This window comes from Simochromis diagramma, unplaced genomic scaffold (assembly GCF_900408965.1).
Source record: "Simochromis diagramma unplaced genomic scaffold, fSimDia1.1 OVJJ01000343.1, whole genome shotgun sequence".
NCBI classification, from domain to species: Eukaryota; Metazoa; Chordata; class Actinopteri; order Cichliformes; family Cichlidae; genus Simochromis; species Simochromis diagramma.
In genome coordinates, this window is record NW_024386831.1 from 10,418,734 (window position 1) to 10,490,822 (window position 72,089).

At 37.6% G+C, this 72,089-nt stretch overlaps 1 protein-coding gene and 1 long non-coding RNA gene across 2 annotated transcripts; both read left to right on the forward strand.

The window, feature by feature from the left end:
* Positions 1–19,702: 19,702 nt before the first annotated feature.
* stx19 (syntaxin 19) lies at positions 19,703–26,188 on the forward strand. The gene is made up of 6 exons (XM_040028360.1): positions 19,703–19,908; positions 22,152–22,309; positions 22,983–23,279; positions 23,399–23,635; positions 24,062–24,274; positions 25,128–26,188. Exons 3-6 carry the CDS (start codon positions 23,058–23,060, stop codon positions 25,362–25,364), a joined length of 909 nt encoding a protein of 302 aa, XP_039884294.1. The 5' UTR covers positions 19,703–19,908; positions 22,152–22,309; positions 22,983–23,057; the 3' UTR covers positions 25,365–26,188.
* A 13,733-nt stretch (positions 26,189–39,921) lies between these two features.
* On the forward strand, positions 39,922–55,787 carry LOC120731359. Its single transcript, XR_005695336.1, has 3 exons — positions 39,922–39,933; positions 53,068–53,074; positions 55,680–55,787. It is a non-coding gene; the product is annotated as an uncharacterized LOC120731359 (long non-coding RNA).
* The last annotated feature ends 16,302 nt before the right edge of the window (positions 55,788–72,089 follow it).

The window sequence follows — 72,089 nt, forward strand, 5'->3', positions numbered from 1 at the left end:
ATCTCAATAAATAAATAAATAAAATATTTTGTGTAATGCTACACTAACGTTTTTCATGCCTTTCTTGTCCTCCACATCTTCAAGGTTGTTGCACATCTACTACCATTCTCTGTTCTTTTTTCACTTGGTCTGTTTTGTTGCCAGTCTGGACTGCTGTTTTTCCATTATCTCTGCATGTTAATATTCTTGTTAAAGCAAATCCCCTCTGAATGTATCCCTGTATTTCCATGTCCTAAATTTTGTTTATCATACTGTAAATACCAACAATATGGTGAGGTACAGCCATAAAGCCAATTATCCAGTGGATGGAAATTGCTGCAATCAAAGTTCAATTACCAGGACCAATACAAGGGGGAAATACTCCATTCCTTTGCAATGTTGGCTGTGGTAGAACAGTTGGTAAAGGATAATATGATCATCAATTTGCAATTCTCATATTGTTTCATTGTTTTATTTCTGCAGTTTGAGAAACACAGCTTTTGGTCGCAACAAATGATACTAAATAACTTTTCTGGTCAACTGTAGTTTGACAACGTTTAGTTTTCGTGACATGTCTGAACTACAAAATTATACATTTTTTTCATATTTCTGAAAATCTCTATGCTGATATCATACAGTGAACAGGATCTGTGGTACATGTGGGCAATTAAACTGCAGAGGAGACAAAGGCGATACCACAGACTTGGGAATGCAGCCTCTATTGTTATCACGAAATGACCCATATCAGAATAATAGCAGTTTAAGTATGCATGAATTCCAAAGAATACAGGTAGAAAGAAACAATGGATTAGCATGGTGTGTGATTATTATTCATATGTTTGACAAACAAAAAGGAAGCTGCTGATATGCATCCAGCCAAAACAGAGAAAGAGAGAACGAGAGAGAGAGAATTTATCAATCTGTTCGTCAGCACCTCTTTACCAACACTGGAAGTCTGGAAATCTAAGTTCAGTCTCATAGGAGAACAAGGGGTTTAAAGTCTGAGAGGCAATAACAGAAGAAAAAAAAGCATATAAAATTGCATTACTACATATACATCATAAATAATTATTTTAATTTTATTTATTTATGTTTTTAATTTAAAGACAGTTCCAGTGGCTGAACATGGATCTACCTAAGAAAAATTATTTACTCATTACCTTTGTTTGTAAAATCTGGTTGTGATTCATTTCAGTGATTCAACTACTCAGTATTATGCCCAACAAAAGTCCCCTTAGAATCTTGTATCCTGCAATTCATTCCCAAGCCTGGGGAAATGTAGCCAGTGACGCAAACTGCTTTCCTGCTAAACACCCCCACAATTCACTGCTCTTGAGCTGTGTCCAGAATTCTTTCAAAGAAGATGATCAGGTGTTGAGTATATATATTTTAATGTCAGGTTTGTTTGAGATAAAAAGTAAATTGTGCACATGGTTGCGCATGGCAGGTGGAGAAAGCAAGATTCTTGGCAAAATGTGTTACTTGATGTATATTGTTCTCCTTAGTTACTGATAATAGTCTGGTCTCTGTCATCTGTTACATAATCCTATTAACTGAAACTCAAACATCATGCTTCATCATTAGGCCATTACAACTCCGATGTAATCTTGGCTTATGAATTAAATTACCTGTGTCCTACATGACATTAATAGACTCTGAATGAGGGTTTATGCCAGCAGTGGGGCTAACGTTGATAGGAAATGAGTTATTCCTCTGGGATTGCTAATGAAATAGCCTTAATGGTTAAAGTCGTATAGCAGGCACAGCATGACATACTTTAATGAACAAAAGAGAAAAAGCGATGACTAAGCACAAATCAGATTGAGGTGAACTCCCCCCCCCCCCAAAATAAAAAAAGATCGTAGTTGCCCCGACACTGCATCAATTCATAGTTTTAGATACTGATATCATGATATTGGATTTATTTTTATCCCTTCACACCTGTGGTGGCTTAAAGCTCAAAGAAGCTGTCTTCTTTAGCTGACTTTACCAAGAGTTCATGTAGAGGGCATGACAACTTATCCAGACATAAACAACAACATATCAAGCTATCAATACCTGGCAACAACACAGAAGACATTCTGCTGCCAACTGCAGAGGAGCTATAAACACCCTTAAGGCATCTGCTGATGAGCCTTTTTACCTGGGTTAAACGAGGCCTGCTACACAACATTTGTTTTTCACCTGCTGCTCTGTTCGGGAATCTGCAGACATGACTCATGGCAAGAAGAAAGATGTCTATAGGGGCTGTAAGATAAATAGGTGTGCTGGAAGATTTTAGTCTTTTCTTCAAAAGCAGTTTTACAGGTGGAAGGAAAAACAAACATACAAAAAAGGAACCAAATTTTGAAAAAATACATTATAGATTTGCTGTGTTAATAAATAACAGACAGGCATTCTTTGGGTGGAGATGGTACTATTTTGGTTTTCAATAATAATGGACTGGATTTATATAGCACTTTTCAAGGCACTTTACAATGCCACTATTCATTCACTCTCACACACTGGTGGAGGCAAGCTACGGTTGTAGCCACAGCTGCCCTGGGGCAGACTGACAGAAGCGAGGTTGCCATATCGCGCCATCGGCCCCTCTGGCCAACACCAGTAGGGTAAAGTGTCTTGCCCAAGGACACAACGACCAGGACAGAGAGCCCGGGGATCGAACCGGCAACCTTCCGGTTACAGATACGCTTCCCAACCCCCTGAGCCACGGTCGCCCAATAAGTGCTTATGAAATAAAATAATCAATCTTTGAGTATTTTTCCCATTGTCATTAACCTGGACAATTACAGAACAATAGGATAACATTTCCTAATCACCAGTATTCCTGTGGAAAGTGAATCCGATTGTTCAGTCTGACGTCACTAGCCGTGTCTGGGTCTAAACTTCGCTGCAGGTCCATATATCAAACGATCACTATGGCATTACTGAGAGTTGAAAAACTGTCTAAAGTCTTTCATCTTTAATAAAATGATCAGCGTTCTGCTCTACCAGGTGTAACAATTGAGTTTAACATCCAGGCATCCATGAAAACGGAATTTATGACATTTAACGGAGTTAGAAGTTAGAAGCTAGCGAGCTAACTCCCTGCTATCTAAATACAATACAAACGTACAGCTCTGTTATCACTTCCAACATAAATGAAGACAGAAAACGAAACAGCAGTGACGTTTGTAGGGTTACTGAAGTTTGGCTAGCTGGTATATAATGATGTGCTATGTGACCGCTAGCGACACAGCTATGTTAGCATAATATGAACAAGCTAACTTTTTTTCCACTCGATGAAAGTTAACTTGAGTGTTCTCAGTGGTCAGGAACAAATGTAATCGCATGGCAGGATGCTGTAGAAGGACCAAACTTCAGCCAGGAGAACAACTGAGATAATCCATCCACAATACGAGGTTAGTCATTCATATACTGCTGCATGGGCTGGGCTGTAGTTACATCCTAAGGTTTTAAAAACTGAGCTTAAATAAATGATTAGCGGTAATAAAAGCCGAGGGAGGTCAGCAGTGATCACTGACTGTTTTAGGAGCCTTTTGAGATCAAATAGAAGAAAATACATAACATTAAACATGTTAACAACACAAAAGCCATATTAAACGCAGACTACTTTAGACCCGGAAGTAGGATTCGTCGCGTCATCACTGAACAACCGGATAGAGACAATGATAGAATAAAACTTTTTCCTTTACGGAAAGAGAACTGATATATATTTACTCAAACAGGGCAATTTTATAGTGTGCATGCACTATGAATTTATTTATTGAAGTCAAACCACATTCATGCTATGCTTGGATCAATATGTTGTGACAGTTCCAGGTAAATATATTCATTGTCTCTCTAAGTATTGTCTATATCTCTCTGTGCAGTGTTATTAAAAAGTTCCAAGTATGAAAATCTGTCTCAGTGTTGTTAATGATTTTTGAAGTTTCACTATTCTGGAAGGTCTAAAAAAACGTCAGCTCTTGTGGGGCCTTTGGGAGTACAATGACCTGGCCGTTTGGCAGTCTTTGGAGCCATCAAGGGGTACTTAGCTACATGGTGATAATATAGAAGTGAACTGCATTCTTTCCAGGGGGATGATACAAAGAAAACTGTCTTAGCAAATAATGCTTCAGTCGTAGTTATAAATATGCTCTGATAACACACGAATTTGCTCTTATTCTCTGTCTATGTTTTATAATACTCATCCATCTCAACTACTGAACAATTATTTTTGCAAAAGGTCCACATGGTCACTTCAGTAATTCACTAACAGCTATTAAATCCATAAAAACACATGTTGTAAACTCAGCCTGCAATAGGTTTGTATCTGTCAACTCAGACTACGGATAGGAATGTGGATAGTTAAATGACCTGATATCAGGTATGTCTGTACCAGAAGTAAATTGGACTCAAGAATGAATACTGGAAAAGGATAAATGGTGCTCAGCTGAGCACAGTCTGCACTCACTCATACAACAGTAAAAACATCTGTCTGCATGGACCATGAGTTTGTACCAGCATTAAAGGAATTACGGGCATTATGAGAACCTCAGGAAATAAGGAGGAAACCCTTAAGTTTGTTGTTTCATTAGATATTACTGAAAAGTTCCTAATATCAGTAGCTTATTTTTATTTAAACCAATAAAAAGAATGTTGTTGTGGGTACTTTTGAGCTCTGAGAGACCCAGCATTATGATCTGTTAAAAAAGAAATAAAAGTCTGCACATCTGACAAGCTAGTTTGATCCAACCACTATGTGCAAATGGGTTGAAGAAAAAATAAAATATAAGTGGTGCAAAGTACAACCAAAAAGTTCTGCTACTTGGCATCGGGCGATCGTGGCTCAAGAGTTGGGAGTTCGCCTTGTAAGCGGAAGGTTGCCGGTTTGAGCCCCGGCTTGGACAGTCTCGGTCGTTGTGTCCTTGGGCAAGGCACTTCACCCACTGGTGGTGGTCAGAGGGCCCGGTGGCGCCAGTGTTCGGCATCCTCTGTCAGTGGGCCCCAGGGTGGCTGTGGCTACAATGTAGTTTGCCATCACCCGTGTGTGAATGGGTGGATGACTGGATGTGTAAAGCGCTTTGGGGTCCTTAGGGACTAGTAAAGCGCTATACAAATACAGGCCATTTACCATAAATAATGGTACACCCCTGGACCTATTTCAGTACAGCTGTTATTTTCAGACCTTTGCCTGAAAATCCACATGACCATTTATCCTTGGTCTCCGCAAAGCACAGTCCTTCTCCTCTGCTGTATCAAAAAAAAGAGTCTTACTTAATTTTTTTCCAGGAAGTGGGTTAAGCTGCATAGAAGCATCTGTGGCAAGTTGGTGGTGAACAGCTATGAAAACTGCCATTGTGACCAAAAACATTTTCAATATACTGTGTGTTGGCACCCAGAATATAGTAAAAGACAGAGCTAGCTACTGTGACTTCCTAGTAAAGTTAGAATGTTCAACATGTTGAACATACTTAGGGTTGCCAACTTTTTAACTATTGTACTCCCAAAGGACCCTACTTGGAGCAACTTTAAAGTGGGACACAAGTCAAATGTGTCCCACTTTAAATAAAAGTTTCAAGTGGGACAAAGTTTCGTGCACTGTGTGGCATGGTGGTTAGCACTGTTGCCACACAGCAAGAAGGTCCTGAGTTCAATTCCACTATCAGGCCGGGGGTCTTTCTGTGTGGAGTTTGCATGTTCTCCTCGTATTTGCGTGGGTTCCCTCTGGGTACTCCGGCTTCCTTCCACCGTCCAAAGACATGCAGTTAGTGGGGATAGGTTGGTTAATCCAAATTGCCCATAGGTGTGAATGCAGGAGTGAATGTGAGCGTGAATGGTTGTCTGTCCCTGTGTGTTGGCCCTGCGACAGACTGGCGACCTGTCCAGAACGTACCCCGCCTCTCGCCCTATGACAGCTGGGATAGGCTCCAGCGCCCCCCGTGACCCGCGAGGGATAAGCGGAAGTGAATGGATGGATGGAAGTGGGACAAAGTACAATGCACATCCAGCTGGGCATTGTGTAAATATGCACTGTATGTTCACATTACAGTAAAAATGCAGTAAAATGTTGGTATTCAGTTTAATCAATACCTCATCTAAAACATTAAAGAAAAATACAGTCAAGGATAACAAAAATTACATCGGCACTTCCTTTGAAAAGTAGGCAAAGAAGAAATGTTTTTTCAGATAAAACAGTGTAAATACAGGCTTCAACTGCGCAGTTTATTATGCTACACAGACTAAGTCACTGATGGTTGTGACTGGACACAAGTCTGATACAACTGCGATCAAATCTAATTTGGTATTTGTAAGAGTGCTATCTCCTGGTCAGAATGTGACATTGCATTTAACAATCAATATACGAGACATTTACGGGTAGAATAAGGGACAAACCAGTGCTCATTACACGCAATGTCCCAGCTGAAGCGGGGCATTTGGCAACCCTACATACATACTATGTTTGTAAGTTTACCCTTTTTCGCTGCTTCTGAGCAGTACTGGCAAAATGAAAGTTGCGCTTTTGCATAGTAGATCAGCCATAAAAAGTCCTTTCCCACTCTTTGTTGTGCTTAGAAACTTTTCCTTTCTTGTGAGACATACCTTGTGTGTCTTTGTTTCGCCCTGTTGGGTTAATTTTCTTCCGTTTTCTTTTAAAGGTTTAAAATTTTGCTACATTCTTTCAGTGTAGAAATACTGACTTCAAATTCCATTAGACCCTTCTTAGCCGCCTGCGCATACCAGCTACCAGTGGACCGGCGGAAATCACAAAGGAAATGTGGGAATTGTAGCATTTAAAGCTAATTATATTGATATGATAACAATTTGTTATCAGGATAGACTACAACTACTCTGTAGCATTGTGACGCATCATGGCTTTGCAAAAAAACAAAGTGGCTTGCAAAGCTGTTGCATGAGCGCTAGATATACAAAATAATTTGTCACACAGACAGTTTTTTTCTAAAAGTGCAAGGTTTTAAAAGGTTACATTTTTGGGAATGTTCAACTATCCTATTCAACAGGGTTGAATAGAATAGGCCAAACATGAATTTTACATTTCCAAAGCATAAACTGTACATGCTTCCAGAACTGCTTTGCTGCATGCAGAAGTTGCATTACCAGCGGGGGAAAATATATGAATATCTATCTGTTACTGGACTAATGTGTAAACCACAGTTGTCCATAACAAACACCATGTTTTAAAATAAGGGTGTCCATAAGTGGCACCAGGACACCCTTGGCCAAAGGTCGATGATTGATTTTGCAATCGTATCAGATCTCTATGGGAGACCATGCAGGAGGAACAATGGCCCTCAACCACAAAAGAGTGGACTGCCCACTCCAGGTCAGGGAAAAGTTATTGCCCCAAGTGGAGGAGTTTAAGTATTTTGGGGTCTTGTTCATGACTGAGGGGAGAGGGGAGCGGAAGATTAACAAACAGATTGGTGCTGTGGCTGCAGCGAGCATAAAAGTAAAAGTTTACAGGTCAATTTACGACCCTACCCTCACTTATGGTCCCGAAAGAACGAGATTGTGGAGACAAACGGTGGAAATGAGCTTTCTTCAAAGGGTGGCTGGCATCAGATAGGGTGAGGAATTTGGCCATCCAGGCGGGGGTAGAGCTGATACTCCTCCATATCGAAAGGAGCCAGTTGAGGTAGTTCGGGCATCTGACAAGGATACCTTCTGGGTGAGGTGTTCCAGACATATCACATATGGAGGAGGCTCTGGGAGAGACTCAGGGCACACTGGAGAGATTATATCCCTGGGCTGACATGGGAACAGCTTGATGTTCCCCCAGACAAGCTGGAGGAGGTGGCCGGGGGCTTCTCTGCTTAGGGTGCTGCCCCCCAACCTGCCCCTTGATAAACAGAAGAAAATTGAAGGATGGATGGATATTTCAGATTTGTTTTAAAGACAGAAAAATGCAAATGTACGTTTCTACACAGAATAAAGTTAGACCTCTGTTCTACATTGAAATCATGTTCACATTTGTCCATCTATGGTTCCATCTTTGACTTTGTACATAACCAGCGAGACGTTGGGAATTCAACTATATTTACTAGGCAGTGCTAAATAACTTATCTGAACAGGTCTTCCAAAAGTCTAAAAATAGCGGTGCTGAACATGGTTCACAGACTCACAGCAAAATGATCTTGAAGAAAACTTTACAGCAATGACAGAGGAAGAGGACCCAAACAGACAGAGGCAGCTTAAAATCCAAAATTCAGTCTTTAATCTCTTTAATCCAGATGGTGGTCAATCACAGAAAGGCAGTTAGAGAAGCCAGGCTTTGTAGGCAAGGCGCAAGGAGAAATTAAAGAACAAGAAAATTGGAAATGAAAATATAACCATATAGCTAAAAAACATGAAAACTGTGTCAAACTGTTAAGGTAGGTGCGAAAAGCAGGAGGTGTATAAAGAAACTAATAGGAAAGAGACAGACAAATCATGAGTGATACTAAGAATGTGGCAAAATAGCAAACACAGAAATAAAAGTAGGGTAACAGTATAAAAAAGACCAAACTAAAAGAGGAAATATTGACAGACGTCAAATCACATATGATAAATGACTTTAAAGACTAAAGTACCAGAACGTTATGATCACACCTTCTACAGGCAATTTACCGAAGAACTCTAGAAACTATCATCGATTTAAAAACTCTACTAAATAGTTTGCAAAAGAGTAAAATGACTCTGATAAACTTTAATGATGTTCACCTCTGACGTCCAGTGAGGCTTTCAAGGTGCAAGAGTTACAAGTTGTTTTTTTTTACTGTTATCAGAAACAATCAGGTTTCATTAGGAAATATCAGCAAATCTAATTTATTTATTAAATTGTAAAAACAAACAAAAAAAAACCCCTCTACATTGGGCCATTAGAGGAAAAATTGTCACAAAAGATATATATTGTTTTTTGGAGAAGCTATTTATTTTTATCTGGGTTTCCAACCATGTCCTCCCTTGCAATAAATAGCAAAGCTACAACTTGGCCTTGTGGTGGGAAGGTGGTGCTAGTGGTTGTGTTGGTTGGTGCTTGAATGATGCATGCACATATTGCAGACAAGGGTAAACGGAGAGAGAGAGAGAGATTTTTCCACATAAGTGCCTTTAGAGGTGCAGAAGGGGATGTGAAGGCCCTTGGCATTGGCTGGCGGGTCTAACGGACTGGAAACAAGGCTTTATATTCAGCAATTTATAGTCTCAATGCAGGGAAAGGAGTAGTAGAGGGAGGAGAGGAAGGAGTAGTGGTAGAGACCTTGGGAGGTGAAATGAAGGACATCATCCAAGACAAACCCTCATCAACAGATGTCAATGAGAGATGCTGGGCTAACAAAAATAAATAGGCTTGATTCGATCTCAATTTGACATGGCATTTTCAGAAAGCTTTTTACTCTGTTTTGCATTCATTCATTTTTCTCTGACATCCATCCACTGTGTATATTACTGAGCAGGCCAACTTGTCTGTTTCAGTGACAGCTAACAAGAGAGAACCAAAATATAAGGGCCTATAAATGACAATTCCCTTCAGAATTTTTTGGACAGTTATGTAGTAAAATCAAAACACACATTTCTAGACATTTTGATCTAATTTAAGAAAGTGAAAGCATAACGACGCGGTATCCCCAGTATGTCTTTTTTTGGCATTGCATTACAAAATATGCAGTCCGAGTAAAGCAAAATGCATAGGCTTATTTGTTTTCCCTCCCAGTTCTCTCTGTCTTTCCCTGCTGTCTCCAGGTTTACTGTTGGCTGAGTCTCCCTATCTCTTATGGATGATTATGTTGGCAGGTAGTTATGAGACCAGGTGATTAATCCCCCAAGGGAGGGAAACAACATTAACCTGCCTCTCTGCATTTGCCACCACATCACCTTAGAAAAAAACACATACCAGTCCAATATATTTTCCAGTAAGGGTTGGGTTTTCCATGAAATCCTTGAAATAATTAAAACATTCAAACTAATGCTCTTGAATTGGGTACCTGTGACAATTAGACTACCAAGACTGAGTGAGTGACTCCCAGATAGTCCCCAAACTTTTGTAAGCTGTTAAATTGATTTAATTTTCGAGATAAAGATTTTTCATCCTTTAAGCTCAATCACTGCATGACTTGCATAAGAAAATTCCTAAATATGAGAACTGGATTTTATCATCTTTCAGCATAGCAGATTTTTTTTTCATGCAATGTTTAAGCTAAAAGCCATCTTGTGACTATGAATGATTTCTTTCTAAGTGCTGTATTTTCCCCTTAGGGGAATATCTTATCTGCTGCTTGAGCACAGCTAAATAAGGAAAAGGATTGTTAGGAAACATGGTTCAGATGTCTAAGCTGTAATAGGAGATCAGTGACCTGTAAAAGACTGCCAGGGATAGAAAGGCTTCACTAGAGCAGTCTGCCCAGGAAGATAGAGAATAAACCCTCTACGGTAAGTATGCCTTCGAGCACGTGCAGCACTTAGGTGGCAGATTGGAGTGGCCTTTGCAGTGATATGTTCACTGTTAACACAGCTTTTTTTTGTTCCACTGGCAGGAATGTTAGGGCCAGTATTTTAACAGAAAGAACTTGAACAAAGAAAAAAACTGGAAGAGCAATAAAAAAGTATAAAGAAGGGAAAGTCATATGTCCAATAAATGACCAAAGCCAGTTAAACTACATTTACATCTTACTAACAAGTTGCTCCTGGACCTTAAAACTTTATCACTTGTAAAGGTAAAGCTTTCTTTATTAACCCAAAACCTCATGGTAAATGAATGCCACTTTTCAAAGAAAGCTTTGAAAAATATGAGAAACTGTGCTTTTAGCCTTTTTAGATTTGAGTGAAAAACCTACAAGATTTACTTCATCCATCAAACCACCAGATGTGGTGTTTGTAGGTCTTGTGGTGTTTGAGGACCATCATCTTGTGTCTTCAGCCAGAATGTCTTACTTTCAGACTTTTACATACTCTAAAAGAAACTCAGAGAACACAAAAGACAATTAGAATTAGGACAATATAACAATAAATGTTTTGCCTAAATATATAGTCACATTCACCTGAAATTTAACTTTCACTGGTCCTGAAGTCATGCTCATCCTTCAGAGTGAAATCTGACTGACTGAATTGGATCCTTGAAGGGTTGTGCTATAAGATATGAAAGTTCCCATTAACTGACTGTTAAAGGACTCTACTAGAGTCTCAACAGGAACATTTTAGTCCTTACCTTTTGTTTTTTCAAAATTGACTTCAAAGACAGCTCAAGAAAAAAAAAAAGCTGTTACTACATATACTTTCACTAAACAAATGGATTTATGAATTATGCATTTCTTCACCAAAAGCAGCGTTTATTTTGTTACCTAATATATTTTTCATTAATCATTGTCTGTCTTCCTGTACCTGTCTCCCTGTGCCACCCAGCTTTCAGCCTTGGAATCCATCTGTCTTCCTCTCTGTTTGGTGCAGATGGAGCAACATGACAAGGGCACAGGAGCCAATCCATTCCCACCTTGTCATCTGCAGGCATTTCGATCTGCCACAGCACTCTTCCATCTCGATTAGGGGTGTCCTGCAGCCGGGAGACAAGCCTGTGGATATGTATGTGCATGTTTATATAGCTCTGTGTCTGTGTATGTGTGTGCACGCACTGTGGAAATAGGGGCATGTGGTCTGTAACTGAGCCTGTACCACAATATCCGCCTCTCGCTTCTTCTGGTCAGCCACTTGTCAAAGCCACCATCATTGTCATAACGCAGACCTGAAGAACATTTCCACTTTAACCACCAAAATGAAGTTTACTGTTCCCTTGAGATGTCAGCCAACAAAAGTCAATCTCAAATCTGGCATTTCTCATAAGTGATGAAATTGTGTGACTCATTTGTATATTTGGTAGGAGTGGGGAGGGTAGTTTGTTTTGTCAACAACTCCATCTAGGGGAAGTTCAAGTTAAGGGAAAGGTTAAAGAATTTAACCACGTTAGAAATGATTGAAGGTCACGGATTTGAAAACCACAGCATAAAACACACGTGTTCAGGGATCTTAGCTGTTTATTTAAGCTTTAGTTTACGGTTTAGCTTTACCATATCCTCGTGGACCATACCCTTATTTACAGAAATGTGCTTTTTTTTCCCATTTCTGCTGTTTATTTTATTTTTGTTTAAATCCCCGTTGGGGAAAGTATGGAGAGGCAGAGTAATACAGGGACCCAGGCACAAACACACACACACACACATACAAACGCTGAACTAACCTCCACTTTCTGTTTGTCCTGATTAAATATGTTTGCTCATCTCATCAGGTGGACACAAATCTCAGCAGTCCATCCTGGATAAATTACATAATAGTGTACTGACATATTGATGTCCTTCAGAACTCGCTGACTCCACTACAGTAATTGTTATAAAATGTTGACATGGTTTTTCTGTGATCTTTGCAACATTGCATGAAATTGTACATTAATTGAAGATACTTTTTTTTTTATTCATGAAGAGGTGTAGGGTTTATGGTGAAAGAAAAAGGTAAACTGGAGTAAGAAGTATTAATAGAATATAAAACCAGAAACAACACCAGAGATAATAGTTTTCATTGAAAGAAAACACAGCACCAGTAAAGCATAGAGAATGAAAGCACAACTAGGTTATGTGTCCTTCTGGTCTAACTTCATGCAGTGCTTTTAACAGTCTGCCCTTTTCTACACAGAGCAGAGAATGATATAACTGCTTCATGACACTAGGGGGTGAAATGACCCATGTTTGAAGTGCTAACTTAAGCAGAGGGGGAGAGTCCAAAGCTACACTGACATAAAATGTCCAGGCACTCATGAGTGTACTGAAGCTGACTGCTTTCAGCCATTTAACCAAAGTAGGTGCCGATTTAAGGGTGATACAGTTAATTAGATGAAGCAATTAAAGACAGTTCATGTTTTTTTTTCAGTTTGTTCTTCTTTTTAAAAAAACGAGTAACAGCATCTCGTGGAATTTAAATTTGTAGCTCCTCTACCAGAAACAAAGACAATCTTTAGACATTGTGGCCCAGTACCCTGTACTATGCAGTCACATCATGTTTATCTTTACACACATCTGTACACTATTGTTCTGTCATCTATCAAACTTACACAAGTTCTTGTTCATTTTAATGAAGTCAACAGGCAATTACAAGATAAAGCTGTCCTTTTTTATTGTTCTCTGTATCCTCTGTATATGGTTGATCCACTGAGATCAAGTAGCTATACTGAAAATAAAACAAGTGAACACTAAAAAACTGGTAATGCTTGTGTAGCAAAGAGAAGTTTAGCACAGTTAGCAATTAAAGTTTAAGCTGCTCAGCTGTGAATTAAAACCCCAAACGACCGAAGGCACAATACCGCACAGTTCCCACAGGGAACATTTAATATCCAGATCACTGATTGCCTCATTTTAGAAGGGAAAGCCACGACCCCAGTATCAATCTTTCCGATTGGCTTAATGACAATGATTTTGACCTCATTATCCTTGCCCCTCTGACCATCTCTCTCTCTCAACTCACTCATTTATCTCACCCTTCTCTTTCCTTCTTTCTGTGCGTCTATAACCCATATATCAGAGTGATACAGGTCTTTTATTAAAAGTCGGATATTGCCCTGTCATGTAATTCTCATACGATGTGATGGAGGTACCTTTGTGGCTGCTGGTAATTTAAGTTTACACCATGGACCAATTGCAGTTATGCTTGCAAAGCAAAGTCATGAAGTGACTAAAATGTGCATTTGATGATACAAGTTTACCATTTTAACTCACTGACTTAAATATTGTCTTTGCAATACAAGGTGTTTTAATATTACTGTCCTCCCTGTCAGTGGAGAACTTTTGGGATCTGTTGATAAAACTGGTTTGTTTAAGTGCTTCTCACTCACACCAAGGCCAGGAGTTTATTTATTTTTGATTGTCTATTTTGGTTTTCTCTTATGATAATACTTAACTTCACACATATGGGACATATTATTAAGTTAACAAGAAATCGCTATTTCAGTGTATTTCCCTCGGAAGCCCTACCAGTTCCTTGTCATCCTTCCTTCATGCTTTCCTTAGAGACACAACACTGGTCAAGACTGTGACCGAGAGGCTGTTTGGGAGTTTTTGTCTTTCCTTCTCTTCTTCCTGGCTCTGTGGACCTGAGAGTGAAGAATATCAAAGCACTTCTTGTGACATTCCTTCAATTACAGAAATACCCAGAGAGCTCTCATACCGCTATATTGCGAGGGGAGCTCTGCTTGATACAGTGACATTGCAACCTGACACGCTTTTTCATATCGAGAGTATTTAAGATAAAGCTTCAAGGACATATTGCATTTCAATGTTTTCCAAATAAATTCTTTTACACTATCTTTCTTAAACTCCTGTTTATGTTGACGGATTGTATGCTGTCTGGTATTAATACTACACAACCAGTCAATCCTGTTCAGCTCCTTTTCTTTTGAATCTTCTCTGTTCTGCAACCTTTTTTACAGGAGCACATTTACACATTTTTTAACAACTGTTATCTTCCTTTGTAGGCCAACATTTTTGTATCACTTTTTAAAGTAGCCAATTTCATTGCCTTTTTAAAATAAAATAAAGATAAAAATAAAAATAAAGAAGTATGCACATATATCGTACATTCTAAAAGTTTTGGAGTCGTTATTCAAAAAAAGCTATATATTACACGCTTCTTTTCTTAAAAGTAATGCAGTACGTTACTTAATTACTCTTAGGAGAAAGTAATTTGTTAAACTATTTGCTGCAGAGCTTTCTCACTGTAAAATTATCTGAAATGCATTGTGCCATAATCACCAGTTAATATAATATAAACGTTAGACTACAGTCCCACACACTAATACCAATCCCTATCCTAATGATAATATGATCTTTCTTTTAGTATTTATGTAAGAACACAAAACCAGTAACACAAAGCAAATGTGAAAACCAGCACAAAGAGACTTAAGGGTACTCAGATGCCTTTACCTGTTACCTGTTGAAATTTGGGGTCTGGCTTTCTGTGATCAAGTCAGCAGTCACTCGGCTGTATCCTCACTCTGGGTTCTTGGCTAGCTTTGTGTTAGCATGCTAAATTCCGTTAGCAGTAAAATGTGGTTGTTTCTGTCCTGGACACAGTTTGTTCTACCATAGTGCTTCTGTCCTGAAAAATTAAAAATAATAACTATATCTCCACTTTAGACTACTACACCATTTTTACACTAACTGTATTCAGTAGATTGTAGTGAAATTCAGCAGGAAAAAACCCCCAGATTTGTGTGTCTTTGATGTGTCGTTTTTTTCTTTCTGTTCACTGGCCATGCAGATGACTAAAAAGTAACAACAGAGCTGTAACTTTAATTATATTAGTACTCATTAGGAGCTCAATAAATGTGCTTCTAGTGAAGTTTTCACCAAATTGCTCATAAACTGCTAAAAATTGTATCAAACATAAGTTGCGCAATGGTATTGAAAACCCATAAATCCAAACAATGAGCTGGAAGACACTTGAGTACTTTGTGAAAGCTGAGCAGTAATTTGATGACCAAGAAAGTGACCCATTCAAAGTATCCACTCATTTGCGCAAACGTTAACACCAAATTGATTTAGAATGTTTTAGGAATTCATTCTTACTTTTCGCCATTAAACTGTATAATAACTCTTCATTTTCTGACAGGTGAACACACCTGTAAGGTATGAGATCCCAAAGATGTATTTGCATTATATCTTCATGCAGCTGTTTTATATGGGTTCATATGGCTTATTAATGCAACTTGCACTTACTGTCTTACACAGTGTTTTTACTTTTACTGTTTTTAACTAATTTCATTTTTACTTTTCTGTTTTTGCTACTGTTATAAATACATACATTCCTCCACTATCACATAGTATCAGGAGGCCATTACCAGGCGACTGTGGCACTTTTTTTTAACTCTGTTGTTTATTTGTTGTTTATTGTAGAGTGTACTATTTTTTTTACTGCTTATCATGCTTCTGTAACATAAAATTTCACTTGTAGGATTAATAAAGGGTTTATCTATCTAGTTAAATACTTGACAACTAGTTTCGTAATATAAAAATTATGTTGGACTTGGACATATTTTTGGGTATATATATATATACTCAAAAAACAAAAAAACTGAGAGAGAGTGAAATGTCACACTGCAGGCCTCAGTTAGCATTTTAAATTTTAATAGTCCTTTTTGTAACTGTACAGTTACAAAAAGGACTTTAAAAGTATTGAAAAAAAAACTCAAAACAAATGTCAAGATAAAGAAAACACAAGATATCTGGAACAAAACCAGCACATAAGCACAAAAACCCTATACTAACCATCAAGCACAGTGGTAGATGAGCGATGATTTGGCTGTGTTTTTCAGCCCCGGGACCTTGCAGCCATTGAATTGACAAACTCATCTTTATACTGAAGGATTATGAACTGAAATTGAGGCCATCTGTCTATAAGCTAAAAGTACAATGACCCCACACCACACACCAAAAAGTCTACATTAGACCGAATCAAAGGCTTTCAGTGATCCAGTCAAAGTGCCAATCCTAACCCAACCCAACTGCAATGCCATGGTAAAACCTTAAGAGAGCTATGCATAAATGAATGACCACGAGTCTCAGTGAACTGCAGCAGCATTGTAAAAAATGGATGTTGTTATATGCAAGGATAGATGGCACTGTTGTTTGTCTGTCTCTTGTTTTCCTGGTGTAGGGCCTCCACCTATTGGCCCATTCAAACTTGATTGGTACATGCCTATATGCCTACTGATCTGGACACAGGTGTGAACAAACTGATAAAGTTATAGAAACAACAGTTACTTCAACGTATTGCTGATCATTGTAGTTTTGCAAAATGTTGAATGGGTCTACGTGGGTTTTCACACATAGCTTTACTTTTTTTGTAAAATAAATAATGACACTGTGTAAAATTTCACTGTTGTTGTTCAACAGAGGGTGCATGTTCCTAATTTTAAGACCCGCTAAGGACTGGATCGTTTCTAATTATGTGCTGATGCATAAAAACTTATGTTGATTCCATCCATTTCCCTAGACAGTGATAAGGCATAATTGTGAGTCCAATGATCTTGGCAAACAAGTATTCCTCAGATTTAGTTGGGATTTCTCTTCCAGTGTTTTGGTTCTAGACTAATTTACACAGAGCTGCCATAATTAAAGGTTGAGATAAGATCTGTTTTGCCCAAAGGTATGGAAAGGATTTAATAATGAGATGTGGTTTGAATGTGTGTGTGAGAACAATAGCAAGCACAAATCTGAATCAACCCTAACAAAATCAGTGATGGAAGAAGATATTTAAGAGCAAATAATCAGGAAAAAAGAACAGGAAACAGATTTATACAGCAACATGTTCTCTGTGGTGCTGATGAAGGTGAGTTCTAATACTCAGAAATCTTGTTTTGTGTTGTTGTCATAAAATCTCGCCATTAGGAATAGATGACTCACAGTTGACACACCATAGCAACACAGAGAGTTATTACACACATGGTGTAGCATCTGGTACAAGTGATCAAACTTTAACAACAGCATTTTTGTAGTCATCATGTGGTTAATGTTTTTCTTTCTTTCTTTCTTTCTTTCTTTCTTTCTTTCTTGCTTGCTTGCTTGCTTGCTTGCTTGCTTGATGTCTATGGAAAAGCTCAGTCGCTCTAGTGAAGTATAGAATTGTGTAAAAGCTTTGAATCATCCCTCATTTCAAAATTTTGCTGTGAAAACGTTGATGTCCAGGCTCTGGGGAGGCCAATCCATGACTGATAGTGTTCCACTGCATTTTTCTATCTGTCTATATTTTTACTGCATTGGGATTTTGTTTGGGATCATTATCATGCTGAAGAATGAAGCTGTTGGTAATCAGCTGCTCTCCAGATGGCCTTGCACGGTGGCTCAAAATTTGATTGTCCTTTTCTGTGCTCATCATTTTAGCAGTTTTGGCAAAATCTCCAACATCTCATCAATGCAGCCTAAACCATGACAGAGTCTCCACTGTGTTTTACAGGTGGCTTTAGACACTTACTGTTGTACCTCTCTCCTGACATCCTCTGTGCATAGTAATAATTAATGCAATTTTTCAAATTTGCATCATTACTCCATCAAACCTCTTCAGACCAGTTCTTGTGTAATTTGGCATACCTCGGCCTTTCTCCCTGTTTTCCTTCCTTAAGAATAAGTTCTCGACAGCTACCCTTCCACAGAGACCATTTCTGATGGGGCTTCAACTGAAGGACCAGATGTGTCTTTCAGATCCTTTATTGGTCTCTGCTGAAATTTTTTTCTATTTCTTGAGGACATGCCTTTCAAATACTGTTCATCCACTTTAAATAGATTCTTTAGGCCTGCCATTTCTACTTTTGTCTTCCATTTGCCCAGTTTCATCAGTTTTGTAAGAATACACTTCACACCATACCAAGTTATATATCAAGTTTTTGGCTATTGTCTCTTTTGGAATCACTTTGTTGGTGCAAAAATGCTATATTATGATGGTCAAACTGTGTTATCTTTGGTAAAATGGGTTCTTGGCTAAGTTGTGTGTCATGTATATGATTCCTAGGTCAGTGTTAAATGACTTCACAAACAAACAAAAAATTACTCCCCTGAAAATGGTCAGATATAAGGACTGGGCTAAAAATAAGCAGCCACTGTCCAAAGAAAACCTTTGAAAAACCTTCAGAAAGGCTGGAGAAGTATTGCTCAAGACCACTTAACCAGACCAATTACAAGCAATATACGTGTTTTGGAAGTAAAATCCAAAGAAATCAAGTAGAGCTTATTAGTCTAGTTTTGGTACTTGCTCTTCCTCTTTTACGTATTTGTTTTTGTATCACAAAAGTAGGAAACATTATGGAAGAGGTCTGTTTTTAATATCCAAGTACTCTGTCCTAATAAACAAAAAAGAAAAAAAAAAGAGTACTGTAGTACACAGTACTGTATTATAAGTCCTCTGCCTTTTTTAGTATTTTAGTCTCTTTTGTTCTTTGGCAACATTTTAAAGCTGTCTCAGATGAAGTAAATAAACAAAACAAAACAGGAATATATGGTGAGTCAGTATATCTCATTATTTCTGTTCCTTCTCGCTCATATATAGTTTCCCCATCATTGCTTGACTACCAATCTGAATTCTGAAAAACAGTTGCCACAGTTCTTGAAAAAAGACAGTAATTATGCAACCAGCATCCAAAGTTTCATCTCAAAAAGAGTGAACTCTTGTCCCCACTGAAGTCTTCTCTCATCCTCAAAACTTCTCTCCCCTCTCTTTCTCTGACAGCGCAGATCAAACAGCTTTGCACAGCGTGTTATGCTGCATAGCACAAAGTGACTGTGTCCCTTCTTGTGTTGAAAAGGCTCCTAGGTTTCAGGGAGCTTGTCAGTAGAAATCTGTCAAAAGTACTCAGCTGGGTCTGTTGGACTAATACCCAAAGACCATGAGGGCTTACCCCAGGAATCTGGACACTTCACAAAGAAATTAACTTAGCAAATCAAAAGCTCAACGCCCTAGCTGACACCCTAACCACAGTCCCCTTTGTTTGGTTTTAGCAGTGTACACAATACACTTCTGTTTGCTCTGCTCTATTTTCCTGCCCAGGAGTAAGCCTGAGGGTAGGGTTTGTGTGTTCTCTGTACTCACCATCCTGTCTCTCCCTCTTCACTTGTTTCTGTATGTAAGCAAATAAGCCTCCAGTCTGCGTTCCTATTGGCTTTACCCAGGACTTTCTTTAAAGAAGGGGAGGTCCTTGAAGCCAACTCAACCACACTTCCTCAAAACTTTCCTGTGAGGGTTTGCGAGTGTAACTGTCTTGATAGTGGCATAACTGTTGCAGTGTCGTTCTGATGACCATCCGGTAAATGTAAGGAGATCTAAAGGTGATCTGATATCATCAAAGAGTGTTTGTCTTGGACTACATTCCTGGTGTGAAGGGTAATCCTACCAGGCAGCCTATGATGGAAAACTAACAACGTTAAGGTAAAATACATATTTCAGATCAAACGATTGTTATAGCCTCAGAACTTTGTTTCTAGAAACATACTATGATTTGTATTTGAAGGGCAAGAAAACGAGACTAAGAGAAAAAGAAGCTGAATGTCCGTGTATGTTCAGTGTTTTTATTTATTAATAGCAAGCACAACTCCAGCTAAAGAAAGAGAAAAAGTTGGACCAACTACTTTATCTGTTACATTGTAAATGAATTCTTTCAAGACCAGCTTACAACATACAGTTGTCTGACCTAGGAAAAATAGGCTACAACAATTGAGAACTCCTCCTTCTCTACCTGCATTGAAATAGGAGAATGTCATCAGAAACACAGGAGAGGGAGGAGATGGATAGGTGGAAGGAAAATATTTGCTTCTTTCACAGACCAAAAATGTTTTCACAGAGTGAGACTGAACTCCTTGAATTAAGCTCTATTCTGTTCCAGGTTTTTAGGCTAAACACAGGAGAATGTGCTCTCAAATCCTTTGAGCAATTTTTTTAATCGGCTCTTCCATGCGGAGCAGGTGGGGAGAGCAAGAAAGAAAAAGAGAGAGGGAAAGAGTTCACCTCAAACTATACTTGTACGTTCTTTGAACTCCTGTGAAGTTTATATAAGTTACAATGCACACTCACACACACATAGGATCTTTCCTGTTTGAAATCTATCCAGAAGTAGGATACTCTGTGATTTGAAACGCTCCATTTCCCCCCCACACAATCATGTGCTTGCAAAAGATTATTTTACTGCCTCTAAAACTCAAATCCCTGTGTTGGCTAAAGCATTTTAAAAATGTTGGTATGACCATTTTAATGGGCAGAAATGTGCAGTTGAATGCACTTCATTGGTCAAAAGCATGTAGAAAATCTAAGTCAGTATCTCATGACTTCAATCAATATGCAGGAAACCAAAAAAACATCAAATTAAATGCTTTCTTTAACAATGTTTCTTGAGATATCGTTTTAATAAACTTCCAACTAAATAATCAGATGTTTATCCAAGTGACGTTATCTGTTCTCTGAATTATTTAGAATGCGACAACCTGGCGACAACCTTCTCCGTCTTCTGTTTTTGTTGTGTGTAGAGTTAAACACAAACAAGTCAGTTCCCATGGGAAAATGAGCTCAAGTCTGTTTGACTGATTCCACAGATAAACTTTTTCCCTGTTTTTCTTTCTTGTTTTTTCTATATACAGTTAAAAATGCTCTGCACTAAGCAGAATCCCAATATGACTAATCATTTATGCTCATCAGAACAAATAAAGGTATTACATACATACAGAGTCAACTGCAAGATTACAAGCTTTACCTACAAGTATTCTGTAAATATACTAAGGGAGGGATTTAGGTGGTTAGTGACAGCCTTTGTATGAAAACTTAAGGCCTTACATAATATATATATATATATATATATATATATAGAGAGAGAGAGAGAGAGAGAGATGCTCTGTCATAGGAATCTAAGGGTATCTTAGCTGTTTTTCCCTCTTCTGGATAGAGACCTGGACTCTCCTAGCGCCAGTCTTCCTGTTTTAGGGTTACAGCTCCTAATACCCCTATTATCATTGCTCCAGTTGTTCCTCAAGTCCCTGGTACTTCTCTGTTTTCTTGTTCTTCATCTTCTTTCTGATGTTATCCGCTGGGATTGCTGCATCGATTAAACTACCACTACGTCTAGTTGGTTGGTCAGCAGCTGTTTGTCTGGAACTTCAAGTCCCACAGGATCTTAGCCCTGTTGTTCTCAACCACCTTTGGTGCTGTCTCCCATTGGGAGTTGGGGACTTCTAGTCTATATGTAGCACAGATGTTGCTAAACACTGTCTCAACCACTTGATTGTCCTTGTCAGTGTACACTGTCCCAACTTGCGTCTTACATCCTGTTGCATAGTCTTCAACTCGGGTTCTGTCAGCTGTGGCAGACTCCTGCCTCTATAGATCTGGTGCTTAGGGCTTGTTCTTGTGCTGCCATGATTAGAGTGTCTTGGTTGTCCTTTAGGCTGGCCTTTTCTAGCCACTAGTAGGATTTCTTGATGTCAGCCACTTTCTCTGTTGATGTATGCAGGGGCTTGGTTGTTCATGATAGTTCCTCCTCCTGTTCCTCGTTGTCATAGCCATCCTTTGAGTAGCTCATCTTGTGGACCATCTTCCTGAATTAACTGTGGATGCTTTGTGTTTCCTCTTGAATTGTGGCTCTGAATATCACTAATTCTTACCTTCTCTCTTCCCATTGCACTTAGAACTTAAGGCCATTGGACATTGGGTGCAGAACTCCATGCATTTTGAGAAGCCTCACACTTTTCCAATCTGAATGAAGCCCCAATGCCCTTGCAGTAGATCCTGCAAGCTAATCGGCTAGTTCACTCCTGGCATACAGCTTGATGTCATCATATGGGAGGTGAGTGAGGGTCAATCCACCCCTGAATCTATGTCTATATTCACTTTTAGTGATGAGCTAAGTTGAGGCTTACACAGAACAAAAGCTGGGATAGTGCAGCCATCTTACAGCAACCTTATTTGTGCTGCCACGTATTCATGAAGTGGTCTTAGTGTCTTCAGACAGTAGGCTTGGATCATATAAGGGCCTAGTGCTGTCTAGCTCTTCACTGCGGATACTCATTGAATGTTCAGAGCACCAGTTATGGATTTTTTTATAGTACAACTAAGAAAGAAAATATTTTTTAAATATAAAAAAATATAAAATATTATTGTATTTCATATTTTAAAATCATCTAGTATTGACAGAAGTAAAAAGAGCTCATTGCCCGTGACCCTATTGTCTCAGCTGTTTCCCTTTAGAATAATTGATATTCAAACCTCTTGATTTAGTGTCATTCTTAAAATTTAGAAACAATCCAGACATGAACTCTAAAAAATATCCATATTAGAACTACAAAATGTTATTTCGTGCTTTTGGTGAAAACAAGGGCATAGTCATAGACACTTTTTATAAACTGATTGACACATTCTAGCTTTACTGTCAGTATTTCATACTTTTGTACTGTATATTTTGTTATTATTTACTACAGTGTGTCAAAATGAATAATTTTTCTTTTATTTATTCTGTTCAGGATTTTCTCATCAGCACTGGCAAGATCTTTACATACTGTAATAACTTATAACTGTGAGAGGAGTGCTTTTTCATAATGAGAGACAGATTGGTGGAGTTGCAGCAGAAGGCTCAAGAGTTATCTGTGGTTGCAACTGAGAATACCAATCCTTTCTCAGTGGAGGATGATGATGACGACTCTGTGGCGTTTGGGGTCATAAAGCCACAAGCTGTGGTGTTTGAGGAGGAGCCAGTCATTCAGGACTTTCTGTCAGAGGTTGAGCATATACAAGATGACATTGCAGTGCTGGAAACAGAGGTAAAAATGACTAAACTAGACTTGCATTTAGCATTTGTTTATTTATTTATTACACGATATTTGCAGGATATTACTTACTATGTTATTAACGTGTGTTTCCAAATCTTACCTACAAACAGGTCCTTAAGTTCACTCAACAGCAAAAGACCATGGTGGCAACCATGCGTCGTTTTAGTGTGATGAAAAAAGAGAGCAGCATAACACGAGACATAAAGCTCAGGGCCGAAAGCCTCCACCGTCGTTTAGACAACCTTTCAAAACAGGTCCAGAAAACTATGGAGCAGCAGGGACCTACTGCTGCTTTAACGAGAATACAAAGCTCCCAACATGCAGCACTACTCCGCCGCTTCCAGCAGGTCTGGAGTATATTCTTACTATTTTTTTTTTCTTTTTGATATTTAACTCTTTCTTTCTTTCTTTCTTTCTTTCTTTCTTTCTTTCTTTCTTTCTTTCTTTGGTAGATTAGTTTGAAAAGAGTTAAAGTTTCACACACACAAACACACACACATATACATATATATATATATATATATAAATATATATATACATATATATATATATATATATAAATACATACATACATAAATAAATATATACATTTATCTGTATTTGATAACGTGAAAAGAAATGCAGTAAATGCACTGTGAACACTGTGAAAACTGTCACTGCACCAAAGACCATGTTTATGTTTTCCACTGATGATAAAAAACATGGGACTAAAACGCCTCTCATTCTTCATACACTGTCTTCCTCTTGTTTCTTTTGGCTGTAATTATTTTCAGGTAATGCGAGAGTATAATGAAGGCCTGCTGACCAAGCAAGAGCGCTGTAAGCACTTCATTATCCGGCAGCTGGAGGTATCAGGAAAACCTGTAACAGAGGAGGAGGTGGATGAGATGGTGGCCACCGGAAATTGGGAGGTGTTCAACGAGAACCTGCTGAATGATGTCAGAATCACGCGGACACAATTATCCGAGATCGAACAGCGACACAAGGTAAGGGAAGCACAAGTAACTCACTGGACCAACACAAAGGTAACAATAGATTCTTGAAGGCATCTAAAACAACCAGCCATTCATGGCAAATAAACTAATTCAGTGTTCTTTATTTGATAGAAATTTGCTCCTTGCTATAGTTAGATATCCAGTCTGTTCATGCTGTGAATGTGAGAATCTTTAATAACAAAAATTAACAAGAACGGTTTGAGAATGCATATGAGATAATATATCAATATTCAGCAATGCTAAACAATCCTTTAAAAGGCTCTTGGATCTAGATCTGGATCAACTGTGAAAGCTAATAACATTGAATCTGGCCCAAACCCAACTTCTGGTAAAATTTTCATGCAAATTCATTTGCTTTTTGATTAGCCCTGCTAACAAACAGTCAAACCTAAACAAACACATATCCTCTTTAAGGGAGGTAATAAAAAAGTGCCATTTTTAGCATGTTTTACAAATACACTACATCAACTGACACAAATGGGTAAAGGAGCAGAAAAGGTTTGTACTGGTTGTTATTCTAGACATTTATCAGAGATTCGTGTAGACCTGGGACACCAGGTGAATAAAATTGACTCCTTGAGAATAGAAAGAAGTAGTGCTCTCTGTCCTAACAAACACCTTTACAGCCAGTGTTGAATACAGAGAGATGTGTTAGTGAAACAGGACATTAATCACTAAGTATATAAAAGTCATGAGAATGTTGAGCATTTTCCCATGCTCAGGTCATGTTCTTCCTCAGCCTGCTCCTTCATTGCGTCTTAAATCTTCTGGTCCTTTCTCCCATCATCTGACTAATGTCTCTCTTACCTGCAGTATTAATCCCACTATCCTTCTCCACCAACAGGAGTTGTTGAGCCTGGAGAACAATATGAAGGAGCTTCGGGACCTCTTCATGGACATTTTCATGCTGGTGGAGGAACAGGGGGTCTTTATTGAACACATTCAGACCAATGTAGAGATGACACAGGATTACGTGGTTGCATCTAATGAGAAGTTTAAGGCAGCTGCCAGGTATAAGAAGAGGAACCCAATTCGACAGCTTTGCTGTTGCTGCTGCCCTCCATGGCGATGCTGCTTGTAATACATAGAATAATTTGAATCATAGCTTATTGGAAAACTGATTTTACTTCATTTTACCTGTTGGAAGTAAGTAACACTGGCTTTCAGTACCGCTAAAGTGACAGGAAAGGTACTGAACTTTTGGCTGTTGAACAGAGCAACAGTGAAGACAGATTCAACAGAGCATAGAAACCAATTAGGGGGAATGGGCCAGAATTGGTATGGGAGGCACCTATTTCATTCAAGAAGGTGTGAAACGGCTGCTATTAGAAGAGACAGTTCTGTGAGTGCTACTCACCAACACTGTTGCTTACTGGAGACCTTCACTGTCATCTGACAGAGGTCACAAACAAGGGGAGGCCACTGACTTTGCTACATCAGCAAGACTGATATCTCACCGTTTTTCTTTTTTTTTTTTTTTTTTCTTTTGTCCTGCTACACGAACTCTTGATAATGACTTGTGGCTTGTTTTTAATACATTATCTGCACTTTAAAATGTCTTTCCTTTTCTTTTGAGCACAAACATAAATTTACTTTAAGAGTGGCATTGAGCCATTAGATATTCATTCCAGTCTTGGTCCACATGCTGATGGAAAAAAGTTGTTTTACAATTAGTCATTAGTCTCATTTGCATTTCAAAGTAAGATCATTTTCAGTGAAAGAAAAAAAGTAATTAATTTATGCACTTTCACATAGACGTATTCAAATAAAACTTTGAATAATGAGGCTTGATCAAAATATTTCTGCCATAATCACAAAACTGCAGGAAATCATCGAAGCCATTTGTGTAAAAATAAGAGCGAAAATTACATTTGAGGAAATTCATTAAATTCTTTAAGTTTTGCATTTTGAGTGTTATCAATTCTTTTGGAACCGTTTCATTGTTCAGATGAATATTTTGCACCAATATGCATCATTATTAACCAGACTAATACACTACACAAAAGGGAACTGGTTTCAGAAAAGGAACCAAAGTATTACTGGGAATATGTTGACTGAAAAATAGAACCAGCAGACTCACACATGATGATAAGTAATGATCTTCTTTCCCCCATTTACTTAAGTTAACTGTATAATATTAACTAACAATCCCTGCTCATGACAAAGCCAAAAATAAGTGCTGCATTAATTCATTAATTAACTGCTGACCTTCCTCACTGGAACAGCTGAAACTCCTCTTTTTGTCTACAGTACCAGTGATGTTCCTCAGTGAGTCATTGACCCGTGTTCTTGGGTATCCGGGACAAAATACAGGTGAACTAGGTGTGTCAGAGCTAGCCTGGATAATCTGGTTTGTCTACTATCCCAGGATAGTTTCCACATAACAATCCCGCATTACTATAGGAATACTGTGTGTACACATAGCAGTTCACTTCAAACGCATGGTAAGATGACATGCCTTGATCAAATAGTCTTCTGCTTAACTATATATTTAGTTATATATATAGTTATATAGTGTTTATGTAGTGTTTAACTATAATATACATATAGTTAAACACTACAAGTATATTATAATTTTAACTCTAGCTGTAAATTAAGAATAAAATTTGATCAAGAAAATGTTAAAAAGTTACAATAATGACCTTTAAAATTTGTTTAGTAAATTACACATCTTTTTTTTACAACTTTTAAATGTAAAAAGATGTGTAATTTACAATTTACTTGTATTATACTGTTCCCTTAGATTTAGAAGGAGAACAGGGTGCGACATGTTTGATAGCTTCTTCTATCTGACTGAAAAAGTATTTTCCTTAATCTAATCTCGCATGTTGTACATCAGCCTTTCCAATATTAAAAAGACATCTTGAAACCAAGACATTAATGCATGAAATACTTACATTTAATCGTGTATATCAAATAACAATACACGACAGTGCATAGTTTACCCTTTTACACTGACATAGTGAGAAAAAATGAGACACTGCTGCAAATTGCAGGGTTACTGAACAGCAACAATGCCATCCAGTGTTCACTAAGATAATTACCAGTTTTTTAAAAAGTTATTACTTAATATGACAGGACATGATGATGACATGACTGTGTAGTTATGAAAGTGCTGGAACAGAAAATAAACAGCAGACAGTTTTCTCCTAAAAGTGCAGAGATTTATTTTATAAATATTGGTGTGGGACTAGTAACACAAATATTACTCAGATTAGATGAACACTGCAAGGCAGTATCAAGATTCAGCTCAAACCATGATAAATACAAAGAGTTGTCAGCAAAGCCTAGGAATAAAACACCTTTTTTCTTGCATTGGTTCTATAACCAAACTGCAGAAGAATTGTGTTTTTGTGGTCTAAGTAAAAACTGTTCAATTAAAATGCAGATGTAAAATATCTGTGAGATATTTGCCATGACAAATGGAATAACCCCCTTTTGACTCTAAGTTAAATGAATGTATTCACACAGCATCAGTGATTGTGACACTTAAACTTTACTATTGTGAAACTTATATCTTATACTACTCTATTACTCTAGTAGCCCATGACAACAGCAGACTGCTTGAGAGCAGTTATCGGTTCATAAAGCTATGGACATCTATTCAGACTCACCAGGTTTTACCCAAAAGTCTGTTGCTTTTTCTTCCTCCTAGCAACAACTTGCTTCACATTCAAAAGGTTTCACTCTGTGGGAGCGGCTCTGTTCAGCAAATATGTTCAGATGTTGAGAAGTTCCACTGTGGATTTATCTTGTTTACCCCCAACACTCAAGCCCTTATCCAATATTTCATCTGAAACCCTCTAGCCTGGAGCCAATGTAAAGTTTGTTCCTTTTAGCCAAATCAGATTTTCTTAGACAGTCGGTTTGCTTGGACCTGCTCCACCAGGCCTGCTCATACAGCTGTTATGAGAAGTCTGGACCTAAAAGCAACATGTCCTTACTACCCACTTGTCCAAAGAAGGACACGTTTTTCACTAGTACAGTCTAACATATGAAGCAGCATTTTTGGGGTCCTAACCTCTTAAAGGTTTTTTTTTTTTTTAGTTATTTTCAAATACCAGAAAATGCTGATGAAGGATAGGTCATACTTATGGTTTCTAATTTAACCTCCTAGGACCTGGCGTCCACATATGTGGACATCACATTTTTGTTTATTTAGACCCAAATACTCAATTTTGCTCTACAAGGGCCAGATATCCACTTATGAGGACATTATACTATCACTGTTCTATCAAAATTTTAAACGAATATCCTCATTTGTGGCTCTCATTTTTCTTAGAAACAAAAATTGGGTCAAAAAAATCTGGTAATTTTTTGTTTTTACATTCATCGGGCCTCAATATGCCCAAATATCAAAGAGAAATTAAAAATGCATGCTGCGGAAGAGTTCGGGTCTTAGGAGGTTAATGCTCATGCAGTTCTCAGTGTGGTACATTTGCATGCTACCTATTCATGCTACCTATTTGTCCTTGATGTAAATTGATGTAAAAATTGTGTATGTTTCTGTTCTGTGTCTTATGTACTGTTTGTTTGTATATGTGTCTTTCTTGCTGCTGTTACACCCAAATTTCCCCTTGTGGGACAATCAAAGGATTCTTCTTCTTCTTCTTCTTCTTCTTCAATTTAGTACCACATATTCATTGTGAATAACTTTACTCAATTGCCCAACGGCCCATCAGTCACGTCTGATTTAACAATAATGTGAATAATGTTCGTGGGAATTTACAATGCAGATGACTGCTGACAGGGTTGCAGTGACGTCTGTTTGTGGTTATGTACTGTACATATTTCTTCTGTCTGCCCTGTCAGTCACAACATTGATCCCAAAGACTTTCTCTAAATGTCTGTAGAACATCAAAGCAGCCCTCCGGTGAGTAACACCAGCTGTGGTTATAGAGAGCTGACATTACTTTACTGCCTGGTTTTATCACACCCATCAAAATCTGAGCACGGAGATATCAGTGCCCTCAGAAACACATAAATCACAAAGAAACTGTAGTGTCAGAGTGGCACCTCCTTTGGAAATGAGTATGGTTAATAATTTCATAGCAGTGCTGTTTGGTTTCTCTGATGAGAAGGCAATGTTCAGTTTCTGATAAATTTGCACTATTTCTTGACCATATTTTATACCTTTTATGTGTGATGAAAATGAAGTCAGCATTATTGTTGGTTTGAAACAGGGCTGCTTTTAGGCAGTTATCACGATGTACTTGGAAAAATAATAGGTGAGCAACTCGGAAGGTATGTGTTACCTGAGCCCGGAGAAAAGAGCCCATTTCTCAAGGTACAACTTTGCACAATGCCCCAAAAATGCACTAGTTAAACACTAATTCTCTCCATGCATTTCATTGTGTGATTTTTCGTAAGCAGTGTGTGAGCAGTCTGAGGCATCAGATTTAATTCTGTGCGGCAGATGAGTTCGGCTTCAGGGATCTTATGTTACTTGACCGTAATGGGAAGTAGTGAGCAGTGAGCAACTTTGGAAACAGAGTGTATGGTTCATACCCAATCAGTTAAATGGTAATGGTGTTTCCTTTCCTGTTTTCTCTCTCTTTTTTAAACTTTTGATTGGGTGGGAAAGACACACAATGAGCTCCTGTCCATAGCTCTGTCCAAAGCTGTCGCCAGCCTAGGTTTGAAACAGGAAATGAACAATGCTTTGTTTGGCCACTGAGGTGCTCCAGTCTTCTTTAGTCTAATATAGTCTTTATACATTGTTTGCCTCAATCATATTTATAACAAGAGTTGAGGGAAATGTCATAGTGTTCTCACAGAGATATTTTAGGGTAGGTCAGTCTTCATTAAAAAAATGAAACTGAAATTGTTTGAAAGAACATAATCTTAATATATAATTAAATTTTAAAGATGGGCTCCTGGTTTTCAGGTGACATTTCAGTTTTAGTTCTGGCCATCAACTTTTGATACACATCAAATATGATATAAAAAAAAAACCCTGAAAATATCCTAACTGAACCAAAGGAAAATAAAATCATTGGTGCTTTAAAGATTACAATCATTTGTAATAAGTATCAGACAGAGTAGTTATGATAGTAGTGAGGTACAAAGTTATAAAATCCAAGCAATGGTTTTGTTAATACGTCTAGTAGTTAGATAATATAAGAACAGTACTTTACAGGATTGAGATCAGTTATTTTTCAACAAGATCTAGAGAGAATGTATAACAATGTATAGAAGATCAAACCTTCTGTCCATGATAATGATAAAACGTTTTTTTTTTGTTTAAGTAAAATCAAAGGGCTGTTCTTTCTAGATGCATTTTGTTTATGTCAGATATTTTACATTGACCTTATATTGACTGACATAATATCTATTCATTCAGAGTCAGTGGCTGCATGAATAGCTATTCAGACACTTTCCTTTCATACCGTGCTATCATTCCTAAAGAGTATAAGCAAATCCATAATATAATGGATAACGTGAGCCATCTGCTCATGCAATGTCATAATTTGTCATTGTACATTAAAGACTTTTGAGTAGAAAAAACATTATTTCTTAAATCTATTGCTCTGGTAAATATTAGATATAATTGAGAGTGAGAATGTTGGAAGGCCAATAAGACATTAGCCTCTATATACTTTGTAACTTCGCATAATTTTTGTCACTTTTACAAACAAACAACTTTTCTCAAAAGTTGTTTGTGCTCTTCTTTGTGCGTACTTATTCTAATCTCTTATAATAATTTCTTAAGATGCAAAGGTAAGCTATGATAGCCCAAGATTTATAAGCCAGCTAATGTCAAAAGTTTACTCTTATATATATTACCAAACATAAGATAAATGTCCCAACTTAAATCTTTTCTCACAGTGATATATGAGCTTCAGTAATAAGAGCTTTGAGAAGGTCAGAACTTGATTTCCTTCTGTGAGCCATCTGTGACGATCCTATGCAGATACAACAAATGGTGATGCTCACATCTGTGTGTATCTGCTGCAGTGGCTTAAAAGATATTTTCATCTTCTTGACAGGTGTGTGGATCGCCACATGTGAAACTTGTGTAAAACAAAGGGAAGCAAGTATAGTACGTGTCACATGGTATTGCTTTTATGGCCACTGTTCTTTGCAGTGATGGGAGAAAGTAAACTGTAACTGTAAATCCACACTGTGATCCTGGCATTGTATCAGCTCCCCAATAAGAGTAATAATGTTTGAAATGGTCGTTGTATGAATGTTTATGCTTGGTTTGATCTTTGTGTATTTTCTGCTCCTCCAGAGATACTCAGCACGCTACACTCAGATTCCTTTGGCTTGGGTTCAATCAAGATTTTTCCTCCAGAATTTTTCCTATTCCTCTTGACATATGGCGTTATGATATTGACAGATGTGTGTGATATGGGAAGACGCGAGAAAGCTTTCAGCAGGGGTGACGCATGTTCCAAGCCACAGCTGCAAGTTTGAAAAGAACCTGATGTCACACCGTCATTCAATTCAAGTGAATATAGTAAACTGTCAATCTGCGATGCACTTTTAATGAAAAAATTAAAACCTACACAGTCATCATTTATGAGCGGATCTAGCAAGATTCAGGCAATAAAAGTATTACTAAAACAGCTGTTATTACATTTTTTTTAATAATTATAACATAAAAAAAACAGAATTTTAATTCACATAACTTCATTTTTGAGATACAAATACATAAAAAGTAAGATATTCAAATTCCTTCTGTATTTAAACATGCAATCAACACATAGCACAAGAACTGTGTAAACAGCATTTGCAAACCTACACATATCTGTGGACAATAATACAAAAATCATAACATAACAAACTTATCCAAAAACATGTAAAACGTTTAAATGGTCCTAAGCTATTGTTTTTCACGACTCTGCACAATTCTTAAATACATTTAATAAAATACAAGCATGTGGTTGCTTCTATGTAGCTATTGAAACTTTGACATGTCTTCATTTTTCAGGTCTTTAGTTGTATACCTTAGTATCATATATAATGATTCAAAGGCCTTCACAGGCTTAAACCAGACTAAGTCATAAAAACCATATGCCTTTTAGTCATATCTGCTGTCTTAAACTTAAACAAACAACAGAACAGACTTGTATACAGCTATCCACTTCGGTATTAAATGTTTACATTTAGCAAATATGATAAATTTCCCAGTTCAGACTCTAATGGGTATGTAGTACTTATGGCTTATTTTTAATTGCTTGTCACTTGATGACTTGGGTCAGAAGTTTGTATTCCAGTCTTATGTTCAGTGGAAACATTCTGGATAACAGTTTATTACTAGTGACTGAATTATTGAATGAGCTTTCTTGTTAGGCCCTTCATGAAATGGGAATTGACCAGCAGAGGGAGCCGAGATCCAAGAATTACCATACCTCAAATGCTTTGGTGTCTGTGACTTCCCAACAAAGTAATAAAACAATTCTCTTTTGGTGCGCACTGCAGTCGTGAAAAATTATCTGTTACTGGTCTTAAACAAGATAAAGCCTGCATTTAGATGTATTGTAACTCCAACCTTTATAGCATCGCTTTTTATTCTGTGCTGTTGAATATTGATTCATGGCCTCAACAATGAAAGGTGAACAGAGGCAGGGGCAGTCAGGCCACAGCTGACACACACATGAGGATGGAAGAGAGGTGAAAATGAACTGAGACGTGGGTGAATAAAACATGTCTCTAAGGACTTTGCCTTGTTTCACTCCTCTGTGGGCTCCAAGAGAACTGCGAGCCTCCCTGATGGTAAATCCTCTCTGTAATAGGAGGGCAAATACATTTAGTCCCCTGGGCAAACACACACACACACAGTGTTAGACATGTACGTGCAACGTATTCACAGGCCGAGACACATCACTCGCAATATGTTGTACAGCTGTCTTTTTAGTGCTGTTAGCCTTCATTTTTTGAAAGTAGCGTTATCTTTTGCAGCACTGCCTCTTATTAGTCAAAATGATTGCAAGTGAAAATGTGCTATCGGTTCAGGGGCTAAATACACAGGACATTTGTCTGACCTTGTAAAAAAAAAATGCAGACAAGCTATTAAGACCTATTAACATGATGCTGTCGTGGTCCACTCCATTCTATGTAATAAGTAATACGATCTTGACTCCATGCTTTATTCTACCTTGTCATCAAACTCTGCAGAAAGTGATTAGATTTCTCCCTGAGCTTCATAATGTTATTTACTCTATTGGATAACAGTGTGGGGGAAATAGTTGTGTGGTCTACTGCAGAAGCAGTAAGTGCATTCAGCACAATTTCTGCTATCATAATCAAAAGTGGAAAGTTGAGTCTAATCTCAAAGATAGACCGAAGTGCACTGCTGACATTAAGATAAACTGTAAACTGTGACCATGTGTGTATATAAAGACTGCAAACAATGCCAAATATACATGTTTTTAAGAAAAATAACAAATTTCATTGTAACATTTAGATGGTTTAAACTTGCAGTAGAATTTTAAGATAAGTTTCAGCTCTACCATCATTAAGTTGATAACTCAAGATAAATGAAAGCTATTTAGACTGTTAAAAAAATCTTTTTGCTCACTTAGATAAAAATGCAAAACACATTTCCTCCAAAAAAGGAAGACTGATAAAGCACAGGAACTAAAGTTTGGGATTTCAGAGATTTCTTCTCTTGAACTGGGAACAGACAATATCTGCTTCTGCGGCATCTGGCATAACTGTTATAGCATAACTGATAAGCATAAGCATATAAATGAACAGTTTACATAGTCTTGAAATAGTCTTGAAAGCGGTGGTTTTGCACTCAGACGAGGCAAAATAAATATAAAATAAGCTGACACTGACTTTTTACCACTAAAATTTGGTTCAGATTTTTCAAACTCCTAATTATTGATGTCTTCCTGTCACGTGTGAAGTTTAGTTTAGTTTTTTTTTAATTAATTAATTTTTAGGCTTGTGATAGTGTGCACGGCAGTGTGAGTAGCATTTTTGCTGAAGGAATTCAGGAAAGTCTTTTCAATGCTCACCACAAGATAATGAAGTTTAAATATATCTGAAATGTGCACCTTAAATTAAGAGAGATGCATTTGCAACAGCTTAAAATCTCCAAGCAAAAATTGATTGCTACGATTATAATATCTCATTTTTTGGGTATTTCAGTGAAATAAGTACTACAGCTCCAGGAAGAAAGTCGAGCAGCCAACGCTCATAAGGGTTCTCTGGGTTATGGATTACAGTGGTTTCACCTCAGTTCAGAACTCACCTCCGGGACTTCATAAAGCTCCTGACTCTTGGCCAGACTCTCATTAGGCCCACACAGCCCTTTGCCCTCTATCCGACAGCACTTGGCAAGCGCTGTAGTAAATGGGAGTGAGTCAAATGTCTACATTTGTGAAGCCAAACCATATACATCACAGCTCAGTGACGAAGACATAAACACACACATTAAGACACAGTCCTATGCGTGAGATGATTTACAGCAGTGAGGACAGCTTCTCTCTGAAACATCAGAATTTAGATACATAATCTCCTTAAATTCTGCCAATTATTTATTTATCACCGCTTCCTGTTAAGATAAAGATGCTCCAGAGAGCGTAGGACGTGTTCAATACAGTAAAAAGAGACAGTAAGAGTAAAGGACTATGTGCTTTATAGCTATTTTCTAATTACAGCAAATGTTTCTTTTGTAGTACAAGTAGATTATGATAGTTTTTCATGCTATTCTTTCTTTTTCAATTAAATCTAACCTCATTAATCCACATGGTTTAAATCTGTGACCACCGTTTAACTAAAAATCTGAACCAAGTCATCAAGTTTTTGTTCAAGCATTTTGTGAATCAGAATCACTTACCACTGCAAAGTAAACACCACAGTACAGTACTGTGATCTGTTACATTGCACAGTACTATTGCATTTTATGCCGAATGAATTTATCTCTATAGACTTTGATATCATATCCCTTTAATTTCCTCAATTTATTTGAATTTATGCCTAAACTATTTCTCCTCCATGCTTGTCAAAACGCACGTTGGTGAAGAAGCAATGTCATTTACTTTCACTTTTCATAAGGCATTCCATTTTTCACTGTCTGTGAACAGCCTCTTGTGTCGGTTTAAATGGAGTGTATTTAGAGGAGTTACTGGGCTTCACCCTGAAAACGACTGCTGACACTTTACAGACATTCACTAAAATCTGTGCTGGGAATGGAAGTGGAAAAAAAAGACTAATAATGAATAAATTTTCCCTCATCCACGTAGCCAAGATATTCTATTTACAACCCATTTCTTTGGGTCTTTATATCCAGTTAATGAGATTTCAAATAAATGTAAAGTGAACTGCATTTAAATTGCTATTCAGTCTGGAAGCATGGCACTGGAAAGGGGAAGGATTCCGCCAGATGACAGAAGAGCTATTACCAGACCGCTGCGTTCGGTGAACAGAGCAGGTCTAGGAAAAGCAATAAATGGTAGGCACTGGTGAGGATTGTTTGAGGGCTTGAGACTTCTAATCTAGTGAACGTGTCGAGAGGGAAAGAAAATAAATAGAGAAGTGAAAAGATGTTGATAATAGAGCAAATGAAGAACGGTTGTTGAGATGTACTAACAACTAACTTGAGTGTTTTAATTAATCTTCCACATAAAATTACATCATCTTATTTTTGTCGTCACACACTAAGGTTAATTATGGAGTTCCACAGGGTTCCGTGTTAGGACCAATTCTGTTTACATTATACATGCTTCCTTTACGCAAGTATCATTAGAAGGCATACAATACATTTTAAGTGCTATGCAGATGACACCCAATTTTATCTATCCATGAAGCCACACCAATTAGTAGCAGGAATGTCTTAAAGGAAGACATGCAGGAATGTCTTAAAGACTCAAATTTCCTGCTTCTAAATTCAGATGAAACTGAGGTTATTGTATTTGGGACTAAAAATGTGGTTTCTAGCCATATGCAAAATATGGATGGGATTATGCTAGCCTCCATTAACACCTCCTTTTTGACCAGGATATGTCACTTAATGGGTATATCAAACAAATATGTAGGACTGCTTTCTTCCATTTGTGAAATATCTCCAAAATTAGAAACATCCTGTTTCACAGTGATGCTGAAAAACTATGCATTGATAACTTCTAGGCTAGACAACTGTAATTCGTTATTATCAGGATGTCCTAAAAACTCTTCAAAAAAAGCTTTCAGTTGATCCAAAATGCAGATTAGTATTTTTTGTACTAGTATTTGTATTATAGTAGGGTCTTTACCTTACGGGCGATTGCGGCTCAACAGTTGGCAGTTTGTCTTGTAATCAGAAGGTTGCCAGTTCGAGCCCCGGCTCGGGCAGTCTGGTCGTTGTGTCCTTGGGCAAGACACTTCACTTACCGCCTACTGGTGATGGCCAGAGGGGCCGATGGCGCGATATGGCAGCCTCGCTTCTGTCAGTCTGCCCCAGGGCAGCTGTGGCTACAACTGTAGCTGCTTCTACCAGTGTGCGAATGTGACAGTAAATGAATAGTGGAATTGTAAAGCGCTTTGAGGGTCTGGAAAAGCGCTATATAAATGCAATCCATTATTATTATTATTATTACAATATAAAGTGCCTTGAGACAATTGTTGTCATGAGTTGGTGCTTTTTAAATAAAACTGACCTGAATTGAATTGGACATTTTAAAAACAAGCACACTTTGTGATATGTGTGTGATACATAAACTAAATGATGTGAAAATAATTTTCACAGAGGTCATAAACCTATTAAATCACTATTTTGGTTCACATTTACATTTCCAAATGATATGTGTGTGTGTGTCGGTATGGGTTGGTTTGTTGACAACAACTTGGGAATCCTCTGCGAGATGAGGACACACCCACATCTGCTCCATACCAGTGTCATGGAGGATGTTACGGCTCTGAGTCAGTTTCGTGGCATCTGACACCCACACAGGAAAAACAGCAAACTTACTGCAGGACAGACTGCCTCAGTGATGATTGACTCTACATCCTGCATGCCTGTTTTATGAATTATATTTGAGAAGAGTAAAGTTATTCACATAAATAAAGTTTTTTTTTTCTTTCCAACTGATCACTACAGTCATACTACACTTGGAAAGGGAAAGAGAGAATATGGAACTTGTTTAGTTACACATTCAGCAGAACGCAATTATCCAGCTTAAGCGGAATTATATATAACCATGAGTGTTAGTTCCATAACCAATTAGAGATCACCCTCCTAACACTCAAACTCATTTGTTGTTTGCATTTTCAATTTCTCCTATTAGTTGGACATTGTAAGTATAAAAAGTAAGAATCACCTTTGAACAGAAAGTGTTTTTAAAAAGGTGTGACATGAGGACAATGGGTTTATCTTGCAGCACAACACAAAGCTGCCATATTTTATCAAATTTTAAAACACTTAAAAAGCAAAATGAAGGTGCAGAAAAGCCTAAATCAGACAAATCGTACATGACATTTTCAAAGCATGCAAACTTTCTTATTACAAGTTGCCAAATCTGCCAGAAATAGGCAGATTAATCAGTCATTGCTCTCTCTCTCTCTCTCTCTGGAATTGCTGTACAGAGGATGTAACATCTATAATAAGCACTGAGGTTTGTGTCCTTGTCAGGATTAAGCCATCCTCAGCCTCCAGGTTAAGAAAAGTGGAACAGAAGATATTCACATACATCTCTCCACAACTGCTGATGAATTCTACAAAAATAAGAAACAGTTAGTTAAAAACACTTCAATTTCACCACTGATTTATCAGTGATATCCATTTATTCAAAAAATACTGATAGGTGGATGACTGGAATAACAGGATCCTATAGAACTTTACAGTAGTCATGCTACTTTACCAAATTTTGATGGCAAGATGCACAGTTCCTGCTTTAAATCCAGTCATTTATTAGATTCAGATATCAGAACAATCAGATTTTTAAGAGCCCAGAAATATGAATACTCGCGTATTAAAATAAATTAACTCAATAATGCGATCTCCAGTCTTAGCAGGGCTCGCAGCAATATAAGGAATGAGAGAACTAACAGCTATTGTTTTAGTAACCCTGTATGAGTTCTTTTGACTTTAAGTATCAGAAAGTAATGTGGTAACATCTGGACTGATGTGTTTACAGACATCATTTTAATCACAAGTTGTAGGTTGCGGCCATTGCTCTAACACTGTGTATAAATGTAACAGGGCTGAGTGCTGGTTCTTACAGTTTCAGCTGCTTCAAGCTTCATTTGTTAAGCGCACATTAGCTTACAAAACAATGGTAGCTAGCTTGTACAGTTGGGATGTAATATTTTCATAAACTAAGATGATCTTAAAAAAATAGCTACATGCGGTGATCCTAGCATTAGCCATGTTAGGACTTGGCACGCTCTGAGGTTCAGCTCAGCATTTCACTGCAGAGCCCCTTCATTCTTCATACATCCGTGATGGGCACAGTGCAAATACCGAGGCTGAATGACCTTTGCACAAGCACAGACACTTCTTAGCAGTGCAAAGCTATCAGCACAAACAGCACTGTAGAAAAATCCAAGGGGCCAGTCTGTATCTGTCTAACCAATCAGAGAGCTCCTTACGTCACACTGCGTGGCTAATTTGCATTGCTTGGAGAGTTTGGAAATGAGCTAGCTAATCTAATAGTTGATTCCAAAGTTTATCCATTTGCTAATATAATAGCTAATCCGTGAGCTAACAGGAAAAAGAAATGTAGTGAGGAAATGGATTTTCAAATGAGAAGTGGAATCACCATTTTAAATGTCAGAAATAAATCTTTGATTTTTGAATCCATTTACTTATTTCTCTATTTGAAATTGTATTTTAAAAAGATTTTGAAAATCTGTCTTTGAAATGAGGTTTTTATTGATAGTTGAATTCTTTTTGTAAAATCTAATTTTTCATTGATAGATTAATAATTCATTTTGAAACATCGATTTATACAAAGTGTTTTGTAGTTAAATTATTAGATAATAAATTACTTTAGTAATGTTCAAATAAATAACCTATTACACATAGTGGTCACTACAGTGGACAGCTATTCAAATGCTGTTTTCTTGTATTTGTGTCAGTGTTGATGGTATACTTGCACAAAAATCTCTACATTGGACACTGATGTGTCACTCCATACACATCAGTTGTCCACCTAAGTGGTTGTCCACCTAAGTGGAAATGTAAAAAAAAAACTCTTTGAAAAGTACATGTTTAAAAAATGAAGTTCAAAAATCTTTTTTTCATGCCTAAAGATGAATAAAAGTACTTACGAAAAAATCCTGATTGAGGTTGTCTTAATTCATGCATGAAGGGGTCAAAGAAGAAATTCACAAATTTACCAATTTACAGTTGCATATTGTATTGCACCATTAATTATTTAAGTTATGTCAATGCATATGACTCTTCTTGTCCTCCATGAAATATAAGGATCCTACTCACTTTGACAAGCTAAAAATACTTTATTGTTTTGAGGAATAATTTGTGTCTGGTATGTTTTTTCACTTAAATGTTGTATATTTTTACATGGTGAAAATATACAACCATGTAAAAATATGGTTGTATATTACATACACACACACACCACCACCACCACCACACATATTTTATCGACTACATAAAGTGCCACTGCCACAGTGGTTGCATTGACAATCAAATATATTGTTAAATATCTTGTATTTTCTCATGAAGTAAGTTATAGTTGATCTGGGAGTAGTCCGTCATTCCAAATGTACTTATTTTCCTCCCTTTCCAGTTTCTTTGGCTCAGACTCCTCCAAGTCCCTACTCACAGGTTCCACTGATTCTGGATGAAACCAATACCTATGGATTCCATTCCATGCAAGAAAATGTATGGAGATATCAACGCAAGACATGAAAATGACACAGCTGCAACAGTCATGCTTCTAAAATTTCCTGTCTGGACAGCACTCATAAATACTCTTTGGACATTTTGACTTTTGGACAGATGGTTTTCTAATGCTGCAACATTCTTCAGATAATAGTTTTAAGGGATTTTGGAGTCAATGTTGCTTTTCTTCACAGTTGACATCAAGAACTAGGTAGTGGTCTAATCCATCTTGTCAGGAGTCCAACGGTGCCCCTCACTGTGGGATTCCTGCTCAAATACTCAAATTGGACATTTATCATAACTGCTGCTGTTTGTACTCATTTTGACCTAGATTTTGACTTCAACAGTATTTTCTAATGGCTTTTGTATATTCTTAATTTGGTACAAAGTTGCTAAATTAGATATGGAATGTGGATCCCCTTTCTAAATAATTGATACGGGTCTCTTTAAACCGTGTAGGATCACAGTCTTTCTCTAACCTCAGTGTACAGACTTCTAATTGCAGATGTGGTTTTGACACTGTGACATTAATGCCTTTATTATCTGTTCAATTGCAAGCTTTTGAAAGAGACATGTGCATGCCACTGACCCGAGCTTGACTTGACTTGACTTAACGTAGAATGCGATCAAAGAGAAAAAATAAGAAAGTTTTAAACAGAGAAGTTAACATCAGACACCACCCCTCGTTCTTTCAAATTTTTAATATTGCAGTTTTGTTCTGTTCTTTTCACGCGCTTTCTGTCCTCTCCTCTCTTCCTGCCTCATGGGTTTTCCTGACAGCTGGTTTCCCTGACATGTGTTTGCTAACAACAGGCTGGTGAACAGTGATCACTCAATCCTCCTCTGTCCAAATATTTCAGACTGTTTCCATATCAGACCCGAATCATTGGAAACTCCACAGCATCTCTTATTCATGGTGACCATAAATTATTCTCCCTGATATGAGCTCCAGTCACGTAAGGAAAAACTGGAGACTGTGGCACATTTTGACAGAGAGCGAGTGACAAACAGAAATGAAAAGAGAGAAGAAGCTAGACAGCTCATGCTCAAAACAGATTAGTAGAGGATCAATGAAAATAAAATGAAAAATAATGGAATAATAATAATGGAATGATTCCTTCTGGGCCAAACCTTTCACATAAATTCACAGAAGGGTGCAGGTACTGTATTGTGTATCCGCCGGGATCTACAATATGAGTGAGCAGGCTGATTTTTTTGCTCAATGAACACTGGACACCTGTAGGATTTAGACTTTGAGCTTGTAAAATTTCTTTTATGAAGCTATTTCTAAATAGTAAATTATGCTGGTTGGATTGTTACTGTTTTTCCTCATTTGTACTTATTGGTAAGTTGCTTTTATTTTATTTCTTTACTTTTTATTGCTGCAAATAAACAAACTAATCTGAACTTAACTAAGTTGTTGAAGAGATAGATTCTTGTTTTTTTATTGATGGTTTAGGGCACTAGCATTTCTGGCAGTTTGCTATAAATATTTTGGATTTTTTTAATCAAAAGTAAAACAAATCACAATTAGTGTAGTTAAAAAAAATGAATTGTGATTTCCTTCATGAAAATATACAAGCCGCAAACTTAAATACCATGAGCCGTCTGGATTAGAACTATATTTGAAATAATTGTTCGCAGTTTAAATTTTACTTGAACTCCAGAATGCACAAAAAAGAAAGCAAATAAACACTTTAATGCAATTTATAGTCTACAGTGAAAAATTGGAATTATAAAAGTGAATTGCTAAGAAATAAAATCTGTGAAATACTCAATATATTTTACAATAATACAACAGATGAGAAACATGCAGAGCTATTTTAATTTTTAAAAGTTTTAATGAGTCAGTTTGCTGTCCAAAGAGATCTTAAGTTCCTTTTGGATCAGTGTAACTACAGTAAATTCTTTTCAAAACCCCAATTGCACATTTTTCCCACGGAAATAATTAACTTCTCACAGATAATGATGCTTTTTGTGGCAGAGCAGCTGGGAAAACATTATATGACTGGGTTATGACACAGAAAACCTTTGATATGGTGGCACTGGTTTCCTTGATCTTTTTATTATGGAACATTTAAATGGCATACAAAAATGCTGCATCTTGGAAATTCCCTTTTCTTTTTAATGTTTTTTCAAAAAGAGATGTGGGCACACGTAGGAAACTGAAAAAAGCCCCAAACAGAAACAAACAAAAATAAAAACATTTGCAGTCATTAAATATGACATTGAGCTGTTTGCCAAGCACTTTTTTTTAATGTGTCAAGATAGATTGTTTAACACAAGGAATCGTGTTTGCAAACTGTATGGTTAAGAGAAAATGAAAGCACTTACATCCCAGCATAGTCTCATTTGTCTGAATCGTCACCGTGTGAGGAAGTGCCATTACATTTCATTACTACTTTTATTCAAAGAAGCTCAAACACACACACACACACACACACACACACACACACACACACACACACACACTGTAAACACATTCAAGGTTATGCTCTTACAAGCAGGGGGGCAGATCAGCTCCATAATAAATCAGCTCCCTGGTTGGTATTGGTTTGTGTATTATTGTTAAACCCACCATAGCGCAGCACTTAAGGCCTCTGATCCATGAAGAGTGCTGGTGTGTGTCACAGTGATGGATATAGTCATTACCATGCCCTGCTTGTCTCTGTATCTGTCCTTCTGCTCTGTGGCTTGCTGTGCCTTCACTCCACATATTCCTTAAAACTTTCTCTTTGTTACAAACATTCGAGACGTGGAGGCTGGAAAACAAGTTACAAGTGATGTGACAGGCGGTGTAGGAAAATGTGAATGAAGGTAGATTTTGGTTTTGTGTGTGTGTGTGTGTGTGTGTGTGTGCTTACAACAGCTTTGAACTTTTTGAATATATGGAGATTCAGACTGTGTTGCTGTTCATATAAATCAGTTAAAATGTTTTATTGGTTGTAAAATTTATTTTTAAAAGTGTTATGAATTGAATCATTTTATATTAATTTATATGAATGCGTGCATTTGATATGAATTCATTCATTTAAGATACTTTACATGCTTGTATATAAAAGATTTTTAAGTTTGATTTTGTGGTGTAAGTTCATTCTTGAATAAAAAGTTTAAAACGAGTCATTGAACCATGATTTTCCATTTAATTTGATTTAAAAAAAAAAAAATCAGTAACAGTGTGTTGTTGTTTTTTTTTTTTTTTACCAAGAACTACTATATAAAAACACTTAATAGTTTATAGTTTTATCAACAACAGTATTTAGTAACAGACTATTCTTTTCAGTTGTGGATTAAAACAGATTTGACACTAGTATAAAATACACTATACTCAAATACCCAATCAAAGTATATTTATTATATCCAATAATAATATATTATTGGACTGGAATATTACATTTATGGATCATTGGATATCAGATCAAAATCAAAGTTAAAACTGCACTCATGCAGTTCTTCTTCAGCCAAGAGAATGATTTCTGTTATTAACTGGCTTTGACTTGAAAATATTTTTTATGTTTTTAAGATAAAATAGAATTATTAAAGCTTGAAGCGCTGGCATCCTTCACATTTCATTCACAGCCCATGTGTGTCTGTAGATTGCATGCCTCTAACACTACAGCCAACCGCTTATTTGAACTTTCACACCACCGCAAGTACTAATACCACACCAGAAGGTGTAAACCCACCTCAATTCACCCCCCGAAGGCCTTCAGGTAATCTCACAATTTCCTGGGTATTCTGGTACATTTGTTGTCTAACACATATGTGAGTCCTGCAAATTAGTTTCTTTTCTGTTATACAGACAGCGAGAGAGATATAGTACGCAGTCCATTGAGAGGCGGTATTGACCAAAAGGCACTACACTGCTAATGATCTCTACAGGGAGAAGGAGCCCCCCACATACACACACACAGATAAACAGATAGATAGATAGATAGATAGATAGATAGATAGATAGATAGATAGATAGATAGATAGATAGATAGATAGACACACACTCCTCTTTCTACCCGAGGAGTTTTCAAGTAGCCGAAGATTATGGCTGAACTTGGAAACTCTGCAATCACACATTAAACATACAGGAGTGTATGAGTAGGTTCACTGTCTTGTAGAAGAAATATTACCTTCATGGCTGTATCATGCCTCTGCAAAGAATCATGTGAACAACTATATTTAGGAAAGCAGGCCAGGGGTTACAGCAGCTCACAGAGGCTCTCAGCAGCTCTCAGAGGAGCTGTTGTGCACTCCCCAAAAACTGAACTACATACATCAAACAAAGCCCTCTGTTAATGCTGAAGTTGGGCCAATGCCAAACATGGACTACAACAAAGAGCACCTTGAGGTTTTGTTTCATGTGGTTATTATTATTATTATTATTATTATTATTATTATTAATAATAATAATAATAACTCTGGACATTGTTTTCTGGCTATGGCCCTAACTTTCTGCATCTGTTATAAGCAAAGCTCAGTACATTAAAAACAATTAAAAGTGTTTTCCAAGCGTCAGTAAACACTGAATGGTGACAAAATGATGAAAAAAAAAAAATATAATTTTTTTTGTTTGTTTGTTTGAAAATGTTTAGAAAAATATTATCTGCATGATAATAACAATCAAGTTCACTTCAGACTCATATAATGTGAACACCAGCTTCATGCAGTTTTCTCATTACGCAAGGAATTACTCATTGTTGTTTGGATTTTCTAGGTTATTCAGCAGAGAACAAAATATACAGAAGTGAAAGAGTAATATCTTTCTTTTCCTCGTTTCATAATAAGGTGGGCCTCGTTCCTAAGCATATGCAGCAGAGTTTTTAATTGAAAATGGAAATTTCTCTATTTAAGTCCTGATTATCATAGCAGGTGGAGAGCAATTAAAATAAATGAATGGTGATGTGCCTCTGTCCTTGCATTACAAAATGCTGGAGGCGTTTTAGCACGCATTTGCACTCACCTACATCACAGATCCTCTTGCGACTCTTACTGTATCACAGACTTCATTTAACATTTGGTTCAAATTCAAAGGAATTAGAAGAAGGTGAATTATATTCATGTGTGGTTTATTTGTGTGTGTGTGTGTGTGTGCATGGGCACATCTGTTCGAGTTAGTCTTGGATAAGAAAAAAAATGGTTTACATTTGGCTTTTGAATAGTGGACAGCTGAGAATGCAGCAAAAACTGAGAAAGTTCAGTGAAACCATCTGCCATAAGAAAAACCGAAAAGTTCACATTGTACATAATTATCATCATCATGCAGACGTGAGGTTCACACACACACACACACACCCACACAGATCACAGGGTGTTGAGTCTCAGCTCGGAGAGAGAAAAATGAGCCTTTCAAAGAAAGAAAAAAACAGATATCAGTGGCAAGTGTCTTACACTTGTTGTTACTTCTAAGTTACAAGCAAGTTATATCAAACTTGGGTAAATATTTCAATTGTGGGATCTTCTAGTTAGTGACAACTTGAGAGAGCCTCTATAGAGTATAAATGCTGTTGGAGTTAAATGGAGGCTTAACTTGCTGCAGCAGTCAACACTATGAACATTTTGTTTGAGCAATAAATGTAAAAATTTCGATGACTTCAACATACATATGTCCACGAAAAATGTGGAAACCCCACATATAAAAAAGAATAGTTTGCTTGGTTAAATTTACCATTCATCACATGATTATGTGGAAATGTCTAAATTAGGAATCTAAATTGTTTGATGTGTGCTCTAAATTCTTAAGTTGCAAGCAGCTTTACAGAAAATCTGCTGCGGTTTGCACCAGATACTTGTGTAAAGTATCCCTTTACCACAAAAATGAAAGCATGCGAGGGCTGTTTCATGTAGATGTTGGAGTCGGTAACATAGATGGTGGTTGTCTTCTGATTGGAGCATGTCCTGCTGATATCATTATACCCCATCAAGGAGATGCCAGCAGCTGAGGTTTAACTTAAAGCAGTTTTCCAAAATAGTCATAATGCATTACTGCCTCACATCTTTACAACATGCCTGTGTGCTAAAATGTGCTCTGTTATGTTTGTCATATTAGCCAGACTGGCTGGGGTTAAATGCACAAGAAAGAATGAGACATATGTTAACATAAGGGAAATCTCAAAATAAAGTGGGACCAAATGACAAAGAGACGCAACAGAGCAAGCATAAGAGCAAAGCAAAGAGGCACGGAAATGTAGTGGTGATACAAAGAGACGTCAGAGGTGTGCTTGATAGGAAACACAGCCGCGGTGTCGTGCTATGCCCCAGTTGGGTGTCGTCTTCAGCTCCAGCCCCCACTGATGGATGATGAGACACTAGTCTGAGTTGAATAGTGAGGCGGGGGACGGTGAATTGGAACCAATGTCTAAAGCTGCCTCGTTCACCATAAATTAAAACAGGACAGCAAGGATTGAATGGCACAAGTGTGTGTATGCACAAGTGATTGCTGTTCTTTCTTTGTGAGAACCAGTTTGACTTTAGATTTAGTCTAGTCTGTGGAGTTCTGGTAAAGTGACATCATCTCGGAGTTAGAGAAGATGACAAAAATTGTATAAAATATCATGAAATCATGATTTCATAAATGTAATTTGTTTCAACACAAATATAAATAATAAGAAATAATGGTATGCGTGTGGCAGTTGTAATGTCTTCTGCAGCATAGGTAACACCGATATATGCGTAGATACAGAGAGATACCGTGTTAGCTGTGCAAATCTTAATAGTGCCATTACATGCGTTTGTGCGTGCTTGCCCAAGCATGACTATCCAACCGTATTGACTAACATATGTTTGGAAGCTCATATTGCATCCAGATGTCACGCCAAATCAATTTAAGTCAAAGAGAGCCAAATGTGTTCATGAGGCTCACAAGCCCACGGCAGGTGCAGCCCTTTCCACAGCTTTCAACAATGTAGCCTAGTAACACGTGTGGAAAAATAAAAGCACAGATTTGACGTTGATCTGAAATATCAGTCTTATATTAAGCATGGGATATAATTTATAGACCGCCGGCCACCTGTGATACAATTCCAATTTATTTTAATATTATTTTACTCCAAATGTATAACAAGGATTGTTCTGGAGCAATTCTAAATGATAATTAAATGGTTATAATAAAGGTTAAAACAAGGAAATCTGCTGTTAGTGGCGTACTTGTACACAAGTGTACAATATCTTAATGTGCATATTTATTAAAAAGATTGTTTTTTAAACTATAGTGAGAATGACCAGCCTGTCATTGTAGGACTAGTTAGGCACTGCATGTATCCAGCAGTTATTATATAATTTATCCCTCGATAGTGAAAGATGTTTTATGCTATATTCAGTTCTCTTTTTTTGCTAAATATGTTTTTTTTGGTGTATTTTATTGTATGTTGCTATTCTACATATTGTTATAGTTAGTCACTCAATTATTATAAGTGATACCGCTTAACAAATATTACATTTTCCACGAGATTCTCGTGGAAAAGGTCACTTAGAAAAGTAACAACACAATAGAAGCTTAGGTTTGATCTGTAAGTGAGCTACGCTCAGTTCCACTGTCTACCTCTCAATCAAATGCATGCAGTGATCACACTCCCTAAGGTCATTACCCACATGACTCTATGACCTGCATACAAACTGGATATATCTGTTCAATCTACACATTTATGAAAAATATCTGCAAAGATAATGCTTTCAGTATGTCAGCTATTTCAAACCTCCAATGTTAAATCCTCTGTCGTTCCAGTACAACATGATGCATTATCCCAAATGTCTATGACAAACAGTCTTTCGTGAACAGACTAGAGTGAGAAGTAAGAGGGAAAAGGATCTCTGCTGGAGAGAGGAAGCAAGACTGAGGGGGACACTCTGTCATCTGTCTGGTTTATATTGTGCTGCAGAGAAAATGTACTTGGGGTGCACAAAGAAAACACAATAAATTACGCTCTGTGCTCCTCATTCATAACCTGGGATTATCATCCTCAATCCATACATCACATAGAGAAAGTAGTTCGTATTTTGCACACATACACAGCCATATGGAAATAGGCAGGACTAACGAAACGCACATACATGCAACACCAAATGTAAGCCAAAAGCCATTAATCCACTGAGTGACTGGGAAAAGTTCCAAATGGACCCATGTTTGCATGCATGTGATGTGTTGGTATGCAATCAATTTCCCGTGTATGCTAAAATAATTATCAAGTTGTCATCTGGAAATGCACCTCAGAAGGCTATCACAGCAACAAAGAGCCGAAATTCAGGTAAACACAAAATATGCTTTTTAAATGAATAAAACATTCATTTGTTTTTCCTTTTTATTCTACGAGCTTGGGGTGTGTAAGGCTACGATCACTAAATTAATACAGTAACACTGAACACAATTAAAATGAATACAAAAACATTTCCCTTCCCCCTGCAAAGTGGTACAAAGTGAGCAAGGAGAAGACATATATTAAACTGATTAAACATATTTTTTTTTTAGTTTCTTTTATATATATGTTTATTTTTATTTTTTCATCCAATCAGTGTGGATTTTGAATATGACAACAAAATTAACTTTCATTTATGCACTGGTACACATCCAGACATACTGAAGCTGGCTTTATTTAATAACCTCCATGATTTAATTAGGAAGGAGGTGCCTGGGATAGTTTAGCCCATTCTCATTTTTTGCATTATACACTAGGTTATGGTTGTGGTAAGTCTCACTCTACCTCAAATCACGATCTCTCCCTAAACCACTCAGAACTTTTTAGAGCTAAACAAACAAAAAGAAGAACAACTTCAAAAACTAAAAATGATTTCATAATGTTAAGAGGGGTTCATATTGAATAATTTAATGTCCTTCTATTCTTAACATTAAACACAAACTGAAACAAAAGCTACAGCCTTTTAATCCATCAACACTCCTGTTCACCACTTTAAATTAGCGTGTTGCAGAAGTGAGTCAAATCGTTCTGTAAAGATTTCCAGCATCTGTCAGGTGGTTATTATAATGGCACATTAATATGTAAAATCCACCAGCTTTAGCATGTTTAATTCAATTAACTTACCTTTCCTAGAAACAAGTATCCAACAACATATCCTGCTGTCTCTGCTGAGACTGTTTTCATGCTACTTATTTCAATCCACTCCCTGAAACTTTTGCTTCTGTCACTTAAGGTATGTTTTATTCTTAAACAAAGATATGATGAGGCTTATATTTTGGAATAATATTGTAGTTTTAAATATTTTTCTACCAGCTAACATTTTTCAGCACTTTAAAAAATATCTGAAGAAGCTGTAAACAGTACATAACATAGTTATAAGGAATCCACTGGAATCTGTTGGAATCCACTTAAAAGTGTTGCTGTCTGTTGACTGCTTGAGTAACAGTCCAACATTTACACATTTTGACCTTTTATCTGCACCAAGGAAAATGTCTATCTATGTCCTTAGAAAATAGTCACAAAGCAACTAACCAACTCAAGAAGGATTGAAGTCGTGAACTGTTAAACTGATGGCTGGCTCTACTCATTTATCAGTTTTTAGGGAAACAACCACAAAAAATGTTGAGAAAAGATAAGAAATAAAAGTTCCTTTGTTACATTAAAAATGATCCACTGTTAAAATGAAAGTATTGATTAGATCTGCTGTAAATTATGGCTGTATGGACTAAATGTCGGTCTTGTCTGGGAAAGTTGATTCCCATTCAGGTAAAGTGCACTTTCAATTACATTTTGAGGTGTACTTGCCATTGATTTTCTTGCTTTCCTATTGCCACTCCTTTTCAGCCAAAGAAACATTTATTAGGTGATGTAGGACTGATTATTATAGCAATCCAAATAATGAACAAAGACTAATGTGATTACATTTACGACTGGGTTTCCCATTTTTCTAAACCTTACCTCACATGTACTTTTTGGAAAAAAAAGTAAAAAAGAAAAAAGTACAATAGCTAAAAAACGAGGGAAAGTAACGGTGCCACTCAGGAGTCACCCAAGTTTGCTTGGTGAAAGTCTTGTGACTTTTACCACTGTCAAAGAAAGTGTGATATATCTTTTTCTTATTCCTCTACCTCTCTTGGCACCTCTTATGACCAGGGAAGGATGATGACAGGAAAAACATGCTGTCGCACACCTGCTTTCTCTCATTTTCAGCTTGCCATCTGACCATCTGCTCCCACGCTAACTTATTACACACATCCACAATCCAGACTAACTCATACAAACATCCTTCAGTGGCCGAGGGAAGGTGAGAAGATACATATGGTCACATGTGATTCAAGCAAGGAGCTTGTCCATATTCGGAGTATGGATATAGACATCGTTAATATAAAGGATAATATTTTACTGATCATATATAAATATTAATAAATTAATGTGTTTAAATGACAATCTGGACACTGCTACCCTCCCAAGAAGCCCATTGTACTCCATAGGTTAGAGCAGGCATACCATTTTTAATGTAAAAGTTAGTGTACACCCATTTCTCAACATTTTCCAGGAAAACACATTAAAATCCTAACCGCAAAATAGCATTTTAAAGACAGATAGTATGAAATATAATCAATAAATATCAAATAAAAGTAATTACACTTTAAGTTTGATTTTAAGAGGAAACAGTGTCTTCTGATTTTGGAAAAAAAGGAAAACAAACTATCAGCTGCCTAAAGCTTTCTACAGACCTCACCTCTGTCAGCCCTCTTCTCTGCTCTCCACTTGTAATTGTAAATCATTTCTTTTATCTTCCCTTCTCGTCTCTTCTCGTCTTTTCTCCGATGAACAGACAGGCTAACAGTAGATGAGATGAATAGTCTGGGACAGTAATATAGATGGTGACTTTGACCTGTACCAACTCCTCAAACTCGTTCCAAATCAATCTACCATTCCATCACTGTGACCCAGATGTCCACCCTTCTTCCCTCTCTCTATCTTCTTCCCTATCTCTTGCCAATCTCCATTCATCAGTGGTTCTATCTCCATTCTCTTCTCTCATCTCTTCTTCCAAAATGACTAGAGTCAGATTTTCTTGACAGTGAGAAAAAAGTTTTTTCTTTGTGCGCAGTACTTTAAAGAAGAAATGAATACTTGAAAATGAATTGGACTTTCAAAATAAGCTTGCCCTGAAACCTTTTGTTCCATTACTCTCATGCACTATTCATATATCTGGATGAACTATCTCTCGCTTTGCTTTTTTTTCACCTAACTAATCAGGCACAGAGTTAATGACCTTGAGGCATTAGCAAAACAGTGTGACTCACACCTGCCGCTTATTTTCTATGCGCATGTGTATGTGCTCCATTAGTTTGTCCAGTTGTGTAGGAAGGTGAAACAGAAAGCTCTTCCTCTGTCCCACGATGTTTTTTAAAAAATTATTAAAGGCACAGTTAAGCAGACACGGATTAAAAGAGAACTTCTATCTGGAGGTGGAGCAGAGTACCAAGCTGGTATGTGTTTGCTTGATTGTTTGTAAGGCTGTCACTACCCTTCTGTACATCTGTCCTAAGTTACAATGGTGACTTTTACAGCAGAGATATGTTAATGCTGTAATCATTACAGCCATACCTCTGGTAATATTGTCGCTTGACATGTTATTGTGGTATTGTGTCAGGAGCAGAATGAGATCGGGGTAAATCCTTTTTTGTCCCTTTTGTAATCCCGTGTCTGCTTTCCGACAGGGTATTAAAGCCACAGCCGACATGTGAATCGATGATGGTATTTGCACAGTCCTTATCACGTTGCTTATCTACTGTCATAGAAACCTAAGGATTACTTTCACCTCCGGCTTATAGCTGACAGTGATGGAAGCAGCGGGTGGTTTCTGTGATTTGTTTTCTTTCTTTCTTCTTTCCTTTATCTTTCTATATGAGGCTCAGAACATATTTGTTAGGTTTCTGTGTTTGGTTTAAATGTGTAAAGATAGCTTGTTTGTCTCATCAGAAGAGTCAATTGAAAAAGGTTTGGATTTCACTCAGCTGATCACAGAAAAGCAAGATCAGGAACAGATGTGAACATTACAGGGCATCAGGCAAGGACAGAGCCAAAGGATTACACAGGGATCGCAACATGCAACAGACACCAAAGGAAAGAGAGGAAGCAAACTCAGAGGAGTACAGAGCAGCTTTCTGACCTTTTATGATGATATTTTCAAGGTTTTGAAATAGGTATTCCACAAATTTGAGTAGAGATTTGTTTTTAAAACTTTGGTGAGTTCTGAACTCAACTCTTGCTTTTCATTGTGTGAGAAGGGTAAGCACTGCAGTACAAGAACAAAGAGCTGCACCACACATCTGTCCTCTCTATTCTACATGCAGGGGACCACCTCCAGCTGTCTGCATAATAAACACTTTCTAACACACGCACACACACACACACACCAAAAAACAAGAAAATAGTCAAGCATGCACACACAAACACACACTCACACACCCACACAGTCCTAGTGAACATTGCTGTGAGCGCAAACATTAAGATGTTGTAATTTTTGGGGTAATTAGTTGGCCTGTCAGTTTTATGGCTGTACCTTGCTAGCTCCAAGATTAGGCCTCTGAGACCTCCTGCTCTGCTGCACACACGGCTTTGTACCAGTGTGTGTGTGTTTCTGAGAAAGCGAGAGAGATGGGTGGCGACAGAAAAGCAGAGAGAATACCACAGAGAGGGAATATAATGCGGCTATTTAATTAGCAAAGCCCCATTCAAGTTCATCTCTTCCATCAGTGATTCTGACTCCTATCACCATTAACAAGATAGAGATTTCTGTTGTATTTTCTAATGTGTCTTTGCACATGCAGCGATTTTAAATTCATAGCTGTCATTTGCATTCAAATACCCTTTGGAATTACTGTAATCATAACTCTACCGAGCAATTATTTCAGGCTGAATGAGAAATGCTCATAATAACTTTGAAATTGTGATAATGGGATCATCCGAAAGATTAAAGAAGAGAAGAATATGGCCAGGACTGTGGTGACAGCAGACTATATTTACTTTACATAAAACTCCCCTTAGTACTAAGAGTGTTCTGAAGTGAAATATTTAAATAAAGGAAGAAAAAAAGTAAAGCAGTAAATATGTCATAGATAAATTATAATCATACAGTAAGCAAGTACAATTTTAAGATAATTCATCCTCTTGAAATAGTAAAATATAACATCACAAACACATGCGAAACCATGTTCACAAACTGGATTTGAATTTTGAAATAAATAATAATCAAACAAATAAATGTTTAAGGAAATTAGTAATAAGTAAAAGAGGCGAGCCAAAGCTCAAGAGACAATGTCATCATTTTATTTAGCAGCTTGCAGCTTGTGGACATATTTAACACTGTGTTTACTGGCCGCGCTCCATTAAGTCATACATTCTGTTAGTAATTCATGTCCGTAGACATACACAGACAAAGACAGACTCACTTACATGTTCAGTGCAATTACTCAAGACTTGAAAGAGGAGAGGACAAGTAATTGAATTATGTTCCATATAAACAAACTTGGGAGAAAAAAGCCTGCTGTTTCTATACTCCCTGCCTTACACTCAACCTCTTGGCAAGTAGCCTGTGTGTTATCCACATAGACACACAGTCTTGCACACACAAAGACACACACTGAAAACCTATTCTGATAAGCATATGTATATATATATATATATATAATCTTCTGATTTAATAGTTTCTTCTCCATAGCAATAAACCTTTACTAGGATAAGTTTGATGAAAATAACCCTACTTGTGCTCTACTCTAAATACATAAACCTTTGTATATGCTGTGTGTGCCTTTATGGCTCTTTTCAAGCCTGTATAGAGTTTGGATGATAAGTTACATTATCATCCATCTCCTGAGGAAAGTGCTGACCCTGGATATGGGTGCCTCTCTAAAGGTCCTTTCTTCCTTGTCATAATCAAAGACTTGGTTGGAGAGAGGTTTTGCAAGGAAAGAGCCTGTTTCCTCATTTTTTTACTTAGTGTGAAGGTAGAAACTGTAAACACATCAGACAGAGTGTGCTAGGGAGAAACAAGAGCCACTAACGATGTCTTAGTTAGGTCCATTCATTTTTGGTTTAGTCCAGCTGACAAGAAAACTATTTTTAAAAACAGATTCGAAGCAGTCCCAGTCTGTAAAGCACGTAAAGGACAGAAGATAAAAGTATAGAACAGTAAAATAGGCAATGCTTGAATTCATGGTTTATGATTTAAATGCAAAATCTACTTAAAAATGTGCCAATTACAAATCCCTGAATTTATACCTACATTAGAACTACATTAAATGTTTTGCTGTATGACCTGATGACCCATCCAAAGCACATGGCACCTACCAGAAATAATGCTATACTGTGAGAACTGCCCAAGGTATTACTCAGTTTACTGCTACTACATGTACACACACAGACACACACTCATTTATACACACAATTTCCCCTGGCCCTGTCCCGGGCAGCATATGGCAGACCTTGAAGTTCAAGGACACCAGTGTTTCTCAGATTTAAGAAATCCATCACTGACAAACACATTCATCTCAGCCTCACCCTGTGGAAAACACACACATGCAGCCTTGCATGTTCACAATCATATGGTCACTACACGACAGAAAAGTCAGACAAAGACAGAGGTAGCGACCAACACTGCACAGACTAGCTCCTATCTGACGACTGGAGGTCCATGATAGGGGCTTAACAAAAGGGAGTTTAAGGGATGGCTAAACACACAACATGTCTTTTGTTGAGCTTGCATATCCACAAAAACATTTCTTTCATGAGGCTATAACCCTCATAACTCTTTAACAGTTTATACATTAAAAGCTGTGTATATCCCCATGCTTACCATTTCCTTCACCAAAGTGAAATCTAGAAATGTGCTTGTTTTGTGCTGTTGATGTGGATGGGATTAAATTTAGGCCAGCCACACAAATGCTGACATATGCGCTGACATACAATCAACAACAAACACACATTGACCAGTTTCTCTTATTTTTCAGCAGCCCAGCCTTGGTGTCTCACCCTGACATGTTTGAATAATTCAGGTTGTGCTTGAATAAGCATAGCGCCTATGAGCCTCCCATATATCCGATGGATCATAGCTGTTGGCCCAAGCATTTGTCACAACAAAAGGAGAAAACAGACACTATGACTACGGTATCTTACATTATGTCTAATGCCTCACCGATCACTGTTATTTATAGCAAATGTATTGTGGTTACACGAGTGTGCTGCATGTGTGTGTTTGCACTTTATTGCTATTCTATCTTTATTTTTTCACTTGTTTATAAAGCTATACTGAAATCTCTTCTATTGCTCTAATTATCTAAGATGTTTGTGTTTGCTGTAATTTGATTAACTGGACAGTTTTGTTTTGTTTTAATTACAAGCCCAGTCACATTTTTGCAAAAATACATCTAGGGTATGCGTAAACAAAAATATTAAACTAAATTTTTTGAAATAATAGGTCACATCATTTCTTTAATGTTGGTCAAAAGGAATATGTGTGTTGATTGAAAAGAAAAAAAGTTCAAACCAATCATCAGAATAGGGAAGAAATGTGATTTGTGGCTGTGAACATGTCATGGTTGTTGGTGCCAGACAGGCTGGTCTGAGCATTTCAGAAACTGCTGATCTACTGGGATTTCCCCATACAGCCATCTCTTGGGCTTAGACAGAATGGTCTGAAGAGGAGAAAATATTCAGTGAGCAGCAGTTCTCTGGTTGAAAATGCCTTGCTGATGTCAGAGGTCAAAGGAAAATGACAAGACTGCTTTGAGCCGATAGAAAGGCACCAGTAACTCAAATAACCACTCATTACAAACAAGGTTTGTGACTCCTGTCAGCTCAGAAGAGGAAACTGAGGCTTCTGTTCACACAGGCTCACCAAAGTGGACATACTAAGATTGGAAAAATATTGCCTGCTCTGATTTCAGCAGTGAAGTTCCGATTGTAGGGTCAGAATGTGGCGTAAACAACATGAAAGCCAGTAGAGCCAATAGAGCACTTTTGGGATGTGGTGGAACAGGAGCGTCACATCATGGCTGTGCAAAAAGTGCAGCATCTGTGTGATGGTGTCATGTCAATATGGCTTAAAATCTCTTGCTGTATCTAAAACATGAAGACTTCAGCAATTCTGAAGGCAAAAGGTGTCCAACTCGGTACTGACAAGGCTTAACTAATGAAATGGTCAGTGAGCGTATATAGTTTTTACATATTATAACCTGTTACAGTAATTACTATGAATGTAGTGCATCAATGAGCATGACTGTTTGTGTGTGTGTGTGTGTGTGTGTGTGTGTGTGTGTGTGTGTGTGTGTGTGTGTGCGTGTGTAGAGGACTAATGAGCTTGTTTGTTCTACATGCTTTATAGGTCCTGGGGGGATGACAGGAGATGGGCACATACACACCTTGCTCCCCACAGAGGCCATCTGTTGTGCAGACACTCAGAGATACACACATTCATCCACACACTGCCAAGGAAAGCCGCTATAAAACTGCTGATGAGGGAACACAGATATCGATGGGATCACTCATTTGAGCTGTCTGTTTGGAGATATTGCTCTACTGACTGTAGAGCTGATACAATGATGAAGAAGAAATGGAACAAAGGCTCAGGACAAAAGGCGTCTCAGAAACATGCTATATTAAAAGAAATACTTACTGAAGAATCTAATTTGCTCTACTTTGTTGTGCACTAAAGTTATCTTTTCAGGTATAGTACATTCCACATTGGTCATAGGCCACCAGTTTTCCCAGATTCAAACTAAGAATCTTGTTACTCTTGTTCTTTTGTATCTTTCAGTTAATCATAAATGGTTCCTAACAGTTTGTTCGCCTTCTTTTACAACTGATCTGCTCAGTATTTAGCGTTTTAAATAGCTTTTGTAGGACAATTAAAATAATACAGCCACATTATTTGTGTGCTATTATTAATTATTAACTACTTCCTTCACTGAAATCTATATTGGATTTAACATTTCTGCTGAACAGTATGATTTTTCAGAATGTATAGTTGTGAAAAAATACAAACAAAGCGATCTACCATTCTCTTTTCAGAAGCTGCCAGCCTCGAGGCAATGTACAACTCTGTGAAATATATTTAATTACCGCACTAGACTAACGCTGCTCACACAAGCTGAATAAACAGTAGTTCAAACAACAAGGATCTCCCACTGCACGCCATCAAAAACTCCCCAGTAAAACGAAGAGGTAGAGGAGTCAATATTCAACCTTTCTGAAAGACACATAGCTATGAGACTGAGCTATGATGGAAGCTCTTTCTCACTTGGCTAACCTTCAATGAAGCCTCAGATGAGAAGAAAATACTATTTTCACCTCACTTCTGGGCCAGAAGTGGCTCGCTATGGGCTGTGTGTTGTGTTGTCTTGTGTGTGTGTGTGTGTGTGTGCATGTCTTTCCATGTCTCTGTTCTATTTTCAGTCTATTTTCAGTCCGAGATTGCTTTCATACAACCAAGGCTATCTAATTACTAAGTTACTAGTTTATCATCTACACCTGTACCATCAAATTCTTTTTTTTAATCTACTGCAGTGCAATCCCTTTTTTGCTATTTCTATTCCTATGATCACAGAAATGTGCATAGATGAATGGAACAGAGCATAAGAACTGACTCTGTATCTGCAATGCAACCCAAAATTTCACAGATTCCCATTGCCAAATCACAGTTTTTGAGCCATTGCAAAATAGCGCAATTGTAGAGCTACTGGAGTGCTGTAGGTTGTGTAATATTGCATGTATAAGCTGATTAAAATCTTTACTACTGAGTAGTAAACCTGAAGCAAAACTATTGTCCTTTTTTGTAACAGCAGCTCTGTGAGTCTGTTCCTTGCGTGGTGAGGCTTAATGCAGAAGGTAATGATAAAAAATGTTAATAGCAAATATTGTAATGATTGATCAGAAACTCTTTATGTATTCATTGATTTGTCATTTTAGGTCACTTGAATGGGAATCATATATTGTAAAACTGTGACTATTCAAAAAAGACAGATTAGGAGCAGATATGTAAATGTTTTGGCAATCCCTGTAAATGTGCTTACTAAAAATATCACCCAGAGCTGCACCACTGATATCAGCCTTAAAACAACTCTTCTTTGTATTAAGGGCTGTATTAAAAGTGCCTGAAACCCAGATAAGACTTAAGTTAACTCAAGGCTTATTCCAAATCTCACAGAATGACTGAATAAAGCAGAACTCCTTTACTATCTTTACATTAAAAATATTGCAGCAACCTGTTTTTAAATGGTGATTACTGTGTGAACTTTTTTTCTTTTGCATTAGCAGAAATGACTGTGCATGTTAAAGACCCATTTGATTCCTTTCAATGTTTCTTGAGCTGTTGGTAAGCTATTCAATCTGTGAGGGCAGTATCTTAGGTCAGTAGGAGTTTTCCAATAATAGTCCATTCATGCAAGCCGGGAGATTCGATCACAGGGTATTAAAGTTTTAGTTGAACAGCTCAGCTTGAATAACACCAGGTGTGTGTAAAATTAATAGATCCTGAACATGTAAAAAAGTTTCCTGTAGTCAGCTTTTTATTAAAGTTTGGATGTCTCCAGATATCTATAATCCACATATGTTAGAGGGATTTGAAATGGACTGGTTTCAGACAAGTTGCAAGTATTTTTTTTAAATTATTATCATCATCGTTATTATTATTTTCTGAGCACCAAAATGTAAATAAATCATAACAGATATTATGACATTGCTTTTCGGCTTTAAAGTTGGGGTGGAAAAGGTCTTTGAACCTTACTTTTAACCCAGTATATGACCCTGCATCTCCTTTTCATACCAAAAAACAACAATGAGATGAGTGTTGAATAGAAGAATGAACTTGCAAAAACAACATCTCCTAGCTGTACAGTTTTTTTTCTTTTAGACCTCCATCATTCATTTTCCCTGCTGGCTCTTGGTCGCTCTCTCTCAGTGGGATCCAGGTCCCTAAACTAGATTTCCTAAGACCTATGACTCCTCAGGTCACATCCTCCTTGTCCCTGACCTTCAGAGTCAGAGCAGCCTTGGGAAAGCATCGCTAGACTGATTTACCGATACACAGGACGGTGGAGCATTGAAAGGTCAACAGGGCCATGCATTGCTTCACAATCCCATGAACCAGGCCTGTACCCTAGGTTAATGGTGATTTAGTGAAGGAGTGTTCTGGAGCTGAAGAGTGATGTCAAAGGGCATGTGGGAAACATGTAGAAATCCTAGAAGTGTTTTGCAAGAGAGTTATGTCTATGTTTGCAGCTTTATCATCATAGACATGCAGGGGATGGGAGGAAGGAGGTATTTGGTGCAGTTAGTGAAAACTTTCTGTGCACCAAGAAACCAATTTACAAGCTGAGGGTATTAAAATTTTATGTATATCTCCCTCTCCATCTCATACTGAGATATTTTGGATACTCAGTGTGGTGTTCTGAGAGGGTTTCGTCTTACCTGGCAGATACAAAACAAACACAGCGGCCGTTGATCTTTGGGAATTGTTGCCAACCAGCCATCCCTCCATCTTTTTCCACTTGTCCAGTTCAGGTTCATGGTGGGTCAGGAGCCCATCCTAACTATATACAGTCAATATCCATCCATTTATTTTTCTTACAAAATATTATGACATTGTTGAGCCGAATAAAATTGTACGGTCGCTCTAAAGTCAGAAATAATGAATGAATGAGTATTGGACATACTGTCAAATGACTGGTACCTTTAAAGTATATCAACATAAAATGTATAATTATATTATATGTTTGTTTTTTTTTTATTAAAAAAGGAAAATGCCGAACCTTGCAATTTATTTAAAGGCATCTGGGGTACAGATATTAAAAGCACACACACAAAAATGTCAGAGAAGTATCTGCAACACAGATTTTGTGTTGCAGATACTTTGTGTGCGTGTTTTTGTCAGGCTGAACTTTTTACACAGAGAGAACCTGTAGACATTAATACTCCAGAGAACAGATAGGGGAAGTTGTGGATTTAGATAAAAGCCAATCTTCATGGATTAGCTTGACGTCCATTCCTCCTGTACATTATCAGAGTGCAGTTTTAATCTTGTGTGCGTGTTTGTTTATCTGGCAGAGAGGATTAAACACATTGTGTGCTGACAGGACCATGTGTCCTTTCCATCATTTCATTCCTCTTAGATTTTTAAGGAGCCAATTAGCTTCATCCATCTGCCATTATATTTTTAGATGCAAAGCCCAGTACCTTATGAACACGCCATCTCACTCACTCAGTTACTCATTCTCTTTGCCTATGTTTATCTTCCCCATGAGCACGGAAACAGCAAACTTTACATATGGGGGATGTTTAAAATGTTTTCAATATTGATTTTAATAATCATGGGTGAAGGTTTTGGGTGTCTCACCCTCAACTTCATTTCTTATCAATGCTTCATTTCATATCAATACGGCTAAATTACACTGTTCACCAAGCTAGGGGAAAAACAAAACAAAGACCCACTCGTGAAGCTATTCCCAGAGGTGCACTTAAAACAAAGACTGATGGATGCGTTGACTTACCTCCAACTTCGATTCAACCTGTCATGGTTCTAAAATTATGTTTAGCTTGGTGTTTTATTTGTGCTGTTTGTATTTTTTTTTTTTTTACATCTGGACTTGGTTTTGTGTTCCACCTGTGTCCAATCAGCAAATTATTCACCTGTGTTTCTGCTCCCCTGGTTCATTTTGTTCCCTGCCACAGTGTCTTTGAACTTTCATAAGTCAAACAAGCCAGTTACTTCACTTTTTGCCTTGAAAGAACACATACATGTGTGTCTATGTGTGTGTGTGTGTGTGTGTGTGTGTGTACACTTTGGATACATTCAGTATATTTTCATTTGATTCCATATATTCAAGTTCCATTCTATATATTCAGACTTTAATTGTAATACACACACACACACACACATACATATATATATACATATATATATATATATATATATATATATATATATATATATTAGGGGTGCAACGATACACAAAATTCACGGTTCGGTTCGGTTCGATACTTTGGTGTCACGGTTCGATATTTTTTCGATACAAAAAAAATGTTCATGCCTTTTTAATTTGTCATTTATTAAAATTATAAATATATATTTTAACTCAAAAGTACAGTTTTTAAATTTAACCCTAACCCTTGTGCGTGTTTTTTATTTTGACAGCGAATGCGCACCTGCGGACCACTTATGTGCACCCCTGGTTATTTAGCTCGTCATGTTGCAGCCACAGGAATTCTTTTGTCCATGAAACCATAAAGCTGCACTTTCTTTTTGCCTTATAGTCTGATTTGTCATAACTTCTCCGTTTTGTGGTAAGCTTTTCTTTGGCTGTCACTTCTTCACCCTGACCTGTCTTATTTGGCTCAGCAGAACTGAAATGCTTTTACACACGCACTCACATAAGCTCAGCGATTCTCTGCGCGATCAACCTCTCACATGTTTAAGCGTGCTGCGGGAGATTTCACTTGTCATGTTTGCATAGTAAGCTAACGATTAATAAGATGATGTCAGAGGAATTGGTGCGCAAATTATCGTCACTCACAGATCAGTGCTGTCGCTCTCTATACACAGTTCGCACGATTGCAAAGGGAAAGCAAAAAAACAAGCGTAAATTCAAACGCGATTTCAATATGTCACATATTGACAGTGGCTCACCGATGCCAATGACATAATTACCCAGCTACGTTTCTGAAAGAATGCAAAAGCATTGACATATATTTTTCCTTCCTACAATAGCCCGACGGGCAGGGAAAAGATAGATTTTGGTAGCCCGACTGAAAAAATCGCTAGCCCCAGGACGTCGGGCTAGCGATATTGCCAGCCCTGTATCTGATTGAGGAATCACTCATCTTTGGAAAAGAGAGTTTATTACAGAGAAATGTCTCTTTCCAAAATAAAAGCTATACTATCCGCTTCTTCTGGGCTATATTCTCAGCAGCATAAGGAGAATCATGTGCTAACAGCTGTCTAAATGACTCGGCTAAAGTTAGTAGCATGCTTGTTGTTTTTGTCTTTGCACTAGGATGATGTCGGCGTAAATGTGCAGTCATATTCGTTGTGTTCCCACTAGTGCTTTCAGGTTGATCTCGTTGAAATGACCTTAACGCCACAACACGGCAAATCTCCGTTAACGAGCTACCGCCGATCGCCCCGTGCATGGGGCTAGATGGCCAACACGTTAACGAGCTAACTGCGCTAACACACTAGCTCCCACCCATGTAATTGAGCATTGCATGGCACATCCAACATACTGTTTTACTTTAGTCCATGACTCGCTTACCTTCAGGGTCATACGTCACATGAAAACCAAAATAATTCCAAACGCCAGATCTGAATGAGGGTGGGGGAGGTCCATGTTGCAAGGAGAGCTTAACTTCTGTCTTGCTAGCTTGCCCTGCGCTCTTCCTTCTGACTATGCTGTCTGTGTTGAGCGCTCAGTGGATCTGCGCTCGACAGTGCAGCCTAGGCGGAGTAGTCGAACGCAGATTCACTGAGCGCTCAACACAGACAGCATCGTCAGAAGGAAAGTTGATAAAATAAATTACAAATGTTGTATTGTTCGATACATATGCGTACCGAACCGAAAGCACTGTATCGAACGGTTCAATATCGATACGAATATCGTTGCACCCCTAATATATATAGTTAGACGGAAAGAGAGAGAGAGAGATTCCTAAACAACATTCCATAATATATAAAGATACTGATTCATGTAAAAATGAATTTGTGTACATCTGACAACATACAATATATATATCCTCTTTGAAAACCAAAAAATATATAGTATGATAAAATTCACACTAACGAATGTTTATGGTCATGATATATTCAGAAAACATGGTCAGTTGATAGTTTTTGTACGTTAACATACTATACAGCCATTAGTAATGGGTAACAATCAATGTTAAAGTCAAGTTTTCCAAAAAGCCACAGTTTATATTATTTAACAAAAAGGAAAAGTAAAGAAAAGTAATGGGTCTTTCTTCTTACTTACTTCTGGTAAAATACAGAACTCCACTGTCATTGTTACTTGTTAACAAAAATAATCTTGATAAAACTTTTTAATATAACTTCTATCCAGTTTCAGCCTCTCAGTCATGGTGGTCCATCATTTATTGCCTCTATTAATCATATGGCAGTCATTAATATGGTCAGGGTAAGAACTGGTTGGATTTACTCTATAACCAACAAGAGCCAAGCCTGACATATTTAGAAACAATGTCAAATCACCTAATGACAGCTCACACTAAACAGGCAGCTGAGTGGATGACATGTTTTCAGTTTTGTTTATGTTTAGAATTTTATTCAAACAAACATCATCAATATTGTTTCACTCAAGCTTTGCTTTTCCATATGAGGGGAATACCTAACACACCACATAATTCTCTACTATGAGGTTTCTTAAAAATTGAATATTCACGAATGTTAACAAATGAAACCAAGCCCAATTTGGGACAAAATTAAAACTAGTTATACACTGCATGCACCAGCATATATACATGTAGTAAGCCCTTTTACTGTTTTAAAGTACTGTCTTATTTTGTACTAGATAATCTTTGCATTTCAACAAAATCAGGATCAACGGTCATGTTACTTTCCTGGGCACAAATGGTAGCTGACCTTAACGATCTTCTGAATATTTACTATTTACGATGATGAGGATAATAACAGGTGGAGGCATTTTTAGGACAATTTATTTAGCAGTAGTACCAATAAAACTCACAAAACATAAGCTGTATTACTACCAAACTGTGCTCCAAGTATCCAGAGTAAAATTACTCATTCAGCAAAAAGATGTTCCCTGCTTGTCTTTCTGTAAAAGTCTTCAAATGCCTGTATATCACAGTGATAAACATCATATGATGGTGAGTAAGTGCAGATGGTAAGAACTGATGATTGATGATGATGTGATTTAGATTTTTTTGATTTTGAAAGGTGTGAGGCCCCCATGCCCACTCCCAGTAAAAATATGACCGTCTGTCTGCCAGTCAAAGTGTTGGAAGCCTAAAGCAGATGCTAAATGCTGTTTTCACTACACTTTGTTTGCAACAAAGTTGATATTTGTTTCTGTCAAAATCAGTGCTTTAATTACATTTTATATTTATCTTTTCTCCATACAAACCTTTGCTGGTTAATTAATTAATTAATTAATTAATTAACACTGTTTTTATGTTTTAATAATGTCATTTTGTTTGGTGTACTAAACAGTTTTAAATATCTCTAATATCTTTTTGTACAACAAGTGTAAATGATTGCAAACTCAGTTCACTGTTCCCTTTCTCAATGACTTCATGCATTTGCCACCAAGTTCTTCATATGCACAACAACTGCAACTTTATATGTGCAACCGGCAGCCTTAAAACACCAATAATGAATCAGAAAATACCCGAAGAAAATCCAGCAAGCCAACTCTTCACACATTAAAGAAGCAGACATCATGCCAGTTGCATCAGCCACAAACGTTCTGTAATGGCTATACAGTTTAGATTTTGCAGTACAGTATAAACAGCTCTATCCACACACCAGTCCTTTTGAAATGCAGCAGTTGCTTTGACCATTCTGTAATAAGCATACTGAGCCCTGAGGCACACATTAAACATTAACACCAGGCCTGTACACTCCTGTAATCCAGCACTATATTCCTTCAGCGAGCCAGTGGGACAATTCATCCTGCCGGAACAGAAAGTTCAGCAACATATGTCTTGCTTTCCTATAGAGCTTCTTGGAAATGTTAACACCAAACAATTTTGTGGAGCGCTTCAGTTACATGGTTACTGACAAATTCCATGTTTTTTTAAAGTGTATATTACAGGTCATGTGTAATTTTGTGACTATGCCATATCCACATGACAAGAGGCAGGGTGCACTCTGAATAGGCCATCAGTTGATCGCAAGGCTGACATTCACAAGTGTAGAATCAACAGTTAACCTAACCCACTGTCACGGCCCAGTGTTTTGTTTCTGTATTACTATTGAACTTTAATTTTGTTTGTCTTTTCTAGTATTTTGGTTTCGGTGTTCCATGGTTGCTGTCTCACCTAGTCAAGTCCATGTCTGTTATGTTTCCTGTTTTACTTTGAAAGTCTGTGTCCTATGTCAGTGTATTGAGTTTTGCTTCCCCTTGGTCTTGTCATGTCTGATGACTCCCAGCTGTGTTCTCCTTCTGTGTCTCATTCCCTCATTATCCCTCTGTGTATTTAAGCCTTGTGTTTCCCTCTGTTAGTTGCTGGTTCGTCTTTCCTTGTATTTCTGCTGTGTTTTTTTCCGTGTTCCAGGTTCCACGTCTCAGGTTCTCAGGTTTCTCGTTGCAGGTTTTTGTTCCTTTCATTATTATTTTGTAGCTGTTCCCAGTTTAGGTTTTTGTTAGCGTAGTTCCGAGCGATGCTCTGCTTTGGTTTGTATTTTGCTTTTCATTATTAATAAACGCTATCATCCGTGCTTGCGTTTGGGTCCGAGTCCTTCTTCTCCTGACAATCTGTCTCCCAGATCGTGACACCCATGCATGTTTTTAGATTTTGGAAAAAAGCCAGAGTACCTGAAGAGAACCCATACAAACAAGGAGAGAACATGCAAATTCCATGCAGAATGGTCCAAGACTAGATTTGCATCCATCACCATATTTCTGTGATGGAACAGTGTTAGCCACAGCACCACAGTGGACCCCAGTACAAAAACACCTCATACCAACTATCTAGAATAGTTCTGTAGTTTGGTTTGATTTGCAGCCAAAAGGACCAGGACATCATGCAGTCAACCATGAACTCATCTGTCTACCAAAATATTCTAGAGTCAAATGTAAGGGCCAATAGAGAATAAGCTTAAATTTGGGTGAAATTGGGTCAAGGAGCAGGACAATAAATCAAAGCACAAGAGCAAATCTATAACAATACAGCTGAAAAACAAAAGAATCAAGCTGTTGCAATGGCCCTGAAATGCTGAAATACTGTGACAGGTCCTTAAACAAGCTCTGCACAAATGAATGCCCACAAACCTCAATGAACTGAAGCAACATTGTAAATAAGAGTGGGCCAAAATTTATGTCAGAGACTGATAAAGTCCAAAAGTGGTTCTACAAGCTAGCAAATGATGAAGTATGCTTATTTTTTGAGGTGAGTGCATACAGTCTATGAAAACCTTTTTTTTTTTTTTTTTCAAATTAGTGTCATTTCAGCTACAAATGTAGCAGCAGTATGACTTTTTTTTCCAGTTTGATGTAGCATCACTAATAGTCTTCATATCATATGCTACACTTTCCCCTAATGGATTTGGGATTGCAGAACTTTTATTATAAATTTTCCAGTCAGTGTTTTGTTAGGATTAGTTAAAGAAACGTTTTGTTGTATGGGAATGCAGTCTTTATAAAACAGAGCTATTCATGCAGCCTCATTTCCAGTCATCTGGTTAGACTTTGTCTGTCAGCGCTGTGTAACGTTTGTGGAAGCTTCCTGGAGCCTCTTGATGACCAGCCTATTATTTAAATGTATGAGTATGTTTGTGGGTCTTTGTGTATCCTGTTGAGCGTACTAACCTCGGCAGACTAGCTTTAAGATATTATGACTTTCATACAACCCCACCCTGGTGACAGAATCTAAACATGTCAAAAAGAGAGACTTCCAGTGAGCCCCCACCAAAACTTAGACACACACACACACACACACACACACACACACACACACACACACACACACACACACACACACACAGACAAGTACATACATCAAGTCCTCATCATTTTAAAAGTAAAGAATTAGACTGCACTGCTCAATAGTTTGTAGGTCAACTCTGGTATTAATTGAGAGCTGGCTAATTTGAATTATCAGAAGCAGATTGCAAAGTCCATGTGATGTAGATTTTCTTTTATAGGGTTCCAAATTGACCTTTGCATGACAAAGTAAAAAAAGAGGTACCCAACATTGTTTTGATTTTTGTGACTGCCCCTTGTTTTTCAGGGTTTTGTGTGTGTGTGTGTCCATGCACTGGGGATTTAATAGAAGTTTAAATTGAAGTTCCTTTGGAGTTCTTTGAGTGACTTACTGGACATTGAAAACCTTGCAGTTGTTTGAGTTTTTAACTGTCAAATAATGTCTCAGGCTGCCTAAATAAATGCATGCAGTGCATCTAATCATGATGGACTCTTATAGCGGACATTGACCATATGTAACCAATCTGAAAATATTCATACCATGTATTTTGTTTTGGTTTATTTTCTCTTTCTTGCCCTTAAGTTGGGGGGATTTTTGTGCGTGTGTAGGAAGACATAAACTCTAAAGCCTTCTGATTATTAATACTGAGGCATCTATATTGAAATTTAAATTCACCCTATATTATTTTTATGCTTTATTACACCACTGCTAATGTCCCCTCCACTAGGTCAAAGAGGGAACCAACTCAGAAGGGAACAAACCTTATCGGGTGGTTGGCATTTCTTTGGGTTTAAATATAAACACAAATACTTCATTACAAGATTATATATATATATAATTCCAAGTTCCAGTTTGAGTTTTATTTGACAGTTGGTGTAATTTCATGGGTTAAACCGGTAAAACAATTTACAATACCATTTTGCTACATATACAGCACAGGGAAGTTTATGCCATTGTTGTAAATCACTTGATTGCTGCATCTGCAACAGTTCACAGAACTGTCACTCACACATGCACATAAACATACACCTAAACAGACAGACACACACACACACACACACACACACACACACACACACACACACACACACACACACACACACACACACACAGAGTTGTATTTTATTCTTGTATTTTATTTGTATAAGATATGATATGTAAATAGATGTTAAAATCTTAAAAAATAAACTTAGCACAAAAAGTAACTAAATTAATATTTCGTACATTATTCCTTTGCAGTTACTTCTTGGCAAAAAACATTTGGAAAGCCTGTTTATTTCCTATTTGTGGATTGCACTCATGAAGAACTGGCCAGATCTTCTCAGCCAATGCCAAGTAGCTTATTTTGCTATTGACTCTTGTTTGGTGTTGTTTATTGGATTCGATAATTGAAATCTGAGGAAATAAGACATATTGGTCATTTAAAAATGTATTTATTTAGCAAAAGTAGGTCCCAGCATGTAGAAGAACCATACATAGCTACAAAAGCATAGTACCACCTCCTCAAGCTGGTGATCAGCTTGGTTACACACTGCTGTGGCATCCCATTCTTCAGCCATTGGGCTTGTGTTGGTCACTCTGGCATAAACAGTTCTGCAGGAACTACAGGTAGGCCATTCCATCCTTTCCACTCCCAAATTCTGGAGGTAGTGTCTGAAAACTCCTGCTTGACGAGAATGAGCATCATCTTTGAGATATTCCGCTGATTCCAAAATCTCATCTCTGCATTAAGATTGCCTCCAATGCCAAGCCTTGTTTTTCCAGTGAGGAAGATGCCACTCCACACCGTCATACTCCTGCCAAAAGTTGTTACCCTATGGGTGCAGCATTTTCCATGATTTCTCCACAATTTAACCCTATGAACCAAGTACCGTAGGCAGAATCAGGACTCACTGTTCAACATAACATTTCTCTACATTCAGTTTTGTTTGCCCTGACACCAGCGCAAACAAAACCGATTGCTAAGGGCAGTCATTTCAGGATTCCTGGCAGCCCTAAGAGACCAGAGATGAACTGCGTGCAGTCTCTGCTAGCAGGGTGAAGAAATAGTTTTCTTGTGGCGTCATCTTGTCTTATTGTAGGGTCTTTATCTTACAATATAAAGTGCCTTGAGGCAACTGTTGTTGTGATTTGGTGCTATATAAATAAAATTTAATTTAAGTTGAATCTTCATGGGATCCCCACTTTGTCTCTGACAATGAACTTGGCATTGAATTTGGGCTAGGGCTCACTCCAAATAATGCTGCAGTTTGGTTTTATGGACCACCAGCTCGAAATTCCCTTTATGCACGGCCTCTATCCAGATCAATCAAACGTGGCATGCTTAGAGTAGTGCTGTTAATCAGGCACCTGACTGTCAGCACCAAGAAACTCAAAACAAGACTAAAAAGCAGAATGAACTGTTTGGCATTGACAGACAAGATCTGGCAAGTTTTTCTAGGTGCAACCCATATACTCAACTCTGCTGGTCAATCCACAAATGCATTTTTCTACAAACATGGCACCATTTAAGTGGAAATACACAGGGCTTCCAGCAGTAAAAGATTTATTGCCAAGAAGCATAAAAATAATCAACCAAACATAAATTTCCTTACTTTTTGTGCTAAGTTTACTTTATGTTTCAGTCTTGATTAATCGCCCAATTACTACTTGACCATATATGTATGTAGATAATGACTGTGAGCCTGTGTGGAAGGTTAGTCACTAGATACATACATTAAAGCAAACATTTAGCAAGAGTTAGTATACCTATAAATCATTAAACAATATCACCCTCTGTAGCTGTGAATATAGTGCTGACATATATCAATAAATCTCACAATATCCAATGCTTTTTTTTCCTCTTAAATGTCTGGTTTAAATATTTTTCTGGGATCAGCAGAGAAAGTGACAAAGCACAAACCTGCCTCTGATTGTGATTCAAGCCTATATTATGTATGAAAAATTGAGAGACCAAATATGCTTGATGGCATAGTAATTAGGAGCCATATATTTTCCCAAGCTATGCGATGCCAGAATCATTACCGCCTTTCCCTGTGATGAATGTTTCATGAGACTTGGTGGTTATGAATATATTTGTTCACATTTTGTATGTACATATTAAAATTATTGAAAGTTCTACAGGGATTCTTTGTAACCATTTACATTTGAGTTGCTGTCCAGCCAGTGGTAACACCTGTATTCTTATGTTAACCAAAGCAAAAAAAGTAATATAAAACATTTTTTTATAACAATGTTTTCATTTACATTCACTTATGTGCATTTTATGATTAATGTTGCTGCTGCTTTTGTAACCCTACCAAAAATGATGTTGAGAACAAAACATTGAGTTCCTGGTTAACATTTAAGTCCAAAGAATATTTGAACAAATGTCAGGAAATGGCATTATCAGTCAAACATTTCATTGTTTGTATGGGCCTTTACTATATCAGCCTATAACATGATCAGTAAAAGCATTCTGGAAACAGCCAGTTGAGGCTGAGTGAAAGGAAATCTAAAGTATACAATAGTACTCGTGCAACAGATGTAAACTGTGCATGCAGAAATGTAAATACAGATTAGTCAGTGTTTCCAAAAATGTAATTTCTCCTGCGTACAAATTTGGCTCCACACACTTTAACAGTGACACATGTGCATGAGTACATCTCTCTCACACAGTCAAAGACAAGCATAGCTGCAGGTGCAGCTCTTTAAACTGATGAGTCTGTAAGTGTTTCCAAAGAGTGAGTTGCTCCGAGACAGCTGTCTCCATACACAGTGTTAACTTGAAACTCTCCATCTCGCTCTCCACTCCCTTTGTTCTCTCTCCCTTCATTCTCCTCTTGCTGGCCTTTCTTTCTTTCTTTCTCTTTCCACTGCGGCTGAGACATGATGGAGTCAATCTTTCATCCCAAGGAATGAGGTGCCAACTCTCAAGGTACAGTAACAAGAATAAAACGCCAAATGATCTGAAGAACCTAACTCTACTCCATTGTCTGCTGTAGGGCAGAATGAAAGGCAATCTGTAGTGGTTTAGGGGTTCAGACCAGAAAAGGGAAGCAGCTGCAGCTATGCCAGTGCCAGGATTGCATTTCTATCTCCACACATTGACAGAAAGTTCAACAATTACCCCAGAGCCCAGCCTCAAAATATGATTAGCATGGACCCAGATGATAATGGCTTTTACATGCAATTACACCAAAGGGGGATTTACCCAGTATATGGGAATAATGTAGCTAGAGAATGAGACAATAGCTTGCTAATGTCTGTTTTTGTTGGCTGACCCAGTGGAAATTAGTTTATTATAAGGTTTTATATTCAGACAAGCTATGTCTGCAGTAAGTCATGTGATGATCAATCATGAAATATGTTATTTCTTTTCAATGACAATGCAGTTGAGAGTTGATACAAACATTTTTCATTGAGCCAACAAACACTCACAGATGCAACCAGTTGTAGGAAGTCATACAGCAGCTATATTAAAATGAATAAATGTGTTGGAAAATTTAGAAATAAGTGTAATAAACAAGAAATATCCCAACTAATGTAAGACTTTTTTTCAAAGTAAAACATTTACTGGAAATTACCATAAACTGTACATGGACAATGTGCCGGTACAGATTGAAAGCATGCTGTTGATTTGAGCAAGAAAATGAGAACATGACCTCACCATTCGGATAATATGGAGGAGTGTGTCTGGAAGAGAGATGTGCTGGAAAGATAGGGGAAAACACACAAACCACTACAAAAAAACAAAACAAACAAAAACAATAAATCCCTTGCTGTTGTAATATTGTTCTTGGAAAATCCTGTCCAGGAACATACATCTTTGTTGAAAGTGACATTCTCACGACTTAACTTGATTTCCTGGGTTTCCTTAAGCACCATTGGGTGAGACTCTACAATAAAAAGGACCAATGAGTCTTTCTACCAGAGATAAAAGTCTCACTCAGCTGGCCAATATTTCCAGCTGAATGGAACACAGTTAACAACATCATAGTTGTCCTTGTGGGTGTTCTACGCACCCTTTTACAGCAATACCTACAATATAATACAAAACTGGGTACTCCCTGAGCAATATCTCGCAAGCAGATACTCGCAAGCACAGAGCAGGAAAAACTGAGACTGAAAATAAAAACAAACAAAAACAAAACTCCCAATACTAAAACTCTTATAGTCACTGTTCCATAGTAAAGGTGGTTAAAATATTAAGCAGTCTCCAAAAAACAAAACATTCTAGAAAGGAAACAGAACTAACTCACCTATTATAAAGATCCAAAAGAAACTAGAGGCCTCTAACCTGTCTCCCTAACCTAAACAACCCCTACAGCAGACCTTCCCAAAGTGTGGGGCCCGCAGAGCCATTGCAGGGGGGCGCGGTATGAAAAGGGCGGGGAACAAAACGCTTGGACACTGCTAGCACGGGGCGCCCACAGAAACGCAAAGCAGGAGATGAAGCATCGCT

Coding starts and splice junctions, on each gene's coding strand:
- stx19 (XM_040028360.1), top strand. CDS start 23,058: ATGAGAGACAGATTGGTGGAGTTGCAGCAGAAGGCTCAAGAGTTATCT. Junction 23,280..23,398: donor TTGCAGTGCTGGAAACAGAG/GTAAAAATGACT, acceptor ACCTACAAACAG/GTCCTTAAGTTCACTCAACA. Junction 24,275..25,127: donor AGATCGAACAGCGACACAAG/GTAAGGGAAGCA, acceptor CTCCACCAACAG/GAGTTGTTGAGCCTGGAGAA.